Raw genomic sequence first — 72,089 nt, 5'->3', positions numbered from 1 at the left:
AATACGTCACCTGTATACTACAATGTCCTCAGATATGTCTCCTGTATACTACAATGTCCCCAGGTACTTCTCCTGTATACTACAATGTCCTCAAATACGTCTCCTGTATACTACAATGTCCTCAGATATGTCTCCTGTATACTACAATGTCCTCATGTATGTCTTCTGTATACTACAATGTCCTCAGGTACGTCTCCTGTATACTACAATGACCTCAGGTACGTCTCCTGTATACTACAATGTCCTCTGGTATGTCTCCTGTATACTACAATGTCCTCAGATATGTCTCCTGTATCACACAATGTCCTCAGGTACGTCTCCTGTATACTACAATGTCCCCAGGTACGTCTCCTGTATACTACAATGTCCTCAGGTATGTCTCCTGTATACTACAATGTCCTCAGGTATGTCTCCTGTATACTACAATGTCCTCAGGTATGTCTCCTGTATACTACAATGTCCTCAGGTACGTCTCCTGTATACTAAAATGTCCACAGGTACGTCTCCTGTATACTTCAATGTCCTCAGGTATGTCTCCTGTATACTACAATGTCCTCAGGTACGTCTCCTATCATACAATATCCCCAGGTACGTCTCCTGTATACTAAAATGTCCTCAGGTACGTCTCCTGTATACTAAAATGTCCCCAGGTACGTCTCCTGTACACTACAATGTCCCCAGGTACTTCTCCTGTATCACACAATGTCCTCAGGTACGTCTCCTGTATGCTAAAATGTCCACAGGTACGTCTCCTTTATACTTCAATGTCCTCAGGTATGTCCCCTGTATACTACAATGTCCTCAGATATGTCTCCTGTATACTACAATGTCCCCAGGAACATCTCCTGTATACTACAATGTCCCCAGGTACATCTCCTGTATACTACAATGTCCCCCGGTACGTATCCTGTATACTACAATGTCCTCATGTATGTCTTCTGTATACTACAATGTCCTCAGGACCGTCTCCTGTATACTAAAATGTCCTCAGGTACGTCTCCTGTATACCTCCTGTATACTACAATGTCCCCAGGGACGTCTCCTGTATACTACAATGTCCTCAGGTATGTCTCCTGTATAATGCAATGTCCTCAGGTATGTCTCCTGTATCATACAATGTCCTCAGGTATGTCTCCTGTATACTACAATGTCCCCAGGTACTTCTCCTGTATGCTACAATGTCCCCAGGTATGTCTCCTGTATACTACAATGTCCCCAGGTATGTCACCTGTATCATACAATGTCCCCAGGTATGTCTCCTGTATACTACAATGTCCTCAGGTATGTCTCCTGTATACTACAATGTCCTCAGTAAAATTATGGATAAACTTTTCTTTTTTTTTTTAAATAGAACAAAAAATACATGTATTTGGGAAAAGGACTACCTAAATATAGTGTTAGTAGTCCCATTATTATATACAAGTTACGATATATTATACATATACAAAAATGTATAATAAATATCTTAACTGTTAAAAATGAAAACATTTTATTGCTGTTAATTGTTGTATTCCATCAAAAAGATTTTTTTTTCAATTTTAGGAAAAAATGCAACTGTTATTAACCAATCAAAATGATAACAATCTGAAAAAAAGGTAGAAAAATAGCTCTGTCAGTGACAATGTAATCTGATTATCTGTTTTGGTCAGTTAAGTTATACTTACCTTTTCATTAAACATATACTTGAGAAACCTTCAACTTAGTCATGACTTGTCATTACAGGGAAGGTTCAGCATCAACTTGACGGGGACAGGATTTGCCGTCTCCAGAAACACAACCTGGATACTGCATGGCCGTCATTCCTCAAAAAAGATTCAAATCATGCAGGCAAGTTACCTATTCCAGATATTTATTTAGAGAAGTATAGTTTTACAAAGTTGTTTATTTCGGTCTTTATTTTGTAAAATGAAATATTTGTAGTGATTTGGATATGAAACATGAAATAATTTGTGATTATACACTTCAAATAATAATATCAAGCATTTGCTCATTTAATTGTGGCAACTGTCGAAAACTTCTTCATTTTGTGGTCAGAGAGCATCCTATCTTTCCTCATTCCTTACAACCTATTTGTGACACATGTTTAGTATCCATTACCCACACCAGTTTGATTTTGAACCAAATTTTAAAATCAGCATAGCTAATAGCAGCCCCATCTTGGATATTCTTGAAAGTCATACAGTTTCCTGGCAATTACCCATGAAGGAATACTTTGATTTCTATAAATCTTTCTACACATTTCTTATATACATATTATATACATTATAAATCTTTCTACACACTTCTTATATGCATGTTATATAAAATATAAATCTTTTTTTCACATTTCTTATATACATGTTAAATATATCATAAATCTTTCTACACATTTCTTATATGCATTTTATATCAATTAAATATCTTTCTACACATTTCTTATATACATGTTATATAAATTATAAATCTTTCTACACACTTCTTATATACATGATATACAAATTATTAATCTTTCTACACATTTCTTAAATACATGTTATATAAATCATAAATCCCTCTACACATTTCTTATATGCATGTTATATACATTATAAATCTTTCTACTCGTTTCTTATATACATGTTATATAAATTATAAATCTTTCTACACATTTCTTGTATACATGTTATATACATTATAAATCTTTCTACTCATTTCTTATATACATGTTATATACATTATTAATCTTTCTACACATTTCTTATATACATGTTATATAAATCATAAATCTTTCTACACATTTCTTATATGCATGTTATATAAATTATAAATCTTTCTACACATTTCTTATATACATGTTATATAAATTATAAATCTTTCTACACATTTCTTATATACATGTTATATAAATTATAAATCTTTCTACACATTTCTTATATGCATGTTATATACATTATTAATGTTTCTACACATTTCTTATATACATGTTATATAAATTATAAATCTTTCAACACATTTCTGATATACATGTTATATAAATTATAAATCTTGCTACACATTTCGTATATACATGTTATATACATTATAAATCTTTCTACACATTTCTTATATGCATGTTATATACATTATAAATCTTTCTACACATTTCTTATATACATGTTATATAAATTATTAATCTTTTTACTCATTTCTTATATACATGATATACAAATTATTAATCTTTCTATACATTTCTTATATACATGTTATATAAATTATTAATCTTTCTACACATTTCTTATATCTTTCTACACATTTCTTATATACATGTTATATAAATTATAAATCTTTCTACGCATTTCTTATATACATGTTATATAAATTACCTGTTTACTTCTGTGTTTATTTTGTTTTTTGTTTTTGTTTGTTGTCTGCCTGAAGGCCTACATGTATGTCAGGTTGTTTCATATTAAGGTTACTTGCCATAATTTATTTGCACACTGCATGAAAAGCTCTCATCACTTTTGAAAACAATCATTAAGTGGATTTTGTTGATGTTAATTTCATATTTGTTATAACACCAGCAATGATGCGTTTTGTTGTAGAACGGAGAGGTGGTTCGCGGTCTGTGTGGAGGCTACTGTGCCGTCTGCTCTCCAGACCTGTTCACCGGTTTACAGCTAGAGGTTCTCCACTGACACCTGTGATAATGGTACGTCACACTTACATTGTGTACAACTAACAAGCGTTATTTCACAGCCTCACATGCTTACTATATTGAATAGGGAATCGTATTGAATGTAACTCAGATTGTAGTTTTCAGACAAATGACCAAGCTGTCTTTTAAATTCATGTATGGAATATAGGATACTGAAACCTGTTTAATATTTTATTCGTTAATTTCAGCAATTTAAAGTGAACATGTCAATCATTCATTACTTACCTGGTAACTGTATTTATTGTCCAACTTTTTGCAAATTCATTTGTGTTTTCTCCATTGAGAATATGAGTCACGTTTTAAAACATTATTTTGTTCTTTTTAGATTGCCATGGACAACATTTATGGTGATCACTGCCTCCTGATCAAACTTCAAATCATCCCATAATTTCATTTTACAAAGTTTCATATTCATCATCGTTTACTTTATAATTTGTGTGTGTGTTGTATGTATATATGTGGACCATGTGTATTTATTTGCGATATATTGAACGTTTCCGTCCGTGTACATAGGAGATGTAATTGTGCAATAACGGGTGTAAATCTGATGGTGAGAGCGAGGTCAAAGTACTGAGTGCTGTAAGTTTTGTTCATTTCATTATAAATAATTTGCATTTCTATTTTATGCCTATTGATATTATTTTTATTATGTATTGTTGAATTATCTCAATTTTTACTTATATGTCCAGGTTACAACCTACAATATATACTTATCCAGTCTGGTATAAAGACTGTCGACAAAGTCAAGATTGTGCGAAAAAATCCTCAACAAAATTTATATAAAGTCTTGTTTATCAGTAGATACATGTACACATTGTATATGCACAGAATGCATATTCTTGAAACCATCTTTATATATACCAATCAAAGGCAGTACTCTACAGTGTCAGCTACTGCAGTAATACTGTTGCAGGCTTAATCCAATGGATCTCTACCCAAAGTTAAATACATTTTTCAAATTTGGGCTTTTAGCATTTCTAATGCAAATAACTGATGTAAAAATATTTGTAGATAAAGAATTCAAACAATTGATATCACCAATAAAAGTGATATGTTTATCCAAGGAAATGATACCTTTTTCATATCATGAGTCTAATATAGAAAACTTAGATATAAATCGACTAATTTAAACTACAATGGGACAGCATTGTCTATGTTATATCGGTGTAGACAGAGCACCTGTAGGTACCAGCATTGTCTATGTTATCTAGGTGTAGAAGGAGCACCTGTAGGTACCAACATTGTCTATGTTATATTGGTGTAGACAGAGCACCTGTAGGTACCAGCATTGTCTATGTTGTCTATGTGTAGAAAGAGCACCTGTAGGTTCCAGCATTGTCTATGTTATATTGGTGTAGACAGAGCACCTGTAGGTACCAGCATTGTCTATGTTGTCTAGGTGTATAAGGAGCACCTGTAGGTACCAGCATTGTCTACGTTATATCGGTGTAGACAGAGCACCTGTAGGTTCCAGCATTGTCTATGTTATATCGGTGTAGACAGAGAACCTGTAAGTTCCAGCATTGTCTATGTTATCTAGGTGTAGAAGGAGCACCTGTAGGTACCAAAATTGTCTATGTTATATTGGTGTAGACAGAGCCCCTGTAGGTACCAGCATTGTCTATGTTGTCTAGGTGTAGAAGGAGCACCTGTAGGTACCTGCATTGTCTATGTTGTCTAGGTGTAGAAGGACCACCTGTAGGTACCAGCATTGTCTATGTTATATCCGTGTAGACAGAGCACCTGTAGGTACCTGCATTTTCTTCGTTGTCTAGGTGTAGACAGAGCACCTGTAGGTACCTGCATTGGCTTTGTTGTCTAGGTGTAGAAGGAGCACCTGAAGGTACCAGCATTGTCTATGTTATATCGGTGTATACAGAGCAACTGTAGGTACCAGAATTGTCTATGTTGTCTATGTGTAGAAAGAGCCCCTGTAGGTTCCAGCATTGTCTATGTTATATCGGTGTAGACATATCACCTGTAAGCACCAGCATTGTCTATGTTATCTAGGTGTAGAAAGCGCACCTGTAGGCACCAGCATTGTCTATGTTATATCGGTGTAGACATATCACCTGTAAGCACCAGCATTGTCTATGTTATCTAGGTGTAGACGGAGCATCTGTATGTACCAGCATTGTCTATGTTATCTAGGTGTAGAAAGCGCACCTGTAGGTACCAGCATTGTCTATGTTACATCGGTGTAGACAGAGCACCTGTAAGTTCCAGCATTGTCTATGTTATCTAGGTGTAGAAAGCGCACCTGTAGGTACCAGCATTGTCGATGTTATATCGGTGTAGACAGAGCACCTGTAGGATTGTCTATGTTGTCTATGTGTAGAAAGAGCCCCTGTAGGTTCCAGCATTGTCTATGTTATATCGGTGTAGACAGAGCTCCTGTAGGTACCTGCATTGTCTATGTTGTCTAGGTGTAGAAGGAGCTCCTGTAGGTACCAGCATTGTCTATGTTGTCTAGGTGTAGAAGGAGCTCCTGTAGGTACCAGCATTGTCTATGTTGTCTAGGTTTAGAAGGAGCACCTGTAGGTACCAGCATTGTCTACGTTATATCGGTGTAGACAGAGCACCTGTAGGTACCGGCATTGTCTATGTTGTCTAGGTGTAGAAGGAGCCCCTGTAGGTAACAGCATTGTCTATGTTATATCGGTGTAGACATATCACCTGTAAGCACCAGCATTGTCTATGTTATCTAGGTGTAGAAAGCGCACCTGTAGGTACCAGCATTGTCGATGTTATATCGGTGTAGACAGAGCACCTGTAAGTTCCAGCATTGTCTATGTTATCTAGGTGTAGAAAGCGCACCTGTAGGTACCAGCATTGTCGATGTTATATCGGTGTAGACAGAGCACCTGTAGGTGCCTGCATTGTCTATGTTGTCTAGGTGTAGAAGGAGCTCCTGTAGGTACCAGCATTGTCTATGTTATATCCGTGTAGACAGAGCACCTGTAGGTACCTGCATTTTCTTCGTTGTCTAGGTGTAGACAGAGCACCTGTAGGTACCTGCACTGTCTATGTTGTCTAGGTGTAGAAGGAGCACCTGTAGGTTCCAGCATTGTCTATGTTATATCGGTGTAGACAGCGCACCTGTAGGTACCTGCATTGTCTTTGTTGTCTAGGGGTAGACAGAGCACCTGTAGGTACCTGCATTGTCTATGTTATATCGGTGTATAAGGAGCACCTGTAGGTACCAGCATTGTCTACGTTATATCGGTGTAGACAGAGCACCTGTAGGTTCCAGCATTGTCTATGTTATCTAGGTGTAGAAAGCGCACCTGTAGGCACCAGCATTGTCTATGTTATATCGGTGTAGACAGAGCACCTGTAAGTTCCAGCATTGTCTATGTTATCTAGGTGTAGACGGAGCATCTGTAGGTACCAGCATTGTCTATGTTATCTAGGTGTAGACGGAGCATCTGTATGTACCAGCATTGTCTATGTTATATCGGTGTAGACAGAGCTCCTGTAGGTACCAGCATTATCTATGTTATATCGGTGTAGACAGAGCTCCTGTAGGTACCAGCATTATCTATGTTATATCGGTGTAGACAGAGCATCTGTAGGTACCAGCATTGTCTATGTTATATCGGTGTAGACAGAGCATCTGTAGGTACCAGCATTGTCTATGTTATATCGGTGCAGACGGAGCACCTGTAGGTACCAGCATTGTCTATGTTATCTAGGTGTAGAAAGAGCACCTGTAGGTACCGTCAGTTCTACTGCTTATTTAACTGTTTATAAGTATGTGACCAAGGGTAATTAAATGATGAAGTATGTCTACAAACCTTTACTACTGTTGTACATTATAGGCCAGTACATATATGTATATATATATATATTTATAACATTTTAGACATGTACACTAGCAATTTATACCTANTTTTTTTTTTTTTTTTTTTTTTTTTTTTTTTTTTTAAAGTTTTAACTTCTGTGAACGTGACCAAAAACTAGAACATTATTCATTTTCACTTTTGGGTATTCAGTAATAACATATTTTAGTTAATTCTTATGCATTATTTGTCTCCATCTCGTATATGTAGATATTATTTATATTATGTCTTCCAGTGCAGGTAGAGAGGGACACAGAGTTGTCTGTCCTTCAGGTAGAGAGGGATACAGAGTTGTATGCCCTTACCTATTGAAGGAGCATTTCACTCAACACTGTATAATTAAAATTTCTTATTTTTTGTACATATAATTTATGTATATTTATGTTTAAGCTATATTGATTGGTAAAATACCATATGATGTACATAGTGTTTTTTCTTCATACTTTTATGCATATCAACACAGCCTGTAGCTAACGTTAATATCAATTTTGTGTAAGCCAAATGTTGACTTGCGTCGCATGTAAAATACTCAAATGTGCTAAGGAAATGTGTTACGTATGTGTTAATGCACCTCATCATGTAAAACACCAAAAATAGGTTTGAAGCTGTTTCAGCATTCATATTCACAGTTGTTCTGATTTTGTTTGATTGTGTATTTTAATTATAACAGCGTTAGCAGCATTGTTGTTTTACCAATTCTACCATCTAATTGTTAGCATTAGTTCTAATAGTTAGCATTAGTTCTAATTGTTAGCGTTACTTCTGTTTTATTCCCGTTCTTTGGTCAGTTATTTTAACATCACTGTTTGCATTTCTGTTGTTTTATCGATTGTGAGTAAATTATTTTACCATTATATGGTGGGTTATGTCCCTTGCTAACTTACAATAGGCATTTAACTCTATGGCCAGGTCACTATATTCAAGCTTTTTATCTCAGGATATTTTTTGTTGATCACATGATTTTTTTAATATTCATTTGCCAGTAATTTTATTTCTTAAGCGTTTATTCTTGTTAAGGTCAGATTGTGTTAATAGAATTTTATGTAGTTGATAAACCATTTTTTATGATTTTTTTTCTAACCAAGACAATTTTTGTATGAAGTTGTTGGTCCCCAAATAAATATTTTACCAAATTGATTTTAGAGGTAGTGAAAACTCGTTCAAACATGTTCATTGGCATGTGTATCTGAGTTAGATCGGGAATTGAGGAAAGGTTCTCTTATACTGTTAAATGTTTTTTTCATGTTCACATAACACTGCACATTTATTACTTAGGGGTAGAGTTTCACTGTATGTGGTATCTATGTTAATATTTTACAGGGATATTTAATCATTTTATCACCGTTACAGCTGATCAAACCATTTACATGTTTATTTATCAAAGCAAGAACACTGTTTGATTGGTTATCTGATATAATTAAAGAACTCTCAAAGTTAAATATTGATAAAATATCATATTTCTGTTGTTCCATGTTTTAATTGGGGAAAACAATTAGTTTTGATGGTTTTGTTCAATTTCCAAACGTGACTTTAGTATCTACATTTGACCATGTAAGTACATATTAGTAGCAATTGGCATTTGTTGATATCAGTTAGTCTTTGTTTGCTTCTAAAAGTAACACATTTCAGCATAAACATTAGAGTTTTGTCCAGTATTCATTCAAAATAGTTGTCTACATTTACTAAATGAAAGGATCTTTTTTTACTCTTCAACCAACACATGTGTACTTTAAATGTGATCACGATTTACAACGATCATAAAGAAACTGCCCACAAACAGGTGTATGTAACCTTACTGAAACCGACCACAAACAGGTGTATTCATACAAACCTTACTGAAACAAAACTCAGTAACAATCTATCAATAATGCAGTGTTTCAGTACAGTTAAATTTGATTTGTTAATTGAAAATGGACATAAATGATGATGCACAGAAAAAATGTTGACAAATTTGAAAACATGGTTTAAAAGGGTAAGTACAAAAGATCCTAACAGGGTATGTTTTTAGAACTCTGGTTCAAGCATTTAAATCTAGGAAACTGAAGTAATATCAATTGTTCTGTTTGCCCCCAGCTTACAGTATTCAGTGTAGCTGTCATGCATAGCACATGTTTTGTACAGCAACCATCACGCACAATAACTGAACACATGTGACGGGGGTACCAGAAGGGGGAATCGGATGCTATGGTACCAGTTATGCATTTATAGAAATATGCAATACTTCATTTTTATCGATTTTATATTTTTAACTTTAAGATATTTTAAAACTTTGAATATATATATATTAGAAATCACTCCTCTCCCTTTTTGTCACAATCTCATTTCTTTCTTCCCGACACCCTCAGGCTGTTTGGTCCGATACCCCTAGGTACCCCGCTCACGGTCTGGAAGCTACATGTGTCTGGTTCAAGGATCTCACTGACATAAATGGTCATATGAATTATTAACGTGAATCTGATTAATATTTAATATTATGTTATGCATAAACTCATTATGCAATAACTGGCTAAGACTTTTTAAAATATATTTTCTCTTATGAAAACTTATGAGTTTCAGTCTTGTTTGTTTACATACCCTTAAAACGTTCACTTCAACAATTGGTGATGCAGTGTATTTTTTTTTTAGCTCATAGAGAGATATTGCAATACCTTGCCGTCCGTTGTCGGTTGTTGGTTGTCCATCCGCAAATTTTCTTTGAAATACTTCTAAAGAACCAAAAGGCTAATAAGAAGCTAGTTTAGTAGGAAGTATATCCCTATGGTCCACTAGTGGGTACTTCACAATACATTGTGCAATATTTGAATGTTCAAATACTCTTAAGTCTCTTAAAATAGAGAACAGAAAGGCCAAGAATCATGTCACTTGAGTAGTAGGTTCATGATGATATTTAGGAACTAAAACTTCTTAAAATCAATGATGATCTTGTACAAAGTCAACAAGGAGATGAATATACTATCAGTGATATCCCACAACAAAAGTCCGTCGATTCTAACATACCGCCGTACTTCCGGTAGGAAAATAGTCCGTCGATTCTCACATACCGCCGTACTTCCGGTAGGAAAAAGTCCGTCGATTCTAACATACCGCCGTACTTCCGGTAGGAAAATAGTCCGTCGATTCTAACATACCACCGTACTTTCGGTAGGAAAATAGTCCGTCGATTCTAACATGCCGCCGTACTTCGGTAGGAAAATAGTCCGTCGATTCTAACATACCGCCGTACTTCCGGTAGGAAAATAGTCCGTCGATTCTAACATACCGCCGTACTTCCGGTAGGAAAATAGTCCGTCGATTCTAACATACCGCCGTACTTCCGGTAGGAAAATAGTCCGTCGATTCTAACATACCGCCGTACTTCCGGTAGGAAAATAGTCCGTCGATTCTAACATACCGCCGCACTTCCGGTAGGAAAATAGTCCGTCGATTCTAACATACCGCCGTACTTCGGTAGGAAAATAGTCCGTCGATTCTAACATACCGCCGTACTTCCGGTAGGAAAATAGTCCGTCGATTCTAACATACCGCCGCACTTCCGGTAGGAAAATAGTCCGTCCATTTTAACATACTGCCGTACTTTCGGTAGGAAAATAGTCCGTCGATTCTAACATACCGCCGTACTTTCGGTAGGAAAATAGTCCGTCGATTCTAACATACCGCCGCACTTCCGGTAGGAAAATAGTCCGTCGATTCTAACATACCGCCGCACTTCCGGTAGGAAAATAGTCCGTCCATTTTAACATACTGCCGTACTTTCGGTAGGAAAATAGTCCGTCGATTCTAACATACCGCCGTACTTCCGCTAGGAAAAAATTCCGTCGATTCTAACATACCGCTGTACTTCCGGTAGGAAAATACGATCATTCTTAGTTATGCTAAAACCATTGCGTCCAAGCTTTTTAACTACAAGCAAACGTTAAAACAACGAAGTTAGATGACCAAAAAATAAATGCTCCCTTTATAACTATGGACCGGCTGGACGCCTAGTTACTATCCATTACCCACATTGTCAAACACGAGAGGTTTTTATGTAGGGTGCAGAGTAAAGAGAAAATCCGGATATCAGTCTTAATGCGACTTTCAAGGTACTTGTGGACTTTGAGGAAGACTGCGCCAAACAATAGGCAACACGAGAGTATGATGAGTTGGATTCACTTTCAGAGCGTGTTAAATCACGGAATAATCTAAGTCAGTGGTCAAATCTGTCCTAAAATGAAAACAAAACACACGTTTATATATATCCTACCAGAAGATTTGAGTCCCCGTATTGCAAAAAGGACAATAACGACAAGCAACAAAAGTATTAGTTCGGTGGTGAACTACGTTGTACAAGAGAATATCGATCTGTCAACAAAACCGATCTTCGAAATCCGAACTTGGAGTCGATGAAACTATTAACAAAAAAGAATTATATGAATACCCCTGGAAAAGTACACAGGGAATAAGTTCATGTGTTCTTGAAGTAAAACGCCTTCTGCTTCATATTAATTTTGAGAACGTTACATTGCATGTATGTTTAATATGAAGCAGTTTGTTTATGTTAAGCAAAATTAAACCAATTCTTCATATTAAACATACATGCAATGTAATGTCCATATATCGAGAACCGGGGAAGTGACAACAAAACAACAAGGCACTGTAACGAGATAATCAAATACATTGACCTCCATATCACACAACAAAATGGAAAGTTTCCAATGAGATCAGGATGGCGACCATATAATTTGTCTTCCTCATCCTAGACCACATGTCCGTCGATGCTACCACAAGTACTACTTTTAGAGAAAGTACCCCAATCATTTCTGTCAGTTACCATAAGCCCATTGCTTCGAATCTTTTCAACTGCATACAGACACTATAACAAGCCTTAGACTAACTCCTTTTCCAGCCTGTTCTACCTCTATACAACTACTGTCGGGTTGGACAGAAGTAACGGGCGATCTGAATATCATCCTTAATGTAACGTCACGACAGCTTTTCACACAGTCCAGAAGTATCGAGGGACTCTTACTATGAGTTAGAATGTGATTTCAATATACTGGTGGATTCTGTGGGAGACTACACCAGATAACGACTAAAGAAGATCAGTTTGAATATGATTCACTTCAGAGTGGGTTTGATTTGTCAGGTCCATCATTCAATGAAGAAGTAGCATCTTTAAATCCAAAATGAACTAAACCCACAAGTCTGTTTATCTTGACCAATATGTGCCGACTGTTTATCTTGACCAAGATGTGCCGACTGGTTATCTTGACCAAGATGTGCCGACTGGTTATCTTGACCAAGATGTGTCGACTGTTTATCTTGACTAAGATGTGCCGACTGGTTATCTTGACCAAGATGTGCCGACTGGTTATCTTGACCAAGATGTGCCTACTGTTTATCTTGACCAAGATGTGCCGACCACACTCAACGATTGCATATTAAGTATGCAGTTGTGTCGGCATTCAGCACATCTAATAATATGATGCTAATCCCTCAAACTCTCTACATTTCCTACTTGAAAAGATAACTACGGTTGATTGATAAACAATTTCTATTTGCATGGTCATGGCAGCTAATGCTTCTGTATGACCCTCTTTCGGGTGACTGAGTAATGATAAGGACGCGGACATGATTCGTTTCTAATGGACTCCGAAACTTGATAAGAATCCCTATAAATAATGTTATATCACTGGCTTCGTTAGTTGCCCAACCAAGTCATTATTCAAACTATTACCTTTCCTACTTGGTACCATCAAACCAGGGTCACCGTCGTATTGCGACAATTTACACTTCAGAAGGAGAATAAATGTAATGTAATGCAGGATAAGTCGAAGTTCTTGGAACCAAAAAAAGTATTCGACTTGTCCGCTGGTTCGACGCTACCGAAATGTATAGTGTAAGTCAAAATATCATTTCAAAAATATTTCTTCTATCAGAGCATCTGACGTTTCCACAATCTTGAGTAAAGCATTCGTTTTTTATTATTTCTTTTCATAGAAAGGCGAACGGCAATATGAAAACACGACTAAATCCACGAAGAAATATACCGAAAAATGATTAAGTTCCTGGTAGCCAAATGTCTTGTTGAGTTAGATGGTAAAATATTCCAGCAGACTGTAGGCTTTCCCTCGAGAACAAACTATGGCCTTCCCCTCGCCGATATTTTTGTTATATAAGGTTGAACTAGATGAGGAAAGTATAAGGACTAATGACTAGCTTTGCCATGCCCTTTAATTTAACTTTCAAAAAATAACAATGTGCTGTCTTTAAAAAACAAGAAGTGTACAGAATATACATATCCTCATAAGGACATAACATAAACCTCTTCATCGCCCGCTTACCTCGACTTTTACTTACAGCACATCTAAAAGGGAGGTCTCCTAGTGATCAGTTCGATAAGCGGGACGATTTTGATCGTAAACGTTCCTTTTCTTGATATTAACATCCCATTTTCCTAAACTTGCGGTGTTTATGAAAGATCTAAAACATAAAGGAATTGAACGTGTCGCAGCTCATTCTGTTAATCAAGTACGGATCTCTATCTCCCTGCTGTAAAAACCTTTGTATCAAGTTCAGCTTCCTTAGATCGACAAGAATTTTGGGCGATGTTAGTTCCATTGGAAGACCAATAATCTGTTGATGGATATTTTTCAACAGATCTAACAAGCATGATGTCGTTGAAGCATAATTATAACAGTTTTGACCATTATCACTGATAATGCTAGACTTAGTATCCACTTCTTGTCTAGATGCTCAATCTGTGTTTCGGACAGTCCCGATATCCTGCTACCTGACAAAGATTTCAGTGCTTCCAGGATCAAAGTCTTGTAACTTCGTGATAGGTTATTTGTGACCTACGTGAACTCATGAATTTTAAGACAGAAGACATGACGGGTGCCACGTGAGGTGCCGGACATCATGTTGGATCACATTGTTTCTCCTCACATTTTCCTGGACGTTCACGTCTTTCGCTTTCCAGTCTCTTCACTTCCAGGTGACCCTGCGTGTTGATCTTGATTTAAAGTATATCTTCCGTGTGATAACGTCATGATATCTATAACATATATCTACTGTATCTAAAACAATAACATGAATAACTCCTGAAATGTTTATCGAAGAAGACAGATGATGTATGTCAGTTTCTGATTGGTCGGCAAGGACTGTTGTGGTTTATTCGATAGCAATTCGTGTAAAGATGTGTTTAAAGACATTTGGCAAATTTTGCATGTGATATGACTCTGCTTAGAGCAGTCTCGGAGAGAATCTTGAGTAAAAGTCTGTATAGACATGTATGTGGAAGTTTCTCTGAGGGCGCCCGATAAATTTAAATAATGTAACTATAAGCACATTGTAACTACATGTAATTGATGGCAGACTTAAATGATAGTTGGTTTGTGTCAAAGAAAAAAGCAAGAATGTTTTTAAATATTTCTTTATTTCTTTATAAATATTGCATATATCTTTATGTAAATATATTATTCACTCATTCCCTTTCACAATATATTACATAGTATTAAGTATACAAACATATTTTGGCACCATGTTTTCACATGTACATTGCATGCATTTAAAAAACATTATTTGAGCATAGGACACATTTATTATTTAAACTACAAATATCAAAAAGGTTTCGAAACGCAAAAAGCCTTGAAGGGTCCCTGCCCCCTTGAATGCAAGCCACCGGAGAATTCCCCTATATTTTTGATACATACGATAGTCTCCTCTTTATTTTGTTTTTAAGGTAACTGTAGAGGGACTTAGACATTGAATATCCATTGATACGGTAACTCAGTTGGTTAGAGCGACAGTATATTAAACCAGGGTTTAATATCCAGGGTTTGAACCCTGGTCAAGCCACTTTCTTCTTTTCTTTTCACAATCAGAACACTGTCGTTGGTTAATTGTTTTGTTTATTTCACCTGAGTGTTTTCTGTGTAAGGAGTATACAAGCTATAGTCATGCAGAGGAAGTTTTAAATGTATACTATCAGTTTTGGCAGTGGTTTAGTTATCCTGAAATATTTGTCAGACGACACAGCAGCATTTGTCTCGGTGATCCAACGTACACAACGGGATATCGTGGAACACGGGACTACACCAACGTGTTTAGTGGGAGCTAGTATCAATATAGACTAATTCATTGGCTTGATCAATTAGGAACGACGAATAATTGTGAAGCTTGTCGCCGGTATGAAGTCAACATGTTTAAGTGACTTGAGTAAGAATAATACTTTATTAACCCTTTCCCCCTATGCAACTTTAGTAGACTCTACCATGCATTGATCTGGATGAGTCCAATATGGTCTACAGTGGTGAAAGGGTTAACTAAAGCATTTGAAACTTTGTAGTGAGGACAATAAAATGCAATCAGTACAGAATACCAAAATGTAAACAAAGCAGCAATTGTAATTTAAAATCGATAAAACTGGTGCAACAAAATACAAAGGTCAAAGCAATATCATGCATTAATGTAATTTTGTGGAACATATTATAACAATAATATCATATTCATTTGCGCGTTTTGCAGGTTTGAAGTATTGATCGATATGTTCACATAAAAAGTTGATTTTAAACACTCAGTTGTCTTCTGAAATTTGGCACAGTTATCTATGAAATGTAAACTTTATTTATTTTACAACAATTAGGAAACACGTTATCTGTAGGTGTATGATATCGTTCTAACTAACCCGACTTTCCTCTGGCCCTAACACCAAACGTAGACATTTTGACATACAGATGTCTGGTGTGGGTTAGGGTTAAAATGTCTAAGTCTGGTGTTAGGGCCAGAGGAAACTCGGGCGTCGTTCTAACCATACATATAACGATACATATTTTAACGTCGCAAAACACAACGACGACATTGTCTATTTTTATTTCTTGAAACAAAAATATTCCATTGATGGATCATGTTAATCTTTCAAGTTGTGGAACGTGCTGGCGGTCACCCATCCAACTACTGACCACGCTCGACTTTGCTGAGCTAGTGAGCGTTTCTCCGGGTTATAATGCATCACTGGTACAGCTAACTTGCCTGTAAGGCAGTATTTTCCCCTCATATTCCTTGGCTGTTACAGTTGGTACAAGTGGTCATTTTATTAAAGTATACCTATACCAGAGCGTCAATCACCACAAGGACAAACTTTGAGTTTAAAAGTCGATACAATTGATTAACAAGGGGTACTAAAACATCCCAAAAATGGAATACATCTCCAACTTCCACCTCTTATAAAGGTCATTAAGCTACTTAGTTCAAGAGATAAAGCACAACGGTTATATCGGTCAAATAATGAACATGTACTCATATAATAGAATGGTACCAAAATAGCTTGTAGGACAATTTGTGTTCTGTTAACACTGGTAGTTAATCGCTGCCGTTAACGTATATAACGTAAGACTTTACAGCTTAGTTCAGACCTGTTACACTTTCAACCATGTTGGTCTAAACTAAATCCAGACTTTTATAAGCATGGTATAGACCTGTTACGCTTAAACTGAGGTTGATCTGAACTGAAGATGAATGACGTACCCTGACTTCATGAGTATAGTACACATATATTACATTTTAGCGAGGTTAGTCTGAACTAATGGCGATTAATTTATCCAGACATGTATGTATACAGTTTGACTCCTTACACCTCGAGCAAGTGTAGTCTGGATTGAATATGTCTCTTATTTTATAGAGCACATACAAATGTTAACATGTATACTGTTACATGATCACGTGATAATCTTTATATGATGATAACCTCTCCATCGTCATCATCTAGGTAGGAGGGAGATAGTTGTCTTTGTTGTCTAGGATCATTGTTTTGTCCTATCGGATATTGTAAGGGGACATTACTCTGATGTGACATGTATGTTTGATTTGGTTCTTTGGCGGCACGTTGATACACTACGGGGGATTGTGTCACTGGTTTAATTGGAATTGGTCTTTGTTGTGGTGCTGTATTAACGGGAGAGTCTCTCGGGTATTGTGCTAAATTGCTCTCTGTGTAAATGTGAGGCACGCCATTCTGGTCGAATAATACTACGGGACTCGACTGAGGAGCATATCCTCCATTATGAACAATGTTTGTATTTTGTGGAACCGGATCCAGATACATGGCTGACTCACGATTGTGATGGTTTGCCAGGAGGTATAGTTGATTTGGACTGGTGCCTTGTCCAGGCATATGACTACTCTCCGGCTGACTTACGGGTTTGAATTGATGAGGTGACGTGCTTATGTGGTGGTCCTGTGGTAATGCATGCAGATACATAGCCTGCTGCTGTTCTACCGGAGGAGGCTGCAGTTGAGGACTTTGTAGATGTGTACTGGGATGATGTACAAACTGAAGATTGGAGAGCTGCTCAGGACTTATCCCAGGAAGAGTCTGAGGTCTATTCGCCCTAAACACCTCGGTACTGTTAATCGGTAGAGGTGCATGCTCAGGTGATTTGATTGGGTTACTAGTATCACGGCTTTGCGGCTGTAATGATCTTCTCTGCAATGTCGAATTCTGGGGGGAATTGGTGTTTGCTTCAAACGGTCCCGTCAACTCGGCTGTGTTTATCGACAGAGGTATATTTTCAGGCGGTTGCATTGGGTTATAAGCATTACGGTTTTGCGCCTGTAACAATCTCCTCTGCAACGTCGAATTCTGGAGCGGGTTTGCGTTTGCTTCAACCGCTCCTCTCAACTCCAAATAGCTTGGAGGAGGGGTAGCCAACACATCCTCGTCCACCAAAGCCAGTTCTTTGGCTGAGACATAGTTCAGATGCGTACGGTCTCCGAGACTCGAAGGACCGGAAGTATCCGACATTCCTGAACTGTTTTTCTCGGTAGCGCGACTTCCTCTAGACGGTACACTACTTGCATCTCCACCGGAACCTGAAGCTGATGATGACGCCGTTCTTGGGGCAGTTGGTTTTGTCAGATCAGGTAGACTTTGAACTACGTCCGAATATTCAACTGAGGAAGTTTTCTTGGTCGTAAGACTACTAGAATCACCACACGACCCATCCCTGAAGTCTCTTGAATTGAAATTATGCGTTTCGAAACCTTGATTTGAATTCCCGCGCGAGCTACCGATATCTTCATACATATTATCCAAACTTCGGCTGCTGGTTGTATGACGACTTTGCACTGAAAATATAAGCAAAAAGGGCTCAAAAGAATATAAATTACAGATGTATTTTAAAACATATTTGGTATTTTTCTTTAGGCAACGTTTTTTAATAATTACGAAACACTTCTTCTGCTTTGTTCATGTAAAGTCATTGCTGAAGGTTAAACAGCGTCTTATGTAGCGGCGTTATTATACATAAAACACTGCTACAATGTACGTGTACATCAGGGTGACTAGTTAGAATTAAATGAACCTGTTAATTATGAAACTGATTTGTAGTTTTGATTTATATGCAATAATATACTGTAGAGACTTACTAGACATTTTCTGGGAGGAAATCTGCTTGTTTGTAGTGTGTTGACGAAACAGTAGGACAATGAGGAGGAGAAGAACGACGAACATCAGGCCAATGACGACACCCATCACTATAATATCGGGCCCAGCGGAGTCGTCCGTAGGGGCAGACGTTTGAGTGACAGGCCTATCAGTGGCGGGGGCCATTGTCGTGTTGTTGGCGGGAGGGGCGAGCTGGCAGATATTACTACACAAGTCAGGTTTGCAGGTGGCCTTGACATCGAAGGCTTGCACGGGGTTACCAAATGAGTCGTAAAATTTGATTTGGTCCAGTTCTAAGTTAAGATGTCCTTCCTCGCTAAAGGTCCCAACCTAAAAAAGTCAAATAAAGACTCAGTTATGCTAATACAGATATCGCCGTTAAGCAACGTTAAAAAACAGTTTCAATATTGTAAGACGTCAAAACTAAATTTCATTTAAAAGCTGCTGCTTACCTTCTTGTAAACGTATTTATTATCCTGCTGATGTTGTATGTTAAATATAGAGAGACCCATAAAACCATTTCCATCATCCTTGAATAGTTTGAATGGAGTCCCTTCCACTTGTGTTAGTTTGACATTTTTGATGGCGTTCGTCAGCTGCTCTGCAAATGCTCTGTCAACAGTTTGCGTCATACATATGGTTGATTTATTGCAGCCTGTCCAAATAGCGTTAACGGCGTGGCTTATGTGCACCACGCGCTGGTAATCACTCAAGTGGGAAGCGTAGGTTTGATTTATTCTCGCGTTCATTGAACAGTCGTTTGAAACTCTGTTTGTAAATCTCTTGTCAATTGACCACGGGAAGTCACATTTCAAGAGATTTTCCCACAAATGCTCTACCCAGGGCAGCCCTGTATCGTTCTGAGGCGAAATGGACATGAGATACTTTTGTAAGTAGTTGTCTGTGTGGAAAGTCGTGTCTGTCTGGAAGACGAGCGATCCTCTGCTCTTTGGTCCGGTCTGTTGTGTGATCAGATCAGGATCTTTACCCCATGCCTCGCTGGCTATGAATATATACGAATCCTCGAAATCGTCCAACATTTCCTTTGCCACTGTAGAAATGCCATAAAATACTACGACATCGACTACGTTCTGTTGAAGTGTCTCCTCGATCTGTGGGTACTTCAGGTAATTACCAGTCACTTTTTGTTTGTTGATGATACATATCCCGTTATCGTTAGCCTTTTTCTCTACATCCAATATCCCATTATATCCGTAAGCGTCATCCAGATAAATTGCACCAACGAATGAAAAATCGAGATATGTCAGGACGTCAACGATTCCGTCCACTTGGAGTTTATCGCTCGGCACGGTCCGTAGGAAATATGGGTACATGCGTCTGTTATCTAGGAAGGAAGAAGAAGCTCCATAGGATACCATGGGTATATTGAGATGCGTCAAAAGATCGGCAACAACCAGGGTGACGTCACTCGACACAGCACCAACTGCAAATCGGACCTTCGACATGTCTATGATTTGTTCGGACCCAGACGTTTTAAACTTTAACTTTCTCTTACCACTGAACAGTTCTGTCAAGAAGTGGGAAATGTTCAGAGATGAATAACAATCGTCCAGAGCTAATCCTCCGATGCGCTTTCCACCTATTAGAGGCAACTGTTTAATGGTTTGTATAAAAGCTAGAGCGGTGACGATAGCCTGGTCGTCGTCTCTGTAACCCCCACAGCCAAAGTCACCTTGGGACTCCCGTATAGAGAACAGTCCCAATATTATAATATCACCATCCACGTAACCGAACTCTACTTCCTCTTCCTGAACACAAGGGCCACACTCGTCTTTGCATATTGAAAACATGTTATTTGCGACATGAAAATTTGGGCTCAAATATCCGATCTGAAAATATGTAACAACAGTTATTAATATACAGCTAGATATTTGAATGTTTAAAAAAGTACTTATGAAATGTGACAAAAAACGTGTATATTTTCGTACTTTAGTGCATATTCTAAAACTCAGAGACTGTAACATATTTAATATAGCTTAAACTGTATATCACTGAGACCAACTAGTTAATTTACTCAAGTTATTGAATATTGAATAAATGCAAATGATTATAGATAATTTATTTTGATATAGATTATTATTTTAAGTTTTTGAATTACTCTCACACAGCAAATACCGGTCTACAATTACACAATCACACTTCTTACCAAAAGTGTTAATAAAATCGCTATTCGATATATATAACTAAAGTATGATTTAGACGGCGACCATTGGAAAAACACAATTAAAAGAAGACCAGATGTTCCAGAAGGGTTAGCGTCTTCGCTTCATCGACGACGAGCATAATCAGATTACCCTTATGTCACACACAGGAATAACCTATTTCCCCATGAGATCATGATGGCGACAATAAACGCTATGCATTAATTTGTCTCTTAGGAAACTTGTCGTAAATATGTCAGGAAGCAGTCAACATATATCCTTAACCGTTACACAATTACACTGATCAAACCTCACATTTTCACACTGAGCTTACCTTATCAAATACCACCCTGGTAGTGCTGCTATTGTATTTGAAGAAATTAACCATTTCTGTTCCGTCTATATGGAAGTGCCGATCCATGATCATGATAGAAGTATTCAAGGATGACAGTTCTTGTGGTAAGTGTGTAAAACTGGAATGAAGAGGTATGGAAGTAGATTTTAATTTGTCCATGACCAGAAGATGTAATTTTTTATCCTGAAGTGCTAGACACACGCCACTCTCATTTCCACAATGTTCATAATGCACACGTTTAATAGCGGACGCTAGTGCCATCACGGCGATCACGGCGCTGACTGAGTTGATGTCCTGTCGGAAGCCTTGCTCCACAGTGAGCCGGTTACAGTTGTGCCCACAGTCAGGGTACACTTTGGCCATATACTTGTCCAACCAAGGGGAATAACTGCCGTCGGGATCTGCACTAAGTAATCTATCAATAAAGTAGTTTTTAAATGTACTCAAGTTGACAACATCGTGCGGCGATACCGTTAACATAAATATATCTAATTTATCCGCCGATTTCTCAATCATTGATATAATATCCGAGTCTGTTTTGATGTCGGCTAACATGATCCACTGTAGACTCCTAGCCTGTGTGCTCTTCTCGTCTATAATACTCTGTATGATGTGTCTGACCGCGACAGTCCCTCCAACATAAACCACTCCCATCTGTTCTAGGAGAGTATGACTCTGTTGATTTTCGAGATAGTTTATGAGTTTTTTTACCTCCGTTTTCACTATGTTTACATCTTTTGTGTATTTTATAGATATTTCCTTTATCCCTCCTACACACACTTTAGTTTCTTTCCGTTGTAATTCAAACTCTTCTAGATATAATTTTCCAATATCTTCATCCGTGTGAACAATGACCACGTAATACCACCTAAGGGTCGCCATCAGCTGGAAGGCCGCCTGTGACAAAACAATTTATTTATTTTTACAAGTTTGTTGTCTGTGTAATATGTAATATGCATGGCGTAACATTACAAGTAAAATAAAATCAGACATTATAAGCGTTAAGACACAGAGAGGGCACTTTAATTTAGAGAGTCGACACGAAAAGACAACGAGAAATCATGAATGGAAGGTCGGGAAACTGATTAAAATATTTCGACGTCGTTTGTACATTATAGTCGAAATGTAAATTTATAATTACCGTAAATGAAACAATAAAACAGGTTTCACATTAAATTTAAACTATAAATGTATGTTTAGCATAAGGCAAAAACAGATCGATCATTTAAAAATGGCATGCATTTAATTTTTATAAACCTATATAAACGAACTGGTAAATAAGAATATACTACGAAGTACTTCATCAAAATTGCAATTGGGACCACAGTTCCACAGACAAAAATAACTCCCCTGAAATATTTTGAACAAAAGACTTGTAATAACGTTATATTGTAAAGCTAAAAATGTGTAAAAGCTCACTATGACTATGTAAAGCGACTTTGTGTGAACAGTTCTTTACATCTACTAACGATGTTTTTATATTAGCTGTTAAAAAGTTGAAAACTAAGCTCGGAGAACATTATGCACAACTTGGATACATATTTATCTACGTCTTAATACCTATTAGTAAAACTCTGTATCAGTTTCTTATCATACTGTTGCCTTATACTTCATCTTTTTGTGTTAATTTGTGTGTAATCACCTCGAACGTTTTTGTCGTAGCTAATATAAACTAAGTGACAGGTGATTTTCATAAGAACATTTTATGCATAGTTTATGGGAAATGCTTGATTGATACGATGGCCATGTTTAATTCATATCTTACCTACTACACCATACCTGTGGGTTTTCTACACTAACACTACGATGTTATACATATCAAAATATGTATGATCAGGTTACATAACCGCCCTTAAGGAGACACAATATGCGCACTCTGACACGTGGATTTTGAGAGTTTATAAAATCAAGGAAGTTATTGACTACTTCTATTTTAACAACCTTATGTATTTGTATTTCTTTTTCTAGCATGAATGGGAGTGGCTTCGTGAGTACAAAGTTCATGACCAATACAACATCTGCTCTAGTTGTTCATGAAATTTATAATCCAACCTTATTTCTAACTGCAAGATCGCATTTTTTTTAAATGTTTGAAAAGTCATTCAGATTTTGGATTTTACTAAGAAAATGTTATAAGTGGGCATTTGGATATTTCTTATTTAACATCCACGTCAACACATGGACAAAATTGATCCGAAAAGACAACGACAACAACAAGGTAGACATCATATGCTCTATAAGGTAAAATAGGTAACCTAGGTAAATTGTAGATAACCATCGGGCTCCCATCCTGATGTATCCCTTCAACCTTACCCCTATATCGACAAAATTGATCCGAAATAGACAACACATTTATATTTTTAATACAAGGAGAATACTACTCTTTAAGTGCATGTTTTTACTTGTTAAATAGGAATATACTTTTTTATACTGCTCTTTAATAAAAGTTTGTAAACAATCCTCGATCAAAATCTACACGTGACATAAAATATATCATGTAATGTAGATCGTGTCACAACTATAAAAATTCAGAATGAGAAGACGAAGCTGTTTTTTAAGGCTTTGTTTCACTAATATAATAGATCATTTAGAGATCCACTTTTACTAATTTAATAGATGAGTTACAAATTCAGGTCAACTCAATTACATATATGCACGCGCATTTCAAACTAAGGAAAACAAGAATGGGTTTCTATAAACGTAGATTTATATCGTCACATTAATCACTCACAGAGGAATGCTACATAACGACAGGCTAGAGGTTGATATTGCATGTTAACTAGTTCTCTACTCAGTCACTGACTTGGGGGGTTGATAGTGCATGTTAACTAGTTCTCTATTCCGTCACTGACTAGGGGTAAATAGTGCATGTTAATTAATTCTCTACTCAGTCACAGACTTGGGGGGTTGATATTGCATGTTAACTAGTTCTCTACTCAGTCACTGACTTGGGGGGGTTGATATTGCATGTAACCAAGTTCTCTATAAGTCACTGACTGGGGGTAAATAGTGCATGTTAACTAATTCTCTACTCCGTCACTGACTGGGGTTGATATTGTTAACTAGTTCTCTACTCAGTCACTGGCTGGGGTACCTAGTGTTATGTAGTTCTCTACTGAGTCACTGACTGGGGGTACCTAGTGTTATGTAGTTCTCTACTGAGTCACTGACTGGGGGTTAATAGTGCATGTAACCAAGTTCTCTATAAGTCACTGACTGAGGTTGATATTGTTAACTAGTTCTCTACTCAGTCACTGACTGAGGGTTGATAGTGCGTGCTAACTAGTTCTCTACTCCGTCACTGACTTGGGTTGATATTGTTAACTAGTTCTCTACTCAGTCACTAACTGAGGGTTGATAGTGCATGCTAACTAGTTCTCTACTCCGTCACTGACTGGGGGTTGATAGTGTTATCAGTTCTCTACTCCGTCACTGACTGGGGATTGATAGTGTTATCTAGTTCTCTACTGAGTCACTGACTGGGGATTGATAGTGTTATCTAGTTCTCTACTGAGTCACTGACTGGGGATTGATAGTGTTATCTAGTTCTCTACTGAGTCACTGACTGGGGATTGATAGTGTTATCTAGTTCTCTACTGAGTCACTGACTGGGGATTGATAGTGTTATCTAGTTCTCTACTGAGTCACTGACTGGGGATTGATAGTGTTATCTAGTTCTCTACTGAGTCACTGACTGGGGATTGATAGTGTTATCTAGTTCTCTACTCAGTCACTGACTGGGGGTTGATAGTGTTAACTAGTTCACTACTCAATATCAAATCCACTATTGAAAGTCAGTCCTGACAATGAATACATGTACCACTATTTTTTGAGATATCGCCAATCAGACACAAAATATTTAATGCTGAACTATCCCATCCATGATACTAGTGGGTTACGCTTGCTTACGCTCTCTGCACCCCTGGAATATGTCTGGACAAAATCGAAGCTTCGTACCCTACATCGTGTTGATGATAAAGTTCCAATAGTTTCTTTTTTGATGTACACCAAAACAACTGCGCTGCAGCGTAACGGTGATCTTGACTGACTTTGAAGCTGGTTGTGTTGTAGCTCCTCTGTAATCGTCAAAGGTCAGATATCAGCCCAGCGATTGGTCAGGATGTTTTAACCTATGAAAGAGCTAGTCGTGTGCCTTCAATTTTGCCATGACATATTCAAGGGGTTGAGAGCGTAAGTGAGCGTAACCGAGGAGTATCGAGGATGGAACTATGTTCTATTTATAGATTTTCACGCTGTATGTTCAAATACTACTGAAAGGATCGGTTTTTACTACTACAAACTACAATTGAAGGTATTTGTTATCAATTATTTGCCTGCTTCTACGCTAGAAGTGACATAGTCTCTTTGTTACTCAGTTTAATTGATCCATTGCGACCTATATAATTTAACAGAAGACAAAATGGCAGAAAACGCGCACCCTGAGGATCTGCTCCACTATTTTTGGGGGTTCATAATGTCTTTACTTTAGTTTTGGTGTCTCCTCAGCTCCTGTTGTTTAATTTCTTATCGACATTTGAGTTTAGATTTGCCTTCCTAGTTTGACGCGTATTTGTTATTTTTTACGTGTGCTTCTGTTATAGAAAGCGACTTTGCATATTATCGAATACAAATGTTTTGTTTGCAAAGCAAGTTATTTCTCTTCACTTCCTTGTCTGAGTCATATATGATCATTTTTACATTTTACTATAAAGTGGCTTTTTTCATTCCCTCTTACATATGCATCTTACATTTGAATATGACATACATTTTATATTTGCATATGAAGAAAAGCGTGTTACTACAGTACTGTGTATCATTGCTGTATCACGGGTTATTTAGAACGTGAACGATATATCTGACCGACTTTCACAGTTTATAAGTCATCATTTTACTACCCGTACCGATCCGTGCAACGAAAATGTAAAACACGTATTCAAAAATGGTATTTAAAAATAATCTTCCATCAACGACTCGTTAAAATAAGTGCAGAATTCTAAAGTGATAACATACGGGGGGAATATATCTTGCCTAGTTGTATTTTCGTTACAAAGTTACAAAATGGATAATGTATGGACAAGTTACGTATTAATACTTTTTCGAGAGAAATAACGCCAAAAACTCATTGCATTTAAAAAATACAATAAGTCTGGACTAGTTGTGTTTAAGTAGTATACAAGGGAGACCATCTGGACTAGTTATACTAACTAACAGTATTTTAGAAGCGTATTAATGATACAGCGTCTGAACAAGTAGTTTTTAGTAGTTGATCGAGGGGAACTGACAACTGAACAAGTAGTTTTTAGTAGTTGATCGAGGGGAACTGACAACTGAACAAGTAGTTTTTAGAAGTTGATCGAGGGGAACTGACAACTGAACAAGTAGTTTGTAGTAGTTGATCGAGGGGAACTGACAAATGAACAAGTAGTTTTTAGAAGTTTATCGAGGGGAACTGACAACTGAACAAGTAGACTTTAGTAGTTGATCGAGGGGAACTGACAACTTAACAAGTAGTTTTAAGTAGTTGATCGAGGGGAACTGACAAATGAACAAGTAGTTTTTAGAAGTTTATCGAGGGGAACTGACAACTGAACAAGTAGACTTTAGTAGTTGATCGAGGGGAACTGCCAACTGACCATGTATTTTTTAGTAGTTGATCGAGGGGAACTGACAACTGAACGAGTAGTTTTTAGTAGTCGATCGAGGGGAACTGACAACTGAACGAGTAGTTTGTAGTAGTTGATCGAGGGGAACTGACAAATGAACAAGTAGTTTTTAGAAGTTTATCGAATTGATAGTGTTATCTAGTTCTCTACTGAGTCACTGACTGGGGATTGATAGTGTTATCTAGTTCTCTACTCAGTCACTGACTGAGGTTTGATAGTGCATGCTAACTAGTTCTCTACTCCGTCACTGACTGGGGTTTATATTGTTAACTAGTTCTCTACTCAGTCACTGACTGAGGTTTGATAGTGCATGCTAACTAGTTCTCTACTCCGTCACTGACTGGGGGTTGATAGTGTTATCAGTTCTCTACTCCGTCACTGACTGGGGTTTATATTGTTAACTAGTTCTCTACTCAGTCACTGACTGAGGTTTGATAGTGCATGCTAACTAGTTCTCTACTCCGTCACTGACTGGGGGTTGATAGTGTTATCAGTTCTCTACTCCGTCACTGACTGGGGGTTGATAGTGTTATCAGTTCTCTACTCCGTCACTGACTGGGGTTTATATTGTTAACTAGTTCTCTACTCAGTCACTGACTGAGGTTTGATAGTGCATGCTAACTAGTTCTCTACTCCGTCACTGACTGGGGGTGATATTGTTAACTAGTTCTCTACTCAGTCACTGACTGAGGTTTGATAGTGCATGCTAACTAGTTCTCTACTCCGTCACTGACTGGGGTTTATATTGTTAACTAGTTCTCTACTCAGTCACTGACTGAGGTTTGATAGTGCATGCTAACTAGTTCTCTACTCCGTCACTGACTGGGGGTTGATAGTGTTATCAGTTCTCTACTCCGTCACTGACTGGGGGTGATATTGTTAACTAGTTCTCTACTCAGTCACTGACTTGGGGGGTTGATAGTGCATGTTAACTAGTTCTCTATTCCGTCACTGACTAGGGGTAAATAGTGCATGTTAATTAATTCTCTACTCAGTCAGGGGAACTGACAACTGAACGAGTAGTTTTTAGTAGTCGATCGAGGGGAACTGACAACTGAACGAGTAGTTTGTAGTAGTTGATCGAGGGGAACTGACGTTGATCGAGGGGAACTGACAACTGAAAAAGTAGTTTTTAGTAGTTGATCGAGGGACCAAGTAGGTTTTAGTAGTTGATCGAGGGAAACTGACAACTTAACAAGTAGTTTTAAGTAGTTGATCGAGGGGAACTGACACCTGAACAAGTAGTTTTTAGTAGTTGATCTAGGGGAACTGACAACTGAACAAGTAGACTTTAGTAGTTGATCGAGGGGAACTGACGTTGATCGAGGGGAACTGACAACTGAACGAGTAGTTTGTAGTAGTTGATCGAGGGGAACTGACAAATGAACAAGTAGTTTTTAGAAGTTGATCGAGGAGAACTGACAACTGACCAAGTAGTTTTTAGTAGTTGATCGAGAGGAACTGACATCTGAACAAGTAGGTTTTAGTAGTTGATCGAGGGAAACTGACAACTGAACAAGTAGTTTGTAGTAGTTGATCGAGGGGAACTGACAAATGAACAAGTAGTTTTTAGTAGTTGATCAAGGGGAACCGACAACTGAACAAGTTGTTTCTAAAGTTGATCGAGGGGAACTGACAACCAAGAAGTTTTTAGTAGTTGATCGAGGGGAAGTGACAACTGGACAAGGCGTTTTTAGTAGTTGATCGAGGGGAACCGACAACTGAACAAGTTGTTTCTAAAGTTGATCGAGGGGAACTGACAACTTAACAAGTAGATTTTAGTAGTTGATCGAGGGGAACTGACAACTTAACAAGTAATTTTTAGAAGTTGATCGAGGGGAACTGACAACCGAACAAGTAGTTTGTAGTAGTTGATCGAGGGGAACTGACACCTGAACAAGTAGTTTTTAGAAGTTGATCGAGGAGAACTGACAACTGACCAAGTAGTTTTTAGTAGTTGATCTAGGGGAACTGACAACTGAACAAGTAGACTTTAGTAGTTGATCGAGGGGAACTGCCAACTGAACAAGTAGTTTTTAGTAGTTGATCGAGAGGAACTGACATCTGAACAAGTAGTTTTTAGTAGTTGATCGAGGGGAACCGACAACTGAACAAGTTGTTTTTAAAGTTGATCGAGGGGAACTGACAACTGAACAAGTAGTTTTTAGAAGTTGATCGAGGGGAACTGACAACTGACCAAGTAGGTTTTAGTAGTTGATCGAGGGGAACTGACAATTTAACAAGTAGTTTTTAGTAGTTGATCGAGAGGAACTGACAACTGAACAAGTAGTTTTTAGTAGTTGATCGAGGGGAACTGACAACTGACCAAGTAGGTTTTAGAAGTTGATCGAGGGGAACTGACAACTGACCAAGAAGGTTTTAGTAGTTGATCGAGGGGAACTGACAATTTAACAAGTAGTTTTTAGTAGTTGATCGAGAGGAACTGACATCTGAACAAGTAGTTTTTAGTAGTTGATCGAGGGGAACCGACAACTGAACAAGTTGTTTTTAAAGTTGATCGAGGGGAACTGACAACCAAGAAGTTTTTAGTAGTTGATCGAGGGGAACTGACAATTTAACAAGTAGTTTTTAGTAGTTGATCGAGAGGAACTGACAGTTGATCGAGGGGAACTGACAACTGAACAAGTAGATTTAAGTAGTTGATCGAGGGGAACTGACAACTGAACAAGTAGATTTTAGAAGTTGATGGAGGGGAACTGACAACTGACCAAGTAGTTTTTTAGAAGTTGATCGAGGGGAACTGACAACTGAACAAGTAGTTTTTGGAAGTTGATCGAGGGGAACTGACAAATGAACAAGTAGTTTTTAGAAGTTGATCGTGGGGAACTGACAACTGACCAAGTAGGTTTTAGTAGTTGATCGCGGGGAACTGACAACTGAACAAGTAGATTTTAGAAGTTGATCGAGGGGAACTGACATCTGAACAAGTAGTTTTTAGAAGTTGATCGAGGGGAACTGACATCTGAACAAGTAGTTTTTAGAAGTTGATGGAGGGGAACTGACAACTGACAAAGTAGTTTTTTAGAAGTTGATCGAGGGGAACTGACATCTGAACAAGTAGTTTTTAGAAGTTGATCGAGGGGACCTGACAACTGACCAAGTAGTTTTTAGTAGTTGATCGAGTGGAACTGACAACTGAACAAGTAGATTTTAGTAGTTGATGGAGGGGAACTGAACTGACAACTGACCAAGTAGTTTTTTAGAAGTTGATGGCGGGGAACTGACAACTGAACAAGTAGACTTTAGTAGTTGATCGAGGGGAACTGACAACTGACCAAGTAGTTTTTTAGAAGTTGATCGAGGTGAACTGACAACTGAACAAGTAGTTTTTAGTAGTGGATCGAGGGGAACTGACAACTGAACAAGAAGATTTTAGTAGTTGATGGAGAGGAACTGACAACTGAACAAGTAGATTTAGGTAGTTGATCGAGGGGAACTGACAACTGAACAAGTAGATTTAAGTAATTGATCGAGGGGAACTGACAACTGAACAAGTAGTTTTTAGTAGTTGATCGAGAGGAACTGACAACTGAACAAGTAGATTTTAGTACTTGATCGAGGGGAACTGACAACTGAACAATGTTAGTACTCAAATATAGATATACAGTTTTTGGTTAAATCAATGTTTCATGAATTTGACTGGGATAGGTAGGCGATTTAAGTGAATCGGGTGGAACTGACTTTCATTGTTTAAATTCTTTAGCTATCGAATTGATGGAATAGTCTGTCTTTGTCTATTTTTACATCAGACATTCTTTAACTGTGAAATAAGTGGTGTTTATTGGTGTCAATAACCCTTCGTAACTATGGTGATTGTATTACATTACACGGGAACCATTGAGTACAGTACTACCCATACCTTTACTTCTTCTTTAAAGGATGGAACAGTAAACAGGATATTGTCTTTCAATTCCAAGGTCGGAGATCGCGCATGCCCGCTGATAAATGGGGTGTCTGGTTCTACGACATCCGCTAAGGCCATGGAAGCTTCAACGGTCGTCATAGCTATGATTCCTTAACGGATGAAAGTGTTAATTAGCATTCAAGAAAAATTACTTTTCGAAGTCAATTTCTCATTATTGTCACTTGTAATATACTCTGATTATTGTAACATCATCCAACCTTCAATACAAAACAAATATGTGGAAACAAATATGTGGAAACAAATATACAAATATGTGGAAACAAATATGAATGTCATGCGAAATGATTAAAACAAGCTTTATTTACTGATTTTACAAATAAGTATTTAATATCATGTCATATAAGCATAAACGCATACATTGAATAGTGTATCGCTTGATGCCAACACAAGCAAATCATGAATAAAACGCAGACAATATATATATTATTTTATATTAACACAAGCAAAGCATCATTACAATGTGTACATTATGTTGTATAGACACACACATGTCATTGATACAATATATATATTATTTGATATTAACATAAACAAAACAACAATATAATGTGTATAATACATACATAATGTATATGCTCACAAAGAGTTACATGTATATTTTGTATTGAACAAATATTGATTTCAATGATGTTTCATTAACACATGCAATTAGTTGATCAATGAATATTTAAAGGAAGACGAGTCGAAGCAGACAATAAGGGAGTCAGCACAAAACAATAATGTTCAAATAGCGTCGAGAAGTAGAATTGAAGGCGGAAGTTCACCTCAGAAGGACTTTCTGGTCGTGTGCCCTACCTGTAAATGTTGATTTGCTAGCCGTGTCGTCACAGGACAGGAGATCAGCTGGTTTCCCGCCGGGAAGTACATCCAATATAGCGTCGGTTGCCATGGATGGCAGTCCACAGTCATCATAGATGTCGAACCCTGAAATAACATAATGGTATATAGCTGTTTGACAATGGAGAATGAAATATGCCTTTGGTTTATCTTGTACATTTCAATAATATGTGTAATATTTTTAGAGATATGACAATGTCTCGAGCTAATGATGATTAAAACGATCAGCAAAGACGTAACAGTAGTCCAAATTTCTTTCAAATGTCAGCCCTTTTTAGACAGCATATCTTAATATGATAAATGATTAAATACTTACAAGGACGTTGACCTAACATAAATACAAACAAAACATTCCATAAAGTTATGTTTTACGCAAAGCACGAACACAACTATGAAAACGTTTTTTCTTGTTATCTCATAAAAATTTGTAATCGTCTAACCAACATTACATCACTATGATGTAGAGGTATAACAGTTGATTGATATGCAATAAAAAGGCATCTATTAATATAAAAAAAACACTGCAGTATTTAAATGTGGAACAGAACTAAGTTTGTGTTGTGTACGGGAGTCAGTTGACATATTACAGCTAGATAATTAGCTATACGTCTCCTGTGTGTAATGTGACACTGACGGAATACATAGTTACTCATCCTCAACATACAGCGTACAATATCACTACAAATTGATGTTTAAAACCAAAAACGGTTCAAAAGTACACCAACTCCTAGACTTATCATAAAAGGATCTTCAACGTTAAAAACCCAATAGGTTAAAAAAAATCATTCAGTTCCAGACTACTAAACAAAAACGTCAATGCTAGAATTCGAAAAGGAAAATACATACATCCACTCCTATACTTTTTACCAAAGATCTTCAATATTTAAAAAACACCAAAAAACCCCCGAAAAAGGTAAAAAAAACCATACACCCAGTCCTAGACTTTTCACCAAAGGATATTCAATATTAAAAAAAGGAAAGGTAAAGGACAACCACCCACTCCTAGACTTTTCATCAAAGGGTCTTTAATGTTAAAACTAAACAGATAAAAAAAAACATACACCATTCCTAGACTTTTCACCAAAAGTTTAAAACTGATAAAAAACAAACACTAACTCCGAGACTTTTCGCCAAAAGGACCTAAGGATACGGGCTTACTTTATACGCTAATAAAATCGTCTTTGCAAAAACATCCGTGTTGAGAAGAGCTAAAGATCATTGATACAGATTACTTCAGTGCATTTACTTGTTTGTATTCGTTGATTAAAACATAAAATGTAAAATGTGAAATATTTCAACTATCTAGGTGAACTTTTTCTTGTCATATTAAATTTCCATATTGGAAGTATTTAGGTCACTTTTCTTCACCACATACCCATGCTTATGACATTCAAGGTGACCTCCACGTAGGGGACATATCTTACTACGTCATACGCGGACGGTCATCAGATCATTTATATCACTAGTGTAGGAAATAGGAAAATAGTATCCCGATGTTCTGTGATAGAAGTCACTGTATCGTTATGGTCATAGAATACATTTGTTTTATATAGTTGGTGAAGTGATCGTACCTATGTAGATAATTTAGTTACAAACATCTGGTAGGCTTTGATTAATATTAAGGAAGAGGTAACCGTTGATTTTACTATGACAAACGGTTGCAATACAACATCAAATAGGCGTCAAATACGCCGATTTATATATAATTTATTATTTTATATCTTATAATAGGAAAACATGTGTAGCAGTCCAGGAAGTTGTTACTGGGTACAATGGGAATAACAGATTTGATTTTACCTAATTTACACTCTTTATTTAACCTCGTCAGTTGACTCTGTAGTTGTTACATATAATGTACTTGGTTGTCGAAATACATATATTATGATGCTAGACTGAATAACAAGAAAACCGCCGAAACCGAGCAGTAAACCGCCCCTCCCCCTTAAATGATTATTTACTTATAGTTAAATGTGACATAATTTTACATTATGATGAGTGGAACCTGTCTGTAAGCCGAACAAGTAAACATTTACAACATCATATGTCAATGGCGTCAACATAGAAATAAACAGTGGTATTAAAGGTAAAAAAGCACCAAAACACCATGTCTTAAATGTTCCAGGTATATGTAGAATATAACAAAAAAGGAACAGGTGCCCGTCAAACCTGTTATAAATATTCAAGTTTTGGCTCCGATGGAAAAATTTAGGGGCATGGGGGTTTCCAAAATGGTCCCTCCTCTGATTTCAATTTTCCTTTGGTGAAGTGTAAACCTAAACCTTATCACAACAAAAACACCCATTAAAAGTCAAATGAGTACTTGGTTCGTTTTTCTTGGAAGCATAAAAATTAAATTCTCAAACAGTTTTCCCAAAAGACGAATGTTGTCAAACTTTCAATGCATTGAATGATCATTTATGATGCGACTAGGGATCATATGCTACAGTAAACATGTAAAAATTCCTTGCTTTGCTTTGGTTAGTTATCAGATATTTATAGACAAATCAACAGCCAGAACCATCTCAAGCAATGATATTTTCCAGACAAAAAATGTGTTCATTTTAGAATAAAAGCATCTTATAACTTTTGTATACCAAAACTATTTTGATTATAGAAGGACTAGGTCATGAACTATCAGTGACAAAAATATCAATCCGAAACAAGTGGTGGAACATATTCAAAGAAGGGTTCAAATGACCATATGATATGTACATCAGAATTCATGGCTATATGTATAGTCTAATTATGATGACAGAAAACTGACAGAAAAGAAGAAAATATTTGTTCCAGTTTAGATTGAATGAATATTTAATCAACAGAGAAGATGTTTTGAAAAGATGCGCTGTTTATTTCCTTTAAAGATGACCACCAAAACATAATTTTACTGCACAATCAGTTGTCAGATTCCCAGACAACATTCTTGCGATATCAACGGAATTCAGAGATTGTGTGTTGTTTGTTCCTTTGCTTTTTATATATATTTTAAAGTTAGGCGCCCTTTTAACAGCTGATGGCATTTACAGATAATGTTTTGTAATATGCAAGATTATGAAATGTGTTCGAATGGCAGATTGGAAAAAAGAAGGGAGAGAAAAATATTGCGAGGTTTTTGAATTTGTTTTCAAACTGGTAATTCTAGATTCACCAGAAAGCAACTTATTTCAAACTTTTTCGGATCTTCTTAGCCCTTGAGTGCAACTGTTCTAAATTTTGAAGATTGCTACAATGTATGATAGCCATGATAAATAATCTTTCCCTTTGCCGTAGTTGATAATAATACCTATGAAAATTGGCGAACGTTTTATTTAAAGGGAAAAAAGACAAGTTGAAAGAAATGGAAAGGCACAAGTGCCTGTAAACTCTTTATAACCATGATTTGTTCTCTAATAACAAAAATGAACTTGATATTGCTATTTGTTCTCAATTTATCCTATAGTTAACAAAATGTACCACAAACTCTCCTTCATACCCTGACAATAACAGAAATATCCATGTATATCCGGCAGTTAGTCCATAACCAGGAAATGTTTGATCATCATCGCGAGCTGAGTTCAGTCTGTGGTATCTCAGTAGTTAAGTATTGCCATTAATACAGGTATTTCAACCTGCGTGTCAGAGTGTTACATGAAAAGGTCTGTCCTGGCTAAAATGTATATATAACTAATGCAATAATATGTAAATAATGCAGACGAGAACGCAGGCCGTGTTATTTGATATGTGTAGATGTATTTAAATAAGCATCAATTAAATAATCAAAAAGGCTATGGTTAAAAACGCTTTATATAGCCAGGAATAGTACACACTGTCTGATCGTCAACAAGATAAGAAGAATGAACATACATGCATATGTATTCACACACTGTCTGATCGTCAACAAGATAAGAAGAATGAACATACATGCATATGTATTCACACACTGTCTGATCGTCAACAAGATAAGAAGAATGAACATACATGCATATGTATTCACACACTGTCTGATCGTCAACAAGATAAGAAGAATGAACATACATGCATATGTATTCACACACTGTCTGATCGTCAACAAGATAAGAAGAATGAACATACATGCATATGTATTCACACACTGTCTGATCGTCAACAAGATAAGAAGAATGAACATACATGCATATGTATTCACACACTGTCTGATCGTCAACAAGATAAGAAGAATGAACATACATGCATATGTATTCACACACTGGCTTTTCGTCGTACAAGGCTTTATACAGTTTACCACGGTATAAGAAAATACTTGTCATGAGTCAGAAAATGGGTGTTTCTTCGTACAAGCAATTACATTTAACCTGTACATATCCCTATATTTCGTGTAAAGCTGGCTCCGAACATATTCACTTTTATGATATAAACACAAATGTCATGAATGCCACATCGTCCTTGTCTAACGCTTCAGCGTAAATGAATCTGTTGACCCATCAACTTCTGTGACGAAATATAGTTTGTGGAAAATTTCCTCGCTTCCGGGACTGTAAACTGTAAATTGATCAAAAAGGTAATAAAATGTCTCTATATGTTTTAGAAACTTAAATTTATGCATCATGGCAGATTCACCCAATAAATCATTTTTATCGTTATTATGTAAAAGGGTACATTTCTGAAAATGTATTTTGCTCTTGTGTGTTAACCCTGTGGAAGCAAGATGATATAGAGTTGCATTATAAAGTTTGACAAAAGGCACAGAAATATGATCACCGATATAGAAGACACGAAAGTTGTCAGAATACTGTCAACAGTGATTATAACAAAGGCTAAACAAATCTCCATGAACGTTATATCATATAAACCGATGATTATGATAAAAACAGAGAAAACTTTAAATGAATGTTAGACTCAAGAAGAAATAGTTATAATACTAGTATTACAATAATAACAGTTCAAGCAATGTTTATGGTAAAGGATATAGCAGGAACTAATTTGCCATTAGAGGAATAGACCCGAAATACTTCCTTATCTGGAAATTGATTATCACAATGGGGTGGTTTACATGTAAGTGACGAGTTCCTATTTATCTACACATATCGGCATTACTTCCTTGTAGTTAGAATTTAATCTCATATGGCTTGCATGAATTTCTACATATAGTTTAAAAACAAAGTACCGGTATCTGTGGTAGTCCAAGGTAGTATCGTTGTAAGGGATTTTAAATGCAACTCTTTCCTTGCCCTATATGTTTTACATACAGTTGGTTAGGACACGTTTTACCTAGATTTTCACACTTTTGATCATTAGTACCACTGACGGTTTGTTTGTTTGTGTTTTACGTCCTATAAACAGCTGTGGCCATTTAAGGACGTGCCAGGTTTTGGTGGTGGAGGAAAGCCGGAGTACCCGGAGAAAAACCGCCGACCTGCGGTATATACCTGGCGACTGTCCCACGTAGACCTCGAACCCACGACCTAGTGGTGGAGGGCTAGTGGTACACAATGTAAGACACCTTAACCCCTCGGCCACCGCGGCCTCGGTACGTCCTTAACTCATTTACCCCCGAAGACACATTTGAACTCTCTTATTCAAAGGTTGGAATAGTTCATTAATTTCAGGGGTGAATGAGTTAAATGACTATAGCTGTTACCACTGATGAGTATGGACGACATAGCTGTATGGTACAGTCAATATTTACTTCTTCTGGTTTTCTGAATTGACTGACGTTAGTTTTAATAAGATGTCTCTAAACTTTATATTTCTAGTTATTATACTAATAACGCACGTAAAGGACGGGCGACCACCACACTGAATGTATTACCTATTGGTGTGTCCTGTATCAAGGAGCAGTGCTGTTGTTTATTACTGCTAAATAAAATCACGACTGGACATATAATTTGAAAGTCTCAAATATGTTGACAGAAAACTAAACATTTACGCAGAATTCCTTCCTTTATTTTATTTTGTTTCGTTTAAAGACTTATTTTTTTTTAACTTTGTACAGATTTTTTTTTTTTTAATTTCACTAAAATATTTTTCTAAAATAAAAATAAAAACCTTTTAACTCTACACGAAACGAAGCGTTATAAAATGTGCGTTATCATTAATTTAACACTTTACACAGGGTGCTCAAATTGTCAACAGACGAAGGTCACACAATAACCTTGACGAAGGTTAAACAAGAAAAGCCCAGTCATCGCTCTAAAGCCTGTGGTCAGCAATGGTAAAATTTTATATTTGATTAATGAGTGTCGTCTGCGTCGGGAAAGCTTTGTTAAGTGTGTTACGTCTCTATTGTCTCAATTTGTTTCCTACGCGGGTTTCTGGGAAGTATGTAAAATGCATGTCCCACGATTGATAGATACTTTTTATCTTATACTGAAGCTTTAATGCAGTGCAATGAACTTTAAGGAGGAGACAAGCATAAGTTGGAAAAATGGCGTCGAATCCATAATTTGCATTCCAATTTCATTAATTGCTGACATGTAAAAATAATATTTTTGCCAAAGGATTCTTTCCTAGGCCCGTATTCATAAAACTGTTCTCATGCTCAAGCATTGATTTTGTGCTCAAGTCTAATTTCTTGTTCTAGTTATAAATTATTTAAAAATTCTTATTTTGTTAAAGTTTTGGACAAAAAAATTAAGAAACTTGAAGCCCCGAATACTGTTTAAATATTTAAATTTGACTTTTTTATCATTTGGCATGATTTAGATGGGTTACAAGAAATCTGGTTTGAGCACAGAATCCATGCTTGAGTATGAGAACGGTTATAAACTGTTTTTCTTTTGTGGTAGTGATTTGGAATTTACTTTTAAAAATACGCCAGTGTAAATAATTTATCGTAGCATGTCAAACTCTTCTCATAAGACATAAAACAGGATCTCGCTTGAGAGCCTTAATATCTTTTCCTAGTGTTAATCAATCACCCACGTCGAGATTTTATACAAGGATTAATATTTTTGTGATCTTCCCATGGTACACCTGTTGGAAGTTCCGGTTCTCAATGACGTCATCACTAACCCCACGTCAGTGCTACACCTACACACTTACCAACATGCTGATCTTTATTCATTGTTGTAAACTGCGTTTTACTTGCAAAAATTATTTGTATTTGGTAAGTTTTGCACTCTAGACATGTTAGTACCTAGGATTGAACTACCACAAGTTCCGTGTTCAATGGAAATGTTCGTCACGCACCAGTAGACACTGTTATTGTGGTTATTGTCTTTATTTGTACGAAATAAAAACAAAGGTAATATTTTATATGTCAAATTATTTCAACATCAATACGTTACGTAGAAAGATTGATGTCATATTATGACAAAATTTGTTACAACATATGATTCTACCCGGTAATTAAAAGAATGTCTTTGTTAATATCGATATCTAGTATATGTATGTAATAAAATACGTTTAAACCTTAGTAGTTGTGTGCATGTTTATGTATACTTCTGTCCACTTAAAGATAGTTATATATATAAAAACATAAATATTGTATCATATATCAAGTACTACGACGACAATATCATCAACTGCCAAGAAAGCAATGATTGGTTTGGTTTTATTTTGTGTAACGTCCTATTAACATCTAAGGTCATTGAAGGACGTGCCTCCATGAGTTATGTGTAAGCGTGCATGTGTGTATGTGTGCAGGAGACAGGGTATGTAATAGCGTGGATCTGATGCCGACTTTATAGTGCTATCTCACTGAAACACCATGCCGAAGGAACCCATCACAGCATTCTGCCCGGTCGCATTATACTTATAACGGATGACCAAAAAAGCAATGAGAGATCCTGGTGTAGCAATGGCGATTAGATAAGGGATGTGTTCATGGCGATATAACAACATTTACACCGATTTACGGATCCTTCAACGTTTCCCTCTAATCAAATGATATGTTTTTGATTTGTATTCAAATATTTATTTAATACGCTAAGACAAATCTTTCTTATGTGCTCATGTGTTCTGTAGTCATATTGTCTCGAAATGTCAATCGAAGTCCAAAACATGCAATAGTTTATATTTACATCTCTTACATAACTAATTTTGAGAAACTGCAAAATGAATTATCAAATGCAATCCAATAAAAATCATGAAATAGAAAGCTTAAGACAGTAAAATTGTTCTTGGTAATGTTTAATATTTAACAGTATTATGCATGTGTTTTTTCTTGTTGATATGCATTGAAAATTGTTAAATGCTAAACAACAGTTTAATATTAATATATATAATAAACAATGCCATTACGTTGTGATTCGTTTAATAGCCTATCCATGTTGTTTTTTTGGTAAACAAGACATGTCTACTCTCCGATGAAGTAGTAAGAAGACTTACCTTGCCTCTGTATTTAAATATTTCTAAACAGCAATAAGTACCGTAAGGTTGATTGAATGAAGGGAATAAAGAACGTGAGATGTGATAGTTGCTATAATGTCAGCAAAGTTAAAACATCATGGTTCTTTGTCTATTGTCGTATTTGCCATAATGAGTGTTAATATGCATGCAAAAATAAGGCACGTGTGCATAACACAGCAGTCGTATGTATTACAAGGTAACTGGTCTGTACAGCTCGGGTTTAATGCCTGGTTATATTAATTATATGTTCCCACTATCATAATCTACATCTCTTGGCAGATTTATTTGTGTTTGTTAAATGCTTCATAAATCGAAATTGACATGAGTAAAATAATTTGATGTAAATTAAAATTTCAGTTAAACTCTAAAGTAATGAACATACCATAGAAGAATAATTGAAGCCCCTTATTTTAAAAATACAACAATGAAATCCTGTCATTTGGCAATATACAACTCAAAATACATTTATGTTTTTCTTGTCTATAGAAGAGTAATTTTCTCCAACCCTTCACAGTTGTGTCTCCCGTTTTAGCCGGGAAAGATGAGCGTGTCACTCCCTAGGGGAGATAGCCTCGTGCCGATTGATTAACATGTGTTCAATTGTGACGTCCCCTACATTGAGGGTGTAACAGAAAAATCTCCAACCCTCAAATCTCTAACCCTCGATGTGATTTCTTTTGGTTGTGCCTCGGGTTTTAGACAACCAAAAAACATCACCCCTCGGATTGGAGATTTCTCCGTCACACCCTCAAGGTAAGTGGAGATTCTATTTGTCTAAGGCCTGTCTGCCTATTGTTATGGCTGTATGGTGGTATGTCTTAAGGGGTAATTGACTTATAAATAAGTGGCAAATATGTGTAAAGGTAATATTTAAACAATGTACTATATCTAGATAAACCCTTCTCGTAATGTTATGTCTCATCAGTTTCTCGTAAGTTATTATCTTATATCATTCTCGTAATTAATGTCTTATATCCCTCTAATGTGTCACTAGAAGAGTAGTATTTACAGAAACCATATCATTTCCTTATCTTATTAAATCCTTGTCTTTTGGTTGGAAAACACACTGCGTCAATGTGACACACATAAATGTCTAAATATACACTTCCTGGTTGTATCTAACACGTATAAAGCATGCCTTGTTATTTTGATTACATAACTATTCTCGGAATTTCTGCAATTTCTTTTTTTTATTAAGTGTTTAAGGAGAGCTCCATGATTTGTTAAGTAATTATTCAGGCGAAAGGAACGCTGACACAAGAAGAAAAAAGGCACGCACAAAGGATTGGCTGGATTTTATGAATTACATAAAACAAACTTATAATACATTAATTGCTGTTCTTTTGTTTTTTTTGCGCTTTTGACAATTTTGCTTTGTTAGGTTGAAAAAATATCACTAATTGTGACAGGTATGGGAATGTGATCAATTTTCTTTGAATCAAATTTCCCATATTTTTGTTTTTAATTTGTATACTCCCGTAGACGATTAGTGCCCTCTAGTAGAAGGGCTTTCATACAACGCACTCACTCACGTTTATACACAATCAACTTTTACAATGTAAACAACACTGCATTATAATATTAACTTTTAAAAGTTATCAAAAAACCCATCAACATCCAGCTCTAGGTTTCACATGGCTGTTTTCATGATTCATACACTTGATATCTAATGTCACTGGACGCGAAAGGACCTGCTAGTTTTTAAGGAGATGATATCTGACCCATTTATAATAACTGTAGCAGTAAAGTGTAACTGTACTAGACCCTGAGTGCTACTGAAAACCCAAACCACAGATGTCGGCTTCCATACTATACCATGAAATCTGTGGGAACCACATCCCTCACCCCATACCTGTAACAATGATGACATAATTCACTAGGCATTCTTTTGTGAGGTCTGTACGAAAACAGGATATGAGAACTATTGATGGGGATAAGTATAAAGCAGGTCTATCGTGTCATTGCATGCAAGGTAACATACAATCTGGAAAAGAACTGATTTGCTATTTAAATGGCTTAAGTTATATGTAAAATACGTCTCCCTAACGTTATACTGTTACCATTGTAAGAAGGAAATAAAAATACAATCTTGTATAATAATCCACAGACGAACGTCAATACGTTTTGCTTTCTCAATGAAAATCTTTCAACTTAATGATTTATAAACCGCTTGTTTGAGCGATTCTACATTAATTGATTCACATTTTATTATCAAAATTTGTTGCGTTGAGTGGTCGTACATCTCCGTTCTGCTCGTGACGTCATATCAAACACAATCATCTGTCATAACTATACAAATATACCTCGTTAGGATATATATGATCTTACATGAGTTTCACATGAGATTTATGAAACGAGTCTAAGAATGTTTCAATTAAAAGGCGAGTTTCATAAATTTCATATGAAATGAAAACGAGTGTAAAATCCTTTTTATCAAGATTTGTGGCACACATTTGCGTAGGAACACATTAGATATAGATGTTTGTTCTTTTTACCTAAGTACCACTCATGGATTTAAAATTGACAGAATGACTATTTCGTGCAGTTACAGCATTATCCTGTTTGGCTTTCTTCCTGTACCAGTTCAAGTTCAAATATTTTATTTCCGTGTCAAACACATAGTATTCATAAAATCACAATACATATATACCTTTGAATATAAAATGTGTCTAGCCAAAATGACTTATGAGACACGTTATAAGAACAATCACACTATGTACTATCTTCAGACATGTAATGTTATTAACCAGTCTTTGTAAAACAATTTTGCTTGATTACCTATTAACTTTTAAATAGATGCTTCTTCACTTTCTATTCCAAGTAATTATTCTACCCATGAACAGTGTAGCACATGTCAATTAACACAACTGACCAATGTAACAACCATAAGTGATTACTCAGGTAACGACCCAGATATACCGCGTGTGAGTACTGTAGTGATATGTACCATCGTGAAATGGCCAACCCTTACAACACACAAAGAATAAAAACTACATCAACATAACACAATAGATATTTCCCGAGAGCAAATTCGAAAACAGTATAAAAAATATCCCACTAAACGTTCGGTAGAGACGCCTAAAATGAGACCCAACAGAATTGCATTTTTCCATGGTGAGCACACGGAATCTTCGGCCCAACTTGCATCATCTGGGACTTCGATCTTGTGCTTTTGCTTCATGATTTGCTCTTGTGTTTGAGGTGTCGCCATGGACACCTTTTTTATCACTGTCAGACTCATATGACTTGTCATATAATCGTGTCCAATGCACATTTCACAATGTAAACACGTAAAATAATATCACAAATTGTGGACGCCGAAGTCATATGGCTGTTGCAAACAAACGACTCCAAATATGAGAATATAAAGACAAATGACAAGAATACCAAGCGACGCATTATCAGTGTATGTAAAACCACGTGGAAAGAGGATAAACCATTAATTTCAAGTGTCACGTTATTTGAAATACACAGGTGTGTAGCCTTATGACGTTTAACAGTAAATCCTTATAACTTCCTACACATTGTAGCTCTGATGTGTATAACCTAGCGTCTGTCTGCGGGGTTCATGTCTATCCCACATGTCTCTTGGATACTGTTGTTTCTTAGACTACCATTTAAAGCCTCTGTCTCCTGGGCTATTGCTTATCTCACCTGTCTCATGAACTTATTTTCTGACATTCATTCAAATCCTGGTCCACGATGTTCATACGTCATTTCATTACCCTCGCGGAGTCCTACCAGGTAAAACACCATTTCATTACCCTCGCGGAGTCCTACCAGGTAAAACACCATTTCATTACCCTCGTCTATAGTGTCCATTACAAGTTTTATTCAAACTTTGGGCCATCAGTATACAAAACATATTTTACACAAATCATGGACAATGTACAGAGGATGAAAACAATCATATTCCATTATAATACCCTTAATTTGTTTGCCTCATATATGAATTTTCCTAGTATACACAATTCTTTAATATTATGGACACTCAATAACTGGACGACTTTAAACACAGATGGTTTTTTCCAATAATAGCTTTTGATAAAACGAGATCTGAGATTTTGGAATTTAGAACAGACCAATAAAAAATGAAATTCGTCCTCTAATTCAGAGGGGGAGTTACACTGTTTACAATATCTACGTTCTCTAGGTATATTATTATACCTTCCAACTTCTATAGCTAAAGAATGGGTAGATGTACGTATTCGAGTTAAACAAATGCGATATTTCTTTGGTATATATTTTGTGAGGTAAAATTGTAATGTTTCTCCAAAATCTATTATATGTTTATACAATAAACATTTTGGAGAGTTTTCCACTGTGGCCCTTAGGAACGGTATGCCTTGATCAAAAATTCTTTGTTTTATCAATGGTAATAACAAATTTTGCTGAGAGATACATGGATTTATTTAATTCATCTCTTACTGCTATAGCCCAGTTGAAATCATTTCTACTACAACACTGCAATAAAAACCTAGAGGAAGTTGATATAGTACAATTTTCAGATTTTAATATCTTAAACCAATATTTTATCATTCTATTTTTTCTCATCCAAACTAGAGGTAACCGTCCTAATTCAAGATATACCATGTTGTTATTGGCCGATTTCTTCACTTTTAGTAGTGTCTTACAAAAATGTAAATGTACATGTTCTATCTCTGGAGCTTTGTGCATACACAAAATTTCACTTGCATAGAAAAGGATACTGCTTACATATGTATCGAAAAGGTGGAGCATATTAAGGTTAATGATGAACACTTTGAAAATAATGCAAACATAGCTTTTCGTCCTTGGCTAGCTAATTGTTTTTATATAGATGTGAATTTATTGTTGTAATTTAAAATAACACCTAGGTAAGGAAATTGATCCACACATTCAACCTTACTTCCTTTGTAATACCATTTTTCATCATTATGCAATCTTACACCTTTTCTAAAAACTACATTTTTTGTTTTTTCAGCATTTACAGTTAAATTCCTTTCAGTACAATAATTTTCTAAATTATCAAGCATAATTATCTTGGAGACCTTCTACAGTCTCGGAGAATTACACTAGATCATCAGCATATAGCATCAGATATAAACTGAGTTCCTCAAACTCATAACTACCCTTGCAAATACACAGCTGTCATTATCATATATTGTAACCTATATACCTGTCATTATCATCTATTGTCTACTACATTCCTATCATTATCATCTATTGTCTACTACATACCTGTCATTATCATCTATTGTCTACTACATACCTGTCATTATCATCTATTGTCACCTACATACCTGTCATTATCATCTATTGTCTACTACATACCTGTCATTATCATCTATTGTCTACAACACACCTGTCATTATCATCTATTGTCTACAACACACCTGTCAATATCATCTATTGTCACCTACATACCTGTCATTATCATATATTGTCTACTGCATACCTGTCATCATCATCTATTGTCTACTACATTCCTGTCATTATCATCTATTGTCTACTACATACCTGTCATTATCATATATTGTAACCTATATACTTGTCATTATCATCTATCGTCTACAACACACCTGTCATTATCATCTATTGTCTACAACACACCTGTCAATATCATCTATTGTCGATTACACACCTGTGATTATCATCTATTGTCTACTACATACCTGTCATTATCATATATTTTCTACAACATACCTGTCATTATCACCTTTTGTCTACTACATACCTGTCATTATCACCTATTGTCTACTAAATACCTGTCATTATCATATATTGTCTACTAATTACCTGTCATCATCACCTATTGTCTACTACGTACCTGTCATTATCATCTATTGTCACCTACATACCTGTAATTATCATCTATTGTCTTCTACATACCTGTAATTATCATATATTGTCTACTACATACCTGTAATTATCATATATTGTCTACTACATACCTGTAATTATCATCTATTGTCTACTACATACCTGTAATTATCATCTATTGTCTACTAAATACCTGTCACTATCATCTATTGTCTACTACATACCTGTCATAACATCTATTGTCGACTACACACCTGTGATTATCATCTATTGTCTACTACGTACCTGTCATTATCATCTATTGTCTAATACATACATGTCATGATCACCTATTGTCTACTACATACCTGTCATTACCATATATTGTCTCCTAGTCGCCTTACACTTAATGTAAACCCCAACTAGTTAATTATGGGCATGATGTATATTTTCTGTATGCACTAATCTATCAAAAGGAATATTTAACGTCATACTTAATATAATGATTGATTTCAATGAACGATTACATCGGAAAGCTTTGATTGTTTGTTGTCACTTTACCAACGCGGTCTATTTATATTGGATAATTGAGGTTAGTTCATGCCTATGATTTGTGGTGAATGGGTGGGGTGGGCTGAAGACTTACCCAGAGTTATCCCCGGTATGTAACTGCTGAGGATGTTTGTAATCCATTCGATCGCAATAGCAGTCTGGAATCCTTTAGTAGATATGCTTCCGCAATATTTTCCCGCGGAAGTCTCGTGCAAATTTGCGATAACCGCAAAGTTGAGCGTGCCATTGGCGGAGATAGTTCTATCCCTACAGTGGTCGCCCATAGATAGACACTGATCTTTGGCGAAGCACGCGACGAGACCCGTCCAAATGTAAACACACCCATACAACCAGTACATGGTTAGGGGAGGTTCCAGGTAGCCTTATCCTACTGCTGAAGATAGGGAACACAGTGTCCAGTGGTGGTCATCTCACACTTAATTGGGACTTATGTGTTGAGTTTGCGTCACTTTCCTCTGATCTGGTTTAAACGTAAACTAGTGAGACATCACGTGGCTACAGGTGTATCATTTGTCAGGTAACACAGCATGACGAAGGTGAAACCTTATTGGCACGACTTTGTTCATAGCATGTCTACTTCTTTGTCATAATCGTCCAAACATACGTCCGCCCGTCCGAGTGTGTAACGTCTCCTGTAGTGCTGGACAGTCTGATCCCAGGAGTATAACTGGCAATACTTCCTAACACTGGCATTTCCAATATTGTTCACATTAATACACTTTTACACAGGTATGTCAAGGTCGACTGCCTACGTACTGTCATTACAAACCTAAGCTCAGGTAAACCTTAACGAGAACTAGGTGTGTATACGTGCGTTCACTGGAGCGAGAACAGTTATCCCAGCATGATGACCTGCAGTGGACACTGATCTATATAAGTTATAACTGTACATACTCTATTAGTTAGAGTGACACACGGTCAGTTAAGTAATAGAGTACGAATGCTTCCAAACACTATTACGATATTACATATGTGTGTATCAATGGTGATCATAGACTCTGCACACTGGGTGGTGGAGATCCGACATGATTGATCGGCAGTATTTAGGTCTGATGTAAAACAACGACGGATCGATCTAGTTTTATTGACGTTCAGCTCGGATTCTACAGTTTTATATATATATATGACAATGTGGTTAAACGAATTTTCCGTACAACTTGTTGATCATCATCCTGTTCACCTGTAACAGTGCCCCTGTAACTGTATACTTGTTTTGAAACTTTTATTTACAGAGATGCCATGCTTGGTGTTTTGTCGTTTTTATTTTTTTGCATTTGTTGTAGTCTGTTTACTTAACATTTATTATGTTCATGTTTCATCGACGATACCCGCCACGTAAATCTAGGTCAAAATCATGTCACGTCCTGACGTCGATAATTCGGGTAGTGACACCAAACCATTAGGTACACTATAACTATATATACATATAAACCGCATCGACCTTCATATACATATGTGCGGTAACTACGTTCCAATGCAAAGAGGGAATGTTATTCCGTCTCCACCACCGGTACCACCATCCCCCGTTCCACAGCACCACAGCCCCCACCACCACCATCCCCCGTCCCACAGCACCACAGCCCCCACCTGCCCCGACTTCAGACCCTGTAATAGCTGATATATACAACCGACTTTCCAAACTTGAACTGCTACCCAAAATTATGACAGATTGAATTCCATTGACAATAGATTTGCACAGGTTGACCAAACTATAAACGATATCAGGAGTGAATTAAAGGAACACGGGGAGAAGTTAACTGTAATTGACTTTCACCAAACACTTGTTGAGGGGAGGGTCAGTAACAGAGAACAATTTCGCGATGATCAAATGTGGGAGTGTAAGGAGATGAAAGAACAAATACTTGCTCTCCAGAGTAGATCTATGAAGGATAATTTGTTATTCGGGGGTATACCGGAGCAGCCAAGGGAGGAAAACACGGAGGGGGTGGTAAAAGACTTTATCCAGACGGGAAACCCAGAACGATTGTAGCCAAATTCGAATGTAGAAAGGACCGCGAGATGGTTTTAAAGTCGGCGCCAGTTAAACTAAGGGGCAAAAATGAGTTGACCGTTAATGAACAGTTTCCCGCCGAGATTAACGAGAGGCGCAGAGAGCTCATCCCGATCACGAAGGAAGCGAAACGTCATGCTAAAAGGGTACGCTGAGACAGACAGACAGACAACGTTTTCCATCTCATCATCAGGACCAAACGCGCCATGTCGTTCCGTCCGTCGTTAGGGACGCGACACAAGTGGTCCTGGTGTAAGTCACCATGGTAACCATGGTGGTGTGTGCAATCATACATTGAGTAGAACCCGTTGCACGAAGTCATACAATATAGTCATGCAGTGGTGTGAAATACACAACATACAATATAATCATGCAATTATGTCAGTTGTAGTAATACATATCACAAGACTAATTCATACAATACAAACAATATTATGAATGGTAGTAAGTTGCATTAATAATGCAGCCCAATTGTGCAATGGTATAACAGGAAAGACGTAGTAAATGCTTGCCTACTAATATGAATACAAACATATATGTATTTCATGTATTAATCTTGCTGAAGTCTGAGGTACACACACTGTAAATTGGTGATCACATACATATTACTCAGTATACAACATTCAAATATCTAAGGATAAATTACATAATACCACTGTGTTGAGGATTTTAGTAATAATAACAATGGATTTTATTCTAAAGTCCTCCAGTTCATATGGAGATAAATCATAGTTGAAAATACCACCAAGAAAAACAGGAAGTAGATGGTAATTAGAATTTACATTAAGATAAAACACGAAATATATATCTTTCACAGTACTGAGTACACACCAGAGCTGGTCACGTAATAGCTGTGTGTGAGCATTCGAGTACACTATGCATAATAGTATCTTTGTGCATAGATCCACAGTAATGACACAAATATGTATTTTCATTATCGCGCATTTCAACACAAAGTTTAACAACTTTCTGAAAACATGGACTGTATTGTGGAAAGCGTAAAGCAAGTTTCCATATAGCATACGGTTGTATCTTATTATGTAAAAGAGTGAAGCGAGAGAAGTCCCTATCAGCGTTCATTCTTTCACATAAATTAAACTGTTCCTAGTTTTTTACATGGTCATTGACTAAACGCTTCCATTGACTTTTTGTTTGGAAATACACCACTCTTCAAAAATTCATCTATAACATGATACAAATTGTATTTTTGTAAAATATTAGCAATGTCGGGAACAAAACCTCTACTTAATTGAGACAGGTTGAATTCGAATAGACGCGTGATTGGAATTTCGCTGGTTAAACAGCCAACTTCCATGGCAATCTAATTAAAATTATATCTTCACATCGCTCCCGTTTACTGATATGTCGCGTTGAAGATCTAACAACATCCCGTAGAGGGTCATGTTCAGGCGACCTTTGCATTAACCAATCAGATGAGAGCTTACGCATTTCTGTAATTGATGATGTAATGATTTCGGAACACACTTGCTATGATAAAAGACCGAGAGGTGTCAAATGAGCATCGAAAATGGCGGCGCCCATGACACCACGCCGTGTCTATCTACAAGACAACGTTTGTACAATTTGTGGATTTTGCTTTGAAATAAGAGAGACTTCCTCTTCTGGTGATGTTGTCGTTAAAAAGTTTAACAACCTGAAACTAAAATTAACCAATGACAGGCTTCGCAATATTCAAACTATCACTGGACCAGACGAAAAAGTGGATTTTGGGCTACGAGGTGTCTGCATTAAATGCTACAGGTCCTGCTTTCTGATTGGTTGAATAAAAGAGTTATGTCGCGTTTTGATTGGCTTGTTATAAATGCGATAATGTATTCATGTTGACCTCTGACGTGACCCTCTATGGGATGTTGTTAGATCTTCAACGCGACATATCAGTAAACGGGAGCGATGTGAAGATATAATTTTAATTAGATTGCTTCCATGGAACATATTCTACAAAAAAATAACATTTTCTTAACGCAGATGTATACTTCTACAGAAAACCAACCAATCAAGGACGTGCACATATCTGTCCTTGTTCTTACATTATAGAACATCACGTGAAGACCGAATCTGTCCGCTTTGTTTTACTGGAGTCGGAAGCGAATATCATTATTTGTTGATATGCTCTATGCAATATTAGAATATTCTCAAATCTATCTCTGTTCATTCAATTTCTAGAAAGACATTTAAAAAATAATATTTGAATTTCACACATCAAACTGTAAAGTTTTGTAAACATATAGATATTACTGATCATTTTGTTAAACCTAACATAACTGTATTGTATAATGAGTGTGGTTACAGCGTGTTTATCATGGTTTGTTTTGTTATATCCCTGATTGAAGGTATTTGTATCTGTCTATTACAGTATTGTATGATGGGATTGTAACACTGGCTGTTATACCTTTGTAATATTATATGGTATGATAGTCACTATTTTGCCATGGTATGATTGCACTGTATGGTTTGGTTTACTATCTATAATACATGTATCATGTAGTACGAGTAATATATGTGTAATACTGTAATAACATTATTGGAGGATTGTACTGTAAGATGGATGCAACAGTGCATGCTATACCACTGTGTGAACTTACGGTATGGGTGAATGTAATGCTGTGTATTATACCATTAATTTGTAATATAGTATTGTAAAATGAGTGTAATACTGTATATCACTGTATGATGAGTGTCAATGTATGAGCAGTTCGTTATATTGTCTATTATATGGTGGAACTGTATAAACAGTCCCAAGTGGCATGTTGTGGCGAGCAGGCATATTTTTATAAGTTTCAAAATGTATAGGTTTGCGTGTGTAGTACATGTGTAGGAATTGTGGGGTACCGGTTTGCTATGGTTTTACCCTAGGAGTCGGGTAAACCCACATTATACTATAAACGGGTTTAACAGTAGTACTATAATGGTAATTAGGATATAGATATACACATGTACAGTATTTGGTTTCTCCTTGGTGGAGAATGTTAAGTAATACTTGCCAAGATTATACCCTGGAAGTATGGTGGAGTCTCGTTGATAAGGGTAGATCGACAAGGCTATTTATAGTCAGGTACATGCAAACTCTGCCAATCACCTTTGGGAGGCTGAATAGCTGATGTGTCCGGTACCAGTTTGGTAGATACTCAGTGGGGGTACTTACCGTTGCATGTACCTAAAATGTATAACTCTAGTCATTGGTGAGATTAGTTAAGGTAAAATTTTAACTCGCTTTGATTAACCCAGGGGGGAGGAAATTACCTGTCAGTGTAAAGGCCTGCTCGTCACATTTGTTGAGAATAAGTATCATTAAATAGGCTGCGGCCATTTAATCCAAAAAGGCGTGTTTATTGTTATTTCAAAAAACATCATAAAATAATACCATTGTATTTTAATTGATATTTTCAAAATTGAAGAAAAAACTGTAAAAAAATATAGTTTTACATTTTGCTTTCCATTTTTTCCCCAGAATCTATTTATAGCAGGTCAATAACACTTTTTCTACCAACTTTTTTACAAAAAATCCAGAATCTATTTATAGCAGGTTAATAACACTTTTTCTACCAACTTTTTTGAACACCTGTTCCATAACTTATTTATAGCAGGTCAATAACACTTGTTCTACCAACTTTTTTGAACACCTGCAAACCACTCAGGTTTATAACTACTTTTACAGGTGGTCACATGATGTTGTTTCAGCCAATCAGAGTCAGTTCAAAATCAATTAAAATAATAATGTCTATTATAACAAGGTATGATAGTACGTATGAACAGTGTAATATTGTGTTTATCATTGTATGGGGAGTGTTATAGTTTCCACTATATTATTGTACGCTTGCATAGTAAGATGAGTGCTTTACGGTCAACCATATCATTGTTTTATTGTACTTTATGACGACCTATTGTTGCACACAATAGTGTGCCTGAGTGATAATAAAAATATCTGAATCTCTATAACACAAAGAAATAGCATATTTCCCGATGAGATCGTGATGGGGACCATAACCTTCACCAACCTTCATCTTTGGAAACTCTGTGTTGCGAGTTAGTCCGCGAGCTATTGACATCAATCACGGAAGTCATGACATTCGGGGGGAACCCTTAAGAACCGAATCATCTGCGACATCTAAATACCGTAGGTAAGAGAATAAGGGAGGGTCACGGCCGGAGGCTCCCGCTTATCGAACAGCTTAGTAGTAAATCGCCCATGTTTGAAATGTTGTCAGCATGAAGATCAAGGAAACAGCTAAAGCAGTAGAGTCTGTAGTATCCTTCAAGCTCAGCAGGGTATTTACAATCTATTGGTCAATGAATGTATTTTTCTTTAAAGCCAGCACATCGTCGATATATCTGAATGTGAAATTGAAAGATTTTCCTAGGTTACTGTTACCGGTCCTGATAAACACATAAGATATTCAGTTTCCTTTGAAAACAAAAATAAATAAGTCAACCAGAAACTCAATCATTCTCGCAATTTCGCCTTCAGTATATTTTATTTTGGGCTTTGCTGCGCTTTTCAGAAATATGCTCAAAATCATTTTCAACCCTTTATCTATATCGCCATTCGTCTCTCTTTGAAAAGAAAAACTCATTTTAGGAGAACGAATGCGTTCCTACAGGTCGGTATGATGTATGGTAGTGTAAAGGGTGGAAAAGCCAGAAGTGTTGACGGAGGAAACATTTTTGAGAAGAGGATTTTCAAGATTGATCAAAAGATCTTGTGAATTCTTTAAATTCACATATCGTGTATTCCACTGGGAACGGTAGTGAGAAGTTTAGATACTTGCTTGGATGAGGAACTAGTAAATCAGCGACAGAACGTTTATAAGGATTCCTGTGACATTTCGAAATCCAATACAAACGTGGCAGGTCCGTATCCCTATCGTCAGTGCGTGTTTGGAGAGATTGTAAAACAGAAGCTTGATTAGAAAGTATTTTTTCTTTCGAAAACTTAGAAAATGTAGGGTTACCTCGGTTATCTAACAAACACCGTTTGTTTCTTTAAGCTTTGTCATGAAATAGTATTTGTAGTTTTTTTTATTAGATGCTTTGTCTGCAGACATGACTACATACAAGTAATGTACAGATGTATAATTTCTTATGATTCAAATATGTGATATAAAGGTATGATTTAAACATGATTGATGGATTGGTTTAAAAAAAATCATTGAAAAAATACCAGCATAATATAAATATGATTGAAGTAATACACTAGTAAGTTTGATTAAAGTAATAAACTAGTAAGTTATGCAAATAACGTTTTTGATTCGCTTGTTTGTAAAGTTATTGATTATAAACAGGGTATAGTTGTTTGATAGAGGTAAGTCAAGAGAATATAATTGCACAAAAGCTACTTTCGGGATCAACTGTTTCAACAACCGTCGTGGTTAATCATGAATATGCCTTTTTTCTGTTTAATTTGACAACTTCCTTCAGCGTTAATTAGTGTACTGTATCCTTTGGCATGGAAATGATATCCCTAACATGCATTTGTTATTCTATCTGAACACACCCAACTAAAAATGTCGAGAGTGACCCCACAATTCTGTATGTAACGAGTGATTTGTGTGAGCGAGAGTGATCCCACAATCATGTATTTAAGGAGTGATTTGTGTGGGGCGATATTGATCCTGCAATCCTGTACGTAAGGTGTAGTTTGATTTTGCGAGAGTGAACCGTGATCGGTGGTGAAAGGAATCAAATATTTCTGCAGTTTGTATTTTGTTTAGAACAGTTCACCTGACGGCTAATATTTCTGGCTTGCAAGAATCCTTTTTCATGTTTTACTTAAATACTGTTTTGTTTAACGATCCTAATACTCCGTCATCCGGATGTCTTTTGGCCATGTATGTTTTAGAATCGTTTAGCGGTTTACGCTCGGTTTCAACACTACCCACGAAGGGTTCATTTCAGGTACACATCTGCTTGAAAGTTAATTTATCACTACAGCGAATATAAGTAAAAAACATGCAACGTATAGGGCGAAATAAACAATAGGCAAAAATTAAGTTCGTGCGCGAAGGGCGAAAGTTTTGACTGGGCGAAAAATTCCCGGTATACATTACTTGGTTAGGTTGGGGTAATCCCTTCTGCTATTTTGTCATGCACAGACACCCCGTTTTTCTTAACCTATATTTTGTTTTAACATATCAACTTAGTAATTATAATTCCTTACAGATGACATCATCGTTGTCTGGCCATGTCTCCCCAGACTGGCTCGTGATCGAGTGACGTGGACCCCTGTTGACATAGTCAGATTTACACACGTAGGTAGACTCACAGCATGTGTACGCGGTCAGATTGGTCAACTGAAATACCAGGTTATCGGTAGTACCCTGTACCAGTAGAGCTACAGTTAAATCCAAAACGAAAGTAACCCTTCAATCACTGTAGACCATAATGGACTCATCCAGATGAATATATGGTAGAGTCTACTAAGTTACCAAGGGCTGAAATAGTCACCCCATCCCTCCCCCTCCGTCAGAATTCAACATCTTATACAGAAACTGTGATATTCGTAACAAATATTGAAACATTGAATCAATTGCGACATGTATGTAAAATAAGGAAGCAAAAATAATACATAAAAGTAAGGAGTTGGCGGCTTATCTACTTATATATTTTGTTCATCAAAACATGTCCGGTACTAAATTGAGTATTCCTTGCTTTATACCCCTTTGCTAGGTATGCTATTCCTAACACGTCCACATCACATATTACTGGAAACGTAATGCACCATTGGCTTACTTATAACGATTGTCTCTTGTGCTATCATTGGTCGAAAGCGTTTATCATTGTTTAAATAAGCGGTTATATTTTAACATTTTTTGCGTAAAAAATATATAAACACTTTAAACACTCATTTCAGTTCAACGACATATTTAAACGAAAAGGATGTTTTTTTCCAGTAAAAGTAATTGAAACTGTTGTTGACTGACACGAAGCGTGATCTATGGTGATACCACTCACTGGTATATGAATATAACCTTTCAGCGTTAAAGAACGGAACGCTAATTTACATGTACAACAATTATCAGTTATACAAGTACTAGTAGAGTACTAACAACACTGTTAAACAAATCCTTGTCCATAGTCGTCTATTATACAAGGTATAGGTCATTACTTGCTGTCACAATAATAATTAAACTAACAGCTGGAAGGTTTACCCGTCATTTTGTTGGCTCCTGTAGCGTTCCCTTTGTCGCTGCTCAGAGCATTGTTGAACATGTGGCACACCCCATTCGTGCCGTTAAATGAGAACGAGGCACATTCACATCCGATGACGCACATCTCATATTGGTTCTGACGTCTATTTTCTGTCTGGTCAGTTTGTCAGCGTTTGCCTCCACAGAAACATTGCCAATATTATGAAAGTCTATTAGTACCACGCCCTGCTGTGTGACTTCTGTTACAAATGATCATTATGTTACACATTATATAATGAAGAGATGAAATTAACTCATAGAATACGTATCACCTACTTGCACGTGACTCTCCATTTACCGTATATTACATTAATCAAACCTTTGTTCTTTTTACATATTCCTGATTAATGGCCATACTTGTCGGCGAACCGTAATAAAAGGATAAAAGTTAACACGATCAGGTATTTTATAAAGAATCATAAGAAGTGTTTTTCTTACACAGCTGCCTTTGCAGAATAGAGGTTCCCATGATGGAAAGCCATCGGCAAGACGTTCAAATACATAGACAATGATATGACGTCATGACGGGGCAAGTTTCACGTGATTGTATCTATTTTGCTGTATTCGATTTTCAGTCCGGGTGTTTTATTTATATCTAGTGTAATGTTATATGTCAGAAATAGGGGGAGGTTCGGAGAGGATTTTGCATCCTTTGTCACTCCGTTAAATCCGTTTCGTGATCGTATAGTTTTTAGCAATGGTAACGAGTCGACAACTTCCCCTGCAGTCCTCTCTAGACCTCGCCTCTTTCGTCAGGTTACAGACCTGTTTTCACTACAGGTTCGAACACTGGATGTAGTGGTAATACAAGCAATTGATTCAATAACTCAGCAAGGTGTTTAAAATACAAGTAACTGTTTATTAACAAGACGGAATGAATATGTACAACAAGTTTAACAAATACAAAGCATAGCATTAGTGCCAAACAATGACAACTTATGTTAAGAAACCCAATCCCTACGTATATAGAGTAATGGCCTATCCTACCTAAAATTACTACCAGTAGACTAAGACCACGTGCTCCTAGCTCCCTATAGATCTACAGCGAACCACTATGTATCGAAGCCTAAGCCCGAAGCCCCTGGCTATCCCTTAATGCATGCACTGTAGTTCCTATAGCACTCCATATATCCCAGGAACGATAACTTCATGTAGTCCTACGGTATTGGTCCTCGGCCCATGTTTTGCACTGTTAACAGCGCATGAGGCGGTAATGTTCTCCTCACCAGGAGAAGTGGGTCGGCTCACCGACCCTGTCAAGACACTGATCCCCACCCGGACCCGCTGTTTTATACCCCCTGCTCCCCCCACCAAATAGCCTCGAAGATGAGTGACCAACTGTTAATCTTGAACCCAGCCTCACCATCTAAAAGCATGTGAGCGAGGAGCGGGAACCTATTCCTGTTATTACTATCACCCCCTTCCGGCCGTCTCAAAAGTGTAAACACACAGATGATCGCCAGGAATCCTACACTGAACGAAAAGCCCTACCCTACATAAGGGTGGATAACACAGAAAGTAACAGATCCCTGTCTCTAAATCATAAACAACAATTATACTTAACAAAGTAATACAAATGTGAGAAGTAAACAACCTACCCTCCCACATGTCATTTGATGTTTGTAATTCCAGTTTATATCGAAATATGATGCACACTTCCCAGTGGTATATATAACTTTATAATCGGTTTATTAATGAAGAATTTGATAGCTTGCCTCTAGATGGCGGCTACACATCTCCATCGAATAAACTGGTACGAGATGTTAACAGTAAACCAAACAAACTCTGACATTATTATGTAAGATAGATAAGTGCCACCCTTTGATACAAATTTTTTGTTAAAAAACCTCATTATTTCTATCCGACATTCCTGCATTTGATAAACAATATAGTTTAAATATCATTCAAATAAACAGCGAAAATACTCTGTTAAACACTTAAACAGTTCTTGATAAAAGTAAGGCATCATTTATGTTGTAGTAATCCATACCTGTTTAAGCAAAGAAAATAAGAGCAGCCAAACACAGCCTCATTGTGATAACAGACGTCTTCATTCTCCTGCTCATTATTCGTGAATACACATGCTTAGGAACTAAAACACCTCAGAATACTACTTTTTAATATCAAATCCTCACAGATTTTGAAATTGACATCGTCATCTCTTGAAAAAAATGGTAATTAAATCCGCTACGACACGACGATGAGTAAATTTGATGTTTGTTTGAACGTAATTAAACTAATGAACAGATACATCATATCTAACCTTGTTATGACAGTATACTTCTGTTGATACTATCAACAGTGGTCAGCAATATCACCGACACTGTCATCAAAACAACATGTTTCTCAGAAATAGAAATAGAAATGAAAACTAGGTAAATACGTGTAAACGATGCCAAGCCTTCACAAGTTGTAACAGACCGTTATTAATGAGTTTGAATTGAATTATTTTCATAACATGTGTAAAGAAAACAATTAACTGATAATAAATCATAATTGACAATAAACCGAACAAGCGTAAACATGATTTTATTGTAACAAAGATGAGGAATCAGTAAGTGTCCTTTTACGTGCCTGGGTATGGTGTCAGTAAATTAATCAAAACTACCAAGAGACACAACACGAGAATGTGAAGGCAGAACAAAAGTGTCACTCCAATCGATGTAGCTACACCAGACAATGAAGGAGGAAAAACATGATTATCATTATGATCATATACCATCATCTCAAGTCCACAGTGTGGAGGATGATGATATATTGTTGATGAGGATGTAAGATGATGATGATGATCATAAGTTGATGAAAGTGCTTAATGAGGATGATGACAACGAAAATATGTCGTTATCGATGACGATGACAGTTATGTGATGATGATGATGTAAGAGGAGGGTGTATGATGATATTCATATATTATGGATGATGCTGCTGCTGCTGCTGATGCTGCTGCTGCTGCTGCTGCTGCTGCTGCTGCTGATGATGATGATGAGATCAGGTGAAGGGTGATGACAGTGTTATTTTAAACGTGTAGATGTGAGTGTGAGAGAACGTGCTATTTTTTGTATATGTAAAATACATTTGTGAAAAAATAGAAAAAAAAAGAAAAAAAAAGGGAAAACATAACATGTAGATCGTTGAACAAGTACAAAGAGAGTCAGACCGGGTAATCCATGTCCGTGCAGCTCAATCCCTCTATATATACTTCAAAGTGAGAACCGGTGTAGTGACAACGTAACCAAACGATAGACTAACAACAGTGATACAAACATCCACCTTTATATCGTATTTGGAAATACAACAGATTTATTACAAACATACACTTGTCCATAGTTATCTTCCACTAATATCTCTTGTGAAACAAACATACACTTGCCCATAGTGAAACAAGGAGATATTTGTACGAGTCCACAGTCTGTTTACAGTCTGCAAGAAAAACTTACTACAGAACTTAACAAAGTATTATCAATCAAAAACCTTAAACATGTTAACGATTGTGTCCTCAGTAAAGATATATCATACTGCCTTTTCCCCATTTTCATAAAAAATATCATCCTAAAAAGTAACCATATATTTATACCGCCGTTCACCTTTCCTTAACACATCTGATAGGGAAATGAAGGCGTTCCTTAGGTTTGTATAAGGTATCTAGAAGCGTCAATATTGGAGATGCTTAAAATGTATCAAAATATTTTTAGTTCTTCAAAATCCGTAGAGAGTTTCACATTGTGGTAGCTTGATTAATCGGTACAATGAATGGTAGATAGAAGTACGAAGTTAAAAAATGTCTTGTTTAAATGACTTGCAGAGCCAGCGGCATAAGGTGGTATAGAAAGAGTCTTGCTTCGTTTGTTTTGCAAGCAAACAATATAACATAGTTTGAACTATTCGATGGTTTGCCCGCTTAAACAACTACATACTTAACAATGCTGTGTATCGTATTGAGTGTGCTCTTTGTGGTTTGATATAGACGACTACGACAGCTAATAAATGGTTATCGTTCGGCAGTTGACCGTGGAGAAATGCCAATACTCAGGAATTGGAATAAATGGTATGTAGATTTTGAAGAATTCAACACCTATGAGCCTTTCTTCCCTTTACACTACAATACCTCTGACCAAACCGAAGGAACGCCTTCTTTCTCTTGTAATGATTGTTTTATTTTTATACAGAAAGGCGAAGTGCTATATAAATATATGGTTGTAAATTATCTTGTAGCATATTGTGTGTAAACATACAACAAAGGACAAACTGAAATATACAGAGGACGATATTGTGAAAATGATTTGGTTCCAGGTTGACGCTATCTTTGTAGAGTTTGGTGGCAAGATTTCCCGGCAGACTAGGCATTCCTATGGGAACAAATTGTGCATCTTCTGGCCGATTTATTTCTGTTTATGAGCTAATTATGTCTGGTACCAAAATCCTTGCAAAGTCTTTAAATTTCACATAAGATATGTTTATATTTTAGCTGCAACCCACTCTATGAACATTACCAGCAGAAATTCATTTCATTCGAGTATGAAAGCATAAACTCTTCTGACGTAACACGTGGTGTACTTATGATATCAATCAAACAATCAATCAATCAATCAATTTCTTTTATCCCTCCAATGAGAGATTTTAAATACAAAATACAAAATGAATATTCAGAACATATATACAATTTTCTACTTTCCGTGAAACTATTCAGGCATCACATTGTCCATAAAATGTCTTTCTATTGGCGATTTAATCCACTTGCAGGATTGTAACTATCCACATAATTATATTTACAATCTTGATGTTTGTTCTGTACATGAAACTACGAACTAAAAACACCTGCCATTATACCATGAATACACTATTAATACAACGATTCTCGTGCAACCGGTCAGCTGATTTCACACACAATGACAAATCATATCACTACGCATAGTACCGTTTCTGAAAACAGTTATCTCCCTTTCCCCGAGTTAACGCAGTTGCGAGAAATAATAATAAACCTTAGAAAAATCATAAATGGTGCATTTGTACTATTGTAATTTTTTTTTTTTATAACACTGTCTCATTAAATACTGACTTCCGAATCGGTACCTCGTGGTCACGAATTTTCTTACACTCAAACGTCCGGCTTGATAATTCCCGTGACATCAACTTGCACATTAAACCCAGAGAACCGCTTTACATTTAACTTCAAATGAGCTCTATGTCTACTGCCGATGGGTGACCTGGATGGTTACTATGGTGACCGATGATTTGAAATAGTGCTGACATAAACCTTTTAAAATATATAATATGCGGCGTTTAATGCAAAACCCCCCATCAAATACGAACTTTCACAAATGAAAGGAACATCAAGAGTTGGTTACTTATTATATTCTAGATAAATCTTTTTCGTTCAACAAAATCAGCTATTCGGCGGAAGTTGAACATTTGAAGTTTGTGTGTAGGCTAGAGTTCTGGCTGTTACTTTTTTATAGTTTTCTGTCCGATACTAATATCAAAAATGATAAATTAACAAAAAGTGTTGTAACTTCTTTTTATTGTAGTTCACTGTAACGTAAATATATGAATGGAATGGAATGGAATGGATTTGTGTTCATGTAATGAATAGCAGTAGCTGATCTACATATCTTCTGAGGAGCGCTAACGTTTAAAAGACAATGGTGAGGGTGCATTTCTAACATGTGCAACTAAAATATTCCATGTATATGATCCCTGGTAGGTAAAAGATTTCTTAAACATTTTTGTTTTAAATGAAGGTAGGTAAAACAAGTTATAAGACAAAGATCTAGTAACTCTTGAATGGACATCCGTAGTGTATTTAAAATGGTTAAGATATTGCGGAGCCAATCCATGTAAAACTTTGTACATTAAAACTGACTGATTGTGCAATAAACGTTTTGATAAAGTTAGCCAGTTAAACTTCTTATACATGTCACTGGATGGAGTATTGTAATCACAGTTCAAGATAACCCTCACTGCTCTTTTCTGGAGCTTATCAAGTTTGATTGTATTTACCTGTGAGGTGTTTCCCAAGATATTTGCAAAATAGTTAAAATGGGGATTTACAAAACAGTTGTAATGTGTTAAACAGGAAGACTGACTTAAGAACAATCTCAAACGTTTCATTTGAAAAATGTAATAAGACAGCTTTTTGCATACATTGTTAACATGTGCATTCCAAGATAAACATTCATCGACCATGACACCTGTGGCAGCCCAACTACTGTAAGCTGCTGACCTGGGGCACAACAACTGTAAGCTGCTGAGCTAGGGCACACCAACTATAAGCTGCTGACTTTCACTCGGTGATTTTTTTGGAAACGATCATAAAGGTAATATTTGAATAAATAATGCATTTACAGAACAACCAGATAGCTGCAGTTTTTGTTATAAAACTTTTATGGTTAACCAGGTAAAACGCCTTGCGAAAATCTAAAAATAAAATACCAGTAAGACACCCTTTACTAATAGCGTCATACCATAAATTTGTAATGTTTGTTAACGCTGTTTGGCATGAGTGACGGGGCCTGAAACCAGATTGATTATCTAACTACAAGTTGTGCCGTGTTAAGAGGTCATAGAGATGTATATGTACATTTTGATAATACAGGAAGCACCGATATTGGTCTATAATTTGAAGTTTTTTGTCACCTTTTTTAAATAAAGGACTTCCTTTTGCATTATTCTATAAAGCAGGAATAGTACGTGTCAATGCAATGATTTTTAATTTTGCGCAAAAATGGTGCTACACTTTCAGCACAATGTTTTAAAAATACTGCACTGATACCATCCGAACCAGTTTTTTTTTTACTGTCCAACCCCTTCATGTACTTAACAACAAATGAAACATCCATCTGTGGTATAGAAAAAGTATCACCACCACGTTTCTCTGTAGTAAAAGTACTAACACTGTGCAACATCACCGAGGGGTCACAATCTTCAGTTTCATCAACATATTGTTTTGAGATATTGGTGAAACAAGAATTGAATATGTTGCTAATTTCTTTAGCATCAGTTACATCATTACCATTTTCATGTGTAAATGAACACATACTGTTCAAAGACTTGGGACATCGTTTATTTATTTTGTTTTTGAAATTCCAGCTGCGGTTTGTTACCAATGACCCTGATAGATTGTATGCAGTCTGTAAGTGAATCCATTTCAGCATACTCTCGTCTTCTCTAATGAGACGCAAGTCTTCCTCAGAATCAATCAATATTTTGAAATTCATATTCCTCGATACTTTGGGACCCTGACAGAAAGCTTTACATATAGTTGTATGGAGATAAAGAAAAGACTGGAGAAGGAGTAATTGTAATGTCATCTAAATTGATTGCCAATATTTGTTGTTTTAACATACGGCCAGTCATAAATCAGAAAAAAGCTGCAGTGCTGAAGTAAACTTTACTTTCTATCCAACATTCGCTGCCGTATAATGATCATTCATTTGTTGTTGTAATTATTCTTTTGTTTCAACACATATCAACACACAGAGCGCACACTCAATACTATCGACGACAAGGACGTATGCGTTTCAGTGGTTCAAAAGAATATTGCACGTTAACTAATTTTAATTCTACATTTACAAATATAAAAAAAAATCTTTGACTTGTCTGAAATGTTAAACAAATTAAATTAATTGCTTTTGCAAGGTTCGAAACGTCAAGCAATCTTTACATCTGTCCATAAAAAACACCTTGTGAATTATTATATAATGCGTGAAGTAATGGCAGTCTGTTAAGTTCACATAAAGTATACAACACGTATCTGATTGTAATACTCACCGCTATAACGTGAAGAGTGTCACCTTGACTTTGAGTGCTGTGGTCATGTAATCGCTTGTTTGTATTGTGTTAGATCAATATCTGTTACAATAGTGTACACGATTAGCTATTCGAGCACTATAGTGCCATGTTGTAACAGGAAGGCAGGGGTCACTTCATCACCTGCTACAGAACTACCTGCTCTCACAGACAACAATATCACATATTTACGGTTGATACGTGGCTTCGTTACCGTTTACATGTGGGTAGATCAACGATACTTACATGTAGTTTCAATATTTACAGATGTACGAAGCTTTTGTTTTTGAAGTGTTTATTGTGTAGCTAGGGTTTTCAGTGGTCTCTATGAACATGACTTCGGCCACCTCCCTCTTTTCCCTTTGTTTAAAGTACCACTAATAAGTCTGAAATGATCGTATGGTGCGGAAACATTTACTTGAATCGACTTGCTTAATGCGGATCTAAAATTGATTCTATACTTCGTACTTCTAATCATAATTTTGGATTCTTTTTTGGTCCTTTTGTAGTGACGATGTGGTATATTTTTTTTCTATTTTAATAAAACTTTTACGTGATATGTATTTGTATGAAAATCCATAATAAAAGTCAGGAGGTTTGCTGCAAATATTTACAAAATGATTTTTTCCATATTAAACCGATAACATTCATTCATATATGAATATAAATATATAACAGTTATGGAAAAAAAATTCAACTTATATCAATCACTCCTGCTGGCGTAGAGGTCTTACTGCGGGAGGAAACCGGAGTACCCGGAGAAAACCCATGTGGAAGGGCAGGTGACTCCATACCTTTTCACGTACGACCGGGGAATCGAACCCCGGTCGCCTTGGTGAAAGGCAAGTGCGCTATTCACTGCGCCACCCAGCCAACCGACCATCCTATATATCATGACACTGTCTTTATTATGTATTATTGTAAATTTAGAAAGCATGGTTACCTGACCTGCTTTTACTAGCAAACTCGTGTAAATGTAAATTTATAAAACATGGTTTCATCTCTTGTTTTACTGCGGTGTTCATGTTAATGACATTTTCATAACATTGTCTCGTCTCTTTTCTGGGGGTTCATGATATTGTAAATTTCAAGCAAAAAATCATATTCTGTTTATTCTGGTTCAAGGTGGCTCCTACCTGTTAACGTCATCCTCCTTCTCCTTCCTACAGGGACATGGGTGCATTATTTGTTATATAAACAAATTGTTTTCCGTCTTGGAGCGATGTTCTCGTAGTTGCTTAATTTTGAGCTTGTGGATTTGATTTAACTTTTTTTCTGGTGCATCTAAACCTTTGAGAGTTGTCATACATTTGTATGGCGGTAAAATGTCGGCACTGATAAAATATGTTGATCACGATAGTTTCAAAATGGAGAAAAACAGTAATAAATGGATACCTCAATATTATTCAAAACAGACCGCATCTTAGTGTTTGAAGCTGTTCTCACCTAGACTACAGTGTACAATAACGTCAACAGCACGAGATTGTCCAAATATAATTGGAGTCAACAAAGGAGGTCTCTGTCTGAATCAGTGACAAACGTTTGTTGTTGACGAGATGAAAATGAAATGCCCTTGTGATTGAATTAAAGAGCCCCTTAATATCAGCATTTATCAAGTATGATCAATAGAAAGCATAAATTATTAGAACGACAAATCTTGCGCGAATTCATGTGGCGATTTCCCTCTTGTGTAATGATAGATTTTCAACACTCATCAAAGTGTCGTGTTTAAAATCTACTAACAAGTAAAACTGGGAAATTTAGACTTTGCACTTACCATTAAATAAATATTATAACTTGTAAAAACAGATGTCTTGAACAGTTCTCATCAATAAACCATTAGAGTAATATAACCATTCTCAGATCTTATTTCACAATATGAAGATGTGATAGAGGCTCAAAGAAAACAATGTCTCGCTTTCCACATCCTCCGAAGAGGTAAATATATCGGCTACACTGGAGTAGGGCACTAGACCCATTCCATGAAAATGAATATTTTTTAAATTGATTTTTTTTACGACAGCACGGTTCAAGAAGTCATTTACAAAGATCTTGTTTAAAAACAGAGTAAAAACATATATTTTCCCCATTTTCTATTTTATTTTATTTATTTTTCTAATTAATTTATCTTAATTAGCCATGTTAAGTGTGGTGGTCGGTCTAATATCAATGCGTACCTTTATGATACGTGTTTTGTGTGATGATCAGTGTAATATCAATGCGTACCTTTATGAACGTGTTTTGTGTGGTGATCAGTGTAATATCAATGCGTACCTTTATGATACGTGTTTTGTGTGATGATCAGTGTAATATCAATTTGTTCCTTATTTTACGTGTTGAGTACACCAGTCGGTGTATCAATATATTCATACTACAATAAACGTGTACATGGGTTGAACAAGACGTTTGGTTAGACAGAGAAAACACTGTTTGCTGACAACTCATAGTTCTCGGGCCGACTGCCACAGCGCGGACTTGATAACTGTAACTTGTTTTAAATCGAAACACCACTAGACTCAAAAACAATAATCAGCGTCAATAGTATATGTATAGCTTTAATACTGATTATCTTCGTATCAAAGAAATATACGTCTCTTATCTACGCCGAAGTGTTTATATGTTCTAACTGGTGCTAGAACGCTATACAACAAAGATTCTTTACAATAATTGCTAAATGACACTACAAAGCATGCCTATCCCAAAGAACATATATTTACCGTATTTGTGCCTAAGAAAATGTGGTTCGATACAACAAGATAGCTTCAAGCAAACCAAATAAATTACAAACAAAATGCGTAATAGCCTTATATGTATCGCTGTTTTATATGTTTTCATATCAAGGTATCGGAGTGTCAGTAACAACGGTATTACTGTTCACATAAACATAATTACCGCGTAATTATATTCCCCAGACTAACTCAAGTTTAATGATAACAATCACATGTCTACCATAAAATAAAACAAAAGAAAAAATAACGACTAATATGATACATTTCAGAAAACAATTACATAAATAATTAAATAAAGCAAAAAGAAAACTGTTTTATTCTTTAAACATAATATCGTCAATTATAACTCCGTTTTGTGATTCTGCGAAGTTTCGTGATTTTGAAAAGTTGATACCCTCGAATAAATGCATACTTTTGAAAAAGCAAATTTTAGATCCAAGAAATATAAAACACCGATCGAGAACAACGCCGTGCAAATGTTACTTCTAGTGTTGGTGGGTATTGATGCGGTGTGTGTACCAACAGACACAGTGTTACAAATAAAAATAATCTCCTCAAACACTGACAAAGGATAATAAAACTGCTAAATATACACACCATTCTCCTTGTTCAAATAACTATTATCCGAACTAGATCTTTCAAATATATTAAGTCCTTCAAATAATATAATTGAAAGTTTACAAAGATTTAAGAGAACGTAAACCCGAAGTCAGCTGGGAAAGAAATCAGACGACCTAGAAGACTGGTAATGTTGTCTAAACATATCTTAGCAGCTCTAGTTACAATCTTGTAATATTAATCAATAGCATAAGTTCTAGTTGTCGACAGTTCCCTCCGTCACAGCGTCAACAAATAGGGCGTTACGTATTTCAATTGGAACATGCATCATTAGTGGCGAATACAATAAAAGTCATTATCATCTAGACAGCTTCAGTGTCATATTATGTCTATGATGAACGTGTACGTATTAGACAACGATACACTAACGACGTTATCTAAGATGTAGGGTTTCGATCCGGTCGTTTCCTTATGCAAATATGATCACACTAGTATGAACAAAAACAAACTAACCGTTTTAATTTCTTGATATAAAGATACAGACATATTTGTTCCCGCTCTCAAATGTCTTCGTGTGTAGGCAATGTTTCCCTGTTGTGTTCACTTTGCATTTAAAAGTGAGTTGATGAAGGAATGTCTCCAAATATCTTGGGAATCGGTAAGAACACACTACAGCCTGGAAGAACGATAGCATATCCTACTATTGATTACCAACAAGTACAAAGTTGTCCTTTGAAGATAAGCAAATTGTTTGTCGACAACACCGAACTTCCAAACGTATTTGTAAGCTGGTAATTAATTGGTGTTCCTGTGTATTCAGCGAAGACAACAAACCAAACATACTCATTACATTGCATTATTTAAATGTGGACAATCTGTGTTTATTGTTGACAGTACAAATATCTGTCGTAGCTAAAAGGTTGAACATGTGTAATTTTGAAGTGTTTGATAGACATTCTTATCATTTCTCTGTATTAAACACATGTTTGGGAACACTCAAGTAAAATGACTATGTTGTTTATATTCTGACGTCACTCTAACACATGTTACCTGTAACATTCTGACGTCACGCTTACATATGTTACCAGTTATATTCTGACGTCACGCTAACACATGATATCTGTTACATTCTGACGTCACTCTAACACGGGTAACCTTTATTGTTCTGACGTCACTGTAACACATGTTACCTGTAACGTTCTGACGTCACTCTAACACATGTTACCTGTACTATTCTAACGTCATTGCTACACGCGTCACCTTTATTGTTCTGACGTCACTATCACCTGTTACCTGGACTGTCACTTTCTATGAAGTATACACTGTAATTTGCGGTGGGTTGTCTAGCCATGCATTGGCATTGAAGTAGTAGGAACCAATTCCATCCATCGCTATGGTTACCTGATGGAAACGAAGATAAAACAAAAAAAATAAGACTTCTATGTTGTGAATCTGAACATCTTTGTATATCTTCTAGTTTTATCTGAAGCACGTATACTTTGATCCAATTGTTTCTCTATATAAAACGGAATCAAACATTGGACAGTGTTTGTCTGATTCTTCTGATCACAGACATACATGTACTATTATGTGGGACTTTTTAAAATCTTCATTTTACATTTTTTTCTGAAATTTGTTCACTGGTATATACAACCTAGATTTGTATTAAATGTATAACAGATTCAACAGAAATCAGTATATGACATGGTTGAAAATATTATCAAATGCTGAACGGAAAAGATTCACCTAGTTAAAATTTAATATCATCGCGTCTTGAAGATATTTGATTACCGTTTGCAGCTTCCAGCCGGAACTAGAGCCACCATTATCATGCCCTATATCGATTCTGGTCAGTGGTCCGACATCGTTCCAGTTTAACTGAAACAAATTTTGAAAGAAAAGTTTGATGTTCATTTTTTTTTCACCGAATCGTAACGAGTCATATATACCATATAAGTACAGTATGTACCATATAAGTACAGTATATACCATATAAGTATAGTATATACCATATAAGTATAGTATATACCATATAAGGACAGTATATGCCAACGCTTCAATGCACAAGTACAATGTATAGCGGAACGTCAATACACAAAGTCAAATATACCAACACTTCAATACACAATTACAAAATATACCAACGTTTCAGTACACAAAGTCAAATATACCTACACTTCAATACACCTGTACAAAATATACCTACACTTCAATACACAAGTACAAAGTATACCGGAACGTCGATACACAAAGTCAAATATACCTACACTATAATACACAAGTACAATGTATACCGCAACTTCAATACACAAAGTCAAATATCCCTACACTTCAATACACCTGTACAAAATATACCTACACTTCAATACACAAGTACAAAGTATACCGGAACGTCGATACACAAAGTCAAATATACCTACACTATAATACACATGTACAATGTATACAGGAACGTCGATACACAAAGTCAAATATACCTACACTTCAATACACAAGTACTAAGTATATCGGCACGTCAATACATAAAATCAAATATACCAACACTTCAATACACAATTACAAAATATACCAACGTTTCAGTACACAAAGTCAAATATACCTACACTTCAATACACAATTACAAATTATACCTACACTTCAATACACAAGTACAAAGTATACCGGAACGTCGATACACAAAGTCAAATATACCGACACTATAATACACATGTACAAGGTATACCGGAACGTCGACACATAAAGTCAAATAAACCTACACTTCAATACACATGTACAATGTATACCGGAACGTCAATACACAAAGTCAAATATACCTACACTTCAATACACATGTACAATGTATACCGGAACGTCGATACACAAAGTCAAATATACCTACACGATAATACACATGTACAAGGTATACCGGAACGTCGACACATACAGTCAAATAAACCTACACTTCAATACACATGTACAATGGATACCGGAACGTCAATACACAAAGTCAAATATACTTACACTATAATACACATCTACAATGTATACCGGAACGTCAATACACACAGTCAAATATACCTACACGTCAATACACATGTACAATGTATACCGGAACGTCGATACACAAAGTCAAATATACCGACACTATAATACACATGTACAAGGTATACCGGAACGTCGACACATAAAGTCAAATAAACCTACACTTCAATACACATGTACAATGTATACCGGAACGTCAATACACAAAGTCAAATATACTTACACTATAATACACATGTACAATGTATACCTGAACGTCAATACACAAAGTCAAATATACTTACACTATAATACACATGTACAATGTATACCGGAACGTCAATACACAAAGTCAAATATACTTACACTATAATACACATGTACAATGTATACCTGAACGTCAATACACAAAGTCAAATATACTTACACTATAATACACATGTACAATGTATACCGGAACGTCGACACACAAAATCAACTATACCGACACTTCAATACGAAAGTACAATGTTTACCGGAACTTCAATACACAAAGTCAAATATACCTACACTTTAATACACATGTACAATGTATAGCGGACCGGCAATACACAAAGTCAAATATACCTACACTTCAATACACAAGTACTAAGTATACCGGAACGTCAATACACAAAGTCAAATATACCTACACGTCAATACACATGTACAATGTATACCGGAACGGCAATACACAAAGTCAAATATACCTACACTTTAATACACAAGTACTAAGTATATCGGCACTTTAATACATAAAATCAAATATACCAACACTTCAATACACAATTACAAAATATACCAACGTTTCAGTACACAAAGTCAAATATACCTACACTTCAATACACAAGTACTAAGTATACCGGAACGTCAATACACAAAGTCAAATATACCTACACTATAATACACATGTACAATGTATACCGGAACGTCAATACACACAGTCAAATATACTTACACTATAATACACATGTACAATGTATACCGGAACGTCAATACACACAGTCAAATATACTTACACTATAATACACATGTACAATGTATACCGGAACTTCAATACACAAAGTCAAATATACCGACACTTTAATACACATGTACAATGTATAGCGGAACGTCAATACACAAAGTCAAATATACCTACACTATAATACACAATTACAATGTATACCTGAACGTCCATACACAAAGTCAAATATACTTACACTATAATGCACATGTACAATGTATACCGGAACGTCAATACACAAAGTCAAATATACCTACACTTCAATACGCAAGTACAATGTATACCGGAACTTCAATACACAAAGTCAAATATACCTGCACTTTAATACACATGTACAATGTATAGCGGAACGTCAATACACAAAGTCAAATATACCTACACTTCAATACACATGTACAATGTATACCGGAACGTCAATACACAAAGTCAAATATACTTACACTATAATACACATGTACAATGTATACCTGAACGTCAATACACAAAGTCAAATATACTTACACTATAATACACATGTACAATGTATACCGGATCGTCAATACACAAAGTCAAATATACCTACACTTCAATACAAAAGTACAAAGCATACCGGAACGTCCATACACAAAGTCAAATATACCTGCACTTCAATACACATGTACAATGAATACCGGAACGTCCATACACAAAGTCAAATATACCTACCCGTCAATACACATGTACAATGTATACCGGAACGTCCATACACAAAGTCAAATATACCTACACGTCAATAGACATGTACAATGTATACCGGAACGTCAATACATAAGGACCAAAGACTATCAAACTGATGGACTATAGCGTCAAAACAAAAGGACAAAAGATATTTTATCGTTCACACAGAATATAAGAGAGCTTTAACACACAAGAGCAAAATGTACCACAGCGTCAAAGCTAAAGAAAAACATTATACCACAACGTCAACACACAAGGACAAAAAGACCAAAGAATCAACACATAAATACAAAAAACACCAAAGAATCAATACTCCTTGACAAAATTACTACAGAATCAAACACAATGACAAAATTACCACAGAATCAACACACAATGACAAAATTACCACAGAATCAACACGCAATGACAAAATTACCACAGAATCATCACATAAAGACAAAATTACCACAGAATCAACACACAAGGTCAAGTTAGACAAAACAAAAAGATCCAATGGACCTTTTACAGAGCAACAAGAGGACCCAGACTTTGAAGAGAT

General features: G+C 36.3%; 2 protein-coding genes across 2 annotated transcripts in view; one reads left to right on the top strand and one right to left on the bottom strand.

Moving 5' to 3' along the window:
* LOC110452647 (A disintegrin and metalloproteinase with thrombospondin motifs 9-like) overlaps positions 1–5,202 on the top strand; it is a 177,184-nt gene extending 171,982 nt beyond the window's left edge. Inside the window, exons 38-40 of the mRNA XM_021501288.1 lie at positions 1,723–1,827; positions 3,540–3,646; positions 3,978–5,202. Coding sequence (XP_021356963.1) covers positions 1,723–1,827; positions 3,540–3,632 — 198 coding nt within the window. The 3' untranslated portion in view covers positions 3,633–3,646; positions 3,978–5,202. The remainder of the gene's footprint in view (positions 1–1,722; positions 1,828–3,539; positions 3,647–3,977) is intronic.
* Positions 5,203–14,911: 9,709 nt separating this feature from the next.
* LOC110452646 lies at positions 14,912–47,670 on the bottom strand. Its single transcript, XM_021501287.1, has 7 exons — positions 46,614–47,670; positions 31,841–31,969; positions 30,980–31,134; positions 21,416–22,333; positions 19,372–20,769; positions 18,901–19,249; positions 14,912–18,600 (listed from the first exon to the last, which is right to left on the bottom strand). Exons 1-7 carry the CDS (start codon positions 46,876–46,878, stop codon positions 17,207–17,209), a joined length of 4,608 nt encoding a protein of 1,535 aa, XP_021356962.1. The 5' UTR covers positions 46,879–47,670; the 3' UTR covers positions 14,912–17,206.
* Positions 47,671–72,089: the final 24,419 nt, after the last annotated feature.

The sequence above is a fragment of the Mizuhopecten yessoensis genome, unplaced genomic scaffold, assembly GCF_002113885.1.
Source record: "Mizuhopecten yessoensis strain PY_sf001 unplaced genomic scaffold, ASM211388v2 scaffold6779, whole genome shotgun sequence".
Classification (NCBI taxonomy): Eukaryota; Metazoa; Mollusca; class Bivalvia; order Pectinida; family Pectinidae; genus Mizuhopecten; species Mizuhopecten yessoensis.
This window is presented reverse-complemented; position numbering and strand designations above follow the sequence as displayed.

What these genes read in the sequence shown, in the direction of transcription:
- LOC110452646 (XM_021501287.1), bottom strand. Translation starts at nt 46,878, where the DNA reads ATGTACTGGTTGTATGGGTGTGTTTACATTTGGACGGGTCTCGTCGCG. An exon ending in CATACCGGGGATAACTCTGG is followed by an intron (nt 31,970 to 46,613) that starts GTAAGTCTTCAG and finishes ATGTTATTTCAG; the next exon opens with GGTTCGACATCTATGATGAC. An exon ending in CCTTTAAAGAAGAAGTAAAG is followed by an intron (nt 22,334 to 30,979) that starts GTATGGGTAGTA and finishes GTTTTGTCACAG; the next exon opens with GCGGCCTTCCAGCTGATGGC.